This window comes from Nomascus leucogenys, chromosome 6, assembly GCF_006542625.1.
Source record: "Nomascus leucogenys isolate Asia chromosome 6, Asia_NLE_v1, whole genome shotgun sequence".
In the NCBI taxonomy this organism is placed as follows: domain Eukaryota; kingdom Metazoa; phylum Chordata; class Mammalia; order Primates; family Hylobatidae; genus Nomascus; species Nomascus leucogenys.
Window position 1 is genome coordinate 26533866 of NC_044386.1, and position 72089 is coordinate 26605954.

Sequence of the window (72089 nt, forward strand, 5' to 3'; positions counted from 1 at the left end):
TCAAGGGTTCACCTTTGATGTCTAGTAGATTTATGAAATTAACATGTCCCAAAGAGAATTTTGATTCCAATCCCGTAAATTTGCTTTTTTTCCCCAACTCTTTCTCATCTCAGTAAATTACATATTCTCTTGGGAGATGCACAGGCAAACACCTAGAAATCATACTTTTCACCCCTTGATCCCCATATTCAATCTATCAGCTAAACCTTGCTTAATTGTGTTCATGTTTTTGTTATGTTTTTACTGTTTCTAATGCTCCCTTCCACCATGGTATCTAATATGTTTGAGGGTAATAATCTTGCCTATTTGTTTATCTCACTATAATCAAAGGTAAATATGTGTGCCACTCAATTAACCTTTGTTTAATTAACAAATACAGTTCCAGAAACCTCAAAGAATTATATCTATATTTTATTGTATTTTATAGTGATGCTCAAAAGCCTCTATTTATATGATCAATCTTAAGTGAATAGCTGCAGAAATGAAGTGTCGCTTCATATTTCCTTTACCTTCTTTATACTAGGTTTTGTATCATCACAAAAAAGAGTGCAATATTTTCTCTAATGTTTAATGCTGCGATCATTCAATTATATAGGTTCTGAAAGCATTATTTAATTCTAACTCAGCTTTCTTAATTAATCAGGGTGTAATTTTCAACTTAAGACCTCCCACAGGACTGGAAGAGATAAGCAGAGAAGAATTCATTAATTATTGTAATATTATGCTTTAAAAATAGAAAAGATATTTTCATGTCTCTATGAAAAGTACATTAACAATACAATCTAATCTTTGCATCTGTCTCTAAGCAAGAAACATGATTCACACAGGGATACTTTTTTCTTTGAAACCACATTCCAATCATCCCAGGACACCATTCTTCATCTTAATGTTGGTGTGTTTGATACATTAACACATAGAACATGGAGCTTAAATTTCCCACTGATCTGCTATTATGTCACTTAGTCTTCTCGGGAGATACCTGTCTTGAAAATATAGGCAGGAAAGACAAATGACAACTCCACAGATAGATCCATGTTTGTTGTGTTTTCAACCCAAGACATATACTAGATATATTGACACTAAGAGAAGAGCATAAAGTATACCTCCTTCCAACTAGGAGCACAAAGAAAACACAAAATTAACAAATGAAAAATATCTTTGAACATTCATGTTATAATTACAAACTTATAAAGATCAAATTACCTTTTGAAATATTTTCTATAAAGCCATAGTGTTTAGAAAACAATAAATGAAATTAAGTTGCTTGAGCAGCAGGAAATTGAATTTTAGACAGAAACTGTCAGACTGATATCATCTATCTTTCCAACAAGGACATCAATCATTGTTTCTTCCCTCCCTTCAGTACTACTTTCCACACTTTCAGCTGTCTATGCTAAAATAGCCGAATTGAGTTGCTTCTGCCTTACTTGTGTTTTATTTTTCTATTTTTAGTAAGCCTCTGGAGGGATAGAAAAAAATAGTATTGTTTATAATAAAAAAAAAATCTTTGGATAGTTAAACGTAAAAGTACTATAACAGAGTGCAAATTTTACTGCTCCTTAAATAAGAGATATTAAAAACAGGCATAAAGTATGCATATTTATTATACCTATTTGGTTGTATATTTTCTTTTATAGAAATCAATGTACTTTCTGCCATGGATTAATTTTCTAAAGCTAGAAGTCCTTGTAAAAGAAGGCTGGACTCTATAGTTTGTTGTCTCATGTTATAGTGTTTGTAAGTCTTTTATAATTAAATATATATTAAATATATTTCTCTAAGGTGGTATGCATGCCTCTTTCAATAATCTAGACCTCTTGCTTACTTTTACAATCAAGGTACTTCTTGATACTAGAATTATCAAATATCATCAAACAGTTTTAAATATAATATAACACCTTGATTTTACCATACTATATACCCAAACTAATTTATATTCGGTTCTATTCCTTAATTATTAACTTGATTATATATGACTGAACTTTCCAAAGTGGATTGTGTTTAAATTTTATTTTCTTTACATATAAAATATGATGTTTTTAAAAATACTTCTTATAAAAACTAGCTTTTGTAAAACTTTTAACTAATTATTGGCTCTAGAGAGGTATTTTTATATTAATGCAAATGAAATGTAATGTGAATTTCAATAACATGCATGGAGTTATAAAATACCATGTAATATTTAAGTTGGAAAGAAAGAGATTTGAACACCAAAATATGGTTTACTGCATTTATAAATTTAATATTTTATATTTGATTTAATAATAATTTTGGATGCACCATATGTGTAAACTGATGTGAACCATAAGTATACACAATTTTACATGTAATTGTACAGTGTTCAGTGATTCCCTTGGTTCAACTATTTACCAACTATGGACCAACCATTTTTAAAATAGCATTTTCTCTAATAAATTTCCTAGAGAAGGTATTTGTATAATTTCTATTTGCTTAAAATATAAAAATGGTTTACTGAACTCAATGATGAGAAGTTGAGAAAAGAGCATGTTCTTTTAACATTTATTGAGGGTTAACTTTAGAATATTAACTGTATTCTTCAGTTACGGGTGTAGAAATTGTTTCTTGGTTAGTTTCTAAAAAATAAGGTAGATGGTAAAATTACAATTTTAAAACAATGTCTATAACTATATTTTGATTGGGTCATACCAAATATGTTTTTCTCTCTGAAATTAAATCATCATTTTCTACATAATTAGTAATAATTTCAAAAGTTTTCCTATTTTCAGTCAGCCATTCAATTAAACTCAATGTTTATAATCAAATTCTATTCTAGTCTTTCAAACTTACAAGACCCTGAGGATGATTTTCAAAAGTATAAGTTTACTTTAATGTTAAAAATGCAAAGTTTATAAACACAATAGAGTCTGACATTAGTAAAAGGCAGTATGTAGAAGTGTAATATAGTCTATAAGTTAAAAAAAATAAAAGCCTCACTTCTATTGCTACGTCAACCTTAGCAGTTTGTTCTTCCAGAACAAGCGTAGTTCTCAAAATAGGAATAAAATTTAATCTTCTAACTTTAGTCTACATGTTTTAAAGAAATTTAAGTTTAGGTTTACAGAGTAATCTTATATTTCAGACACTGCTCATTGCTTAAAAATCAAGGACATATTCCATTTTCTTTTCTTTTTCTTTTTTAGTGATACATATCAAGTTTCTGGAATAAAGTTGTGGCAATGTTCTTAAGAAATCTGGGTTCCTCTACCACCTCCAAAGGTAAGTAGAAATAGTCGAATCCAATCATAGGCCAATGTGATTTAAATGGAAGCCTACTCCACTCAGGTGGACTTTAAAAAGTTGGTCTCATAGAAGCAGAAAGAAGAATAGTAGTTACCAGAGCATGGGGAAGGTAGGGGAATGGAGAAATGGTGAAAGATTTTTCAGTGAGTACAAAGCTACAGTAGGGAAGAAATAATAAGTTTATCGGACTTATTATTGGATAATAGTATAATTAGAGTTAACAATAATGAATTGTATATTTCAAAATATATCGAAGAGAGGTTTTGAATATTCTCATCACAAAGAAAAGATAAGATTAAGGGAATTAATATGCTAAAAAGCCTTATTTGATCATAACACAATGTATACAAACACATGTAAATATTACATTTTACTCCATGAATACATACTATTATGTGTCAATCATAATTGTATGTATTCATGGAGTAAAATGTAATATTTGCATACATATATGATGCAAAAATATAAGTGCATATTATTAAATATTGAGGGAGATAACATTTAAAGGTATACAAATATGTAAAATCAGTTGTCTAAAATATGTAAAATCAGTTGTCTAAATGCTTGCCTGCCCTGATTATAATTGTAAAAGTAACACACTTTTATAATTTTTATAAGCATAGACATATTCATTAATTTCAAGTAGATTACAGGTGTCTTATCAAAATAAAAACTGCAAATTCAAATTGCAGATAATATTTTTGTAGGTTTAAGATAATTTTGAAACAACTTTCTAATTTGACTGTTAGTATTATCATATAGTTCTGGGGAGCTTAACTAGAATGAAAGGAATCTGGCTCTGGCACAGGAGAGTAAGACCATACAGAAATATTTTGAGAGCATAAAATTGAATTTCCGTATATAGGAAAAATACTCAAAGTCCTTTCGTTTGTAAATATTGTCAATCTAAACTAAAAACACGTGTGTGTGTGTGTGTGTGTGTGTGTGTGTGTGTGTGTGGTGAGAGAGAGAGAGAGAGAATCACTCTGTTGCCCAGGCTGTAATACAGTAACACAATCATAGAACACTGCAGCCTCAATCTTAGCTCAAGCAATTCTCTCACCTCAGCCCTACTGAGTATCTGGGTCCCCAGGTATGTGCCACCATGCCTAGCTAATTTTTTAACTTTATTTTATTTTATTATTTGTTAAGACAAGGGTCTCCCTATGTTGCCTAGGCTTTTTTTTTCTATTTATACCGAAGTCCATCTGCTAAAAAAAAAAAAAAAAAAAAGGAACCATTGATTATAAAATTCATCATGTAGTTTGTCTCTTAAGATAAAATCAATATTGTTAAGTATTCCAATTTGCTGATTAAGAAAGCTTAAATATCCAGTAGGATTGCTGTGTCAAATGGTATTTCTGGTTCTAGGTCTTTGAGGAATCTCCACACTGTCTTCCACAATGGTTGAAGTGATGGTACATATACACCATGGAATACAATGCAGCCATAAAAAGGAATGAGATCATACCCTTTGCAGGGAATTGGATGGAGCTAGAAGCCTCAGGAAACTAAAACAAGAACAGAAAACCAAACACCACATGTTCTCATGTATAAGTGGGAACTAAACGATGAGAACGCATTGACACAGGGAGGGAAACAACACACAGTGGGGCCTGTCAGGGGTGGAGGGAGGGAGAGAGCATCAGGATAAACAGCTAATGCACGTGGGGCTTAATACCTAGGTGATGGGTTGATAGGTACAGCAAACCACCATGGCACACGTTTACATGTGTAACAAATCTGCACGTCCTGCACATGTATCCTGAAACTTATAATAAAATAAAAATTATTAAAAATGCTGAAATAAAATATTGAAAAGGTCCATAAACTATTAGAAAAGTGATAACCAGGTACTAACTTGTACAAATATAATCACACTACTTTGAAAATTGAGAAAACTTGTCTAAGAAGTTGCCCAAGATTGGAACCCAGAGTTTTCTTAGCAAAAAGTTGTGAGTGTTTTCCAAGATACTTGTGTCTGAGGGTACAAATATTTATATTGTGGAGACTCATTGCAATGGCTCTAGTATTTATTAAATAAAATGTTACCTAAAATATTCATTATATTTTTAGTAAACAAATATGGATAAACAAGATAGATCTTTTGATGCTTGAATTAATTGACTACAGGGTGTTTTTGTACTATATTCCAATTAAATATTAAAAATTATCTACACAAATTACGTTCTAAATTTTTAATTTATGTCATGCAATTAGAAAAATTTATGGTTTTTTGAGTACATTTTTTATATTTGTAAATAAAATGTTTCCAGAAAACAGAAAACTGCTCTTTTTGAATTTAATAGTGTGTGGCAAGTAGAGGGGAAAACAAGCACCTAATTCATCCAGAAGTGGTACTAGTTATGAATGTGCATTCTAAATTGTAGAGATCTAGCATTTCTAGTTCCACACAGTGGAAATAATTTTCTGTCCCATGAAGAAGAGTTTACTTCCAACGGTGATTTTCAAAGCAGTTTCAAGATCTACATTTTTATATACATTAATAACTAGATAATTGTGGGATCCTTACTCATAAACAAAAACTGCACACCAAGCTAAAAAGAGAATAAAAGCCAGAAAAGCCCTGAGCAATGGCTATTTCTAAAAAAAAGTGAAATAAAGTTATTCCACAAATATTTATGTGTAAAATTACAAAAAACTGCTGCTGAATACTTCCATAGTATTGAATTTATAAAATAAATTTCATTTAGTAAAATAATACTTATTTGTCAGTAAGAGTTAATAGTTCTTATTCATGATCAAAGTTCAGACAGTGTGGTTTTCAGGCAAAGCTTATTCCTATGGTCATATATATGATTGCCCAAGAACAACTGTCTTTAGACAGTTGCTTTTTGTAGCTCCCCAATGTTGTCTTTATTCCCTCCTTTGTCACCAAATTTCTAAAGATCTGATTGAAAACTAGGAGAAAAGCTTCAAGGTTAGGTGGATAATGTGCAAGTGTGTGTTTCCTGAATAGTACTGCATGACAAACACTCCCAAACTCTCAGTGGCTTAAAACTATATTTATTTATACTAATGAGGCCAGGTAGCTCTATTTCAGCAGATCATTGAGGGGTTCAACTAGCCTTGAAGGACTCTAGGCTGATTCGCTACACATATCTTTATTCCGGTTCTCAGACTGAAAGAGCATGTCTCCATGGGGCATGCTCTTCTCATGCTAGCTCAACATACCTGATAAAAATTCACCATATGTTTTAAAGCTTCAGCTAGAACTGTATAACTATATTACATTAGTCAAGGCAACTCACATGGCCGAGCCCCAATTCTCTCTAGCTGGAAGCACTGCAAAGTTACATGGAAAGAAATATGAGTGTCTAATTATATTATAGGGAAGAAGTAAAAAGTCAGAGGCAATACTATATCAACCACTACTAGTTTGCCTGTCTTTGCTTCCAAGAGAAGGTAGGAACTAGCTTACTACAGTGTTCTTACAGATCTAGATTATGTCGCCAATTTTTCCAGCATTACGGTAATCCTTTGGGCTCCCACATCTAATTTTAGTACTATAAACTTTTTCTCCCTCGAGATACAGTCCAAAATCTGTGAGTCTTATAGAAGCAGTTACAAATTATTTAAATGATCAGCTTCACAAAGCCAATCTTTTCTCTCTTTTTTAAAAAAAATAGCTTTGAGGTTAATATTTCTCTGTAAGAATTTATTCAGAGTGAACTAAGATTTTGACATATTATGTATTATCACAACTCAGGAAAAGAGCCTCTAAAATATTGAATCCTGGATAGTAGTTATTCTAGTCTCTAAATCTTTCATAATCAGACTGTGTCTTAAAGATAGTTATGAAAATTATGCTGAGATATTTCGGTGCCAGCAGTTTTGCTTACACATTCTCTATCTATATATGCACATATATACATGCACACACATATTTATGAACTAAGAAATAATACATATTTGTTAAAAGTAATATCAAATAAAATTAATTCACCCTACATATGCAAATATATTCCTAAAAATATATTTCGGTATTTCTAATAATTTTAATTTGCCTTAACCTACATATTTTATATTGAGAACAAAGTGTTATATATACAACAGCCCACTTGGGCCAGTGTACATCGTTGATCTGAACATATTCCTGGTTAGCAGTGTATATGGAGTTTTCTCCATTCACCTTGTAACATTTTTCAAAAATGCTTTTATTCAATACATCTCAACATGAGTTGGAAACTTTCTGCAAGTATTGTTTCCTCTGGATAGAAGGCCTCGTATCAAAGAACAATTTCAGAATACATTTTCAATATCTTGAATTTCTCAAAGAGGGAATAGAATTTCAAACTAATATGTTCTTAAAAGACTTATAGCTAAAGTCTAATGCATTACTATATATTACAGTCAAAGGGTAAGTCTTTTAGAAATTCCTCCGTACTTTTTTTTATTCAGTGAAAATTATTTTATAAGTTTCAAAGGCAGTGAAATTTGGGGTAAATTACACATGGGAGAATGTTAAAAGATATATTATTACAAAAAAGTTTTCCTCCTCTATTTTAGATAATGTTTTGCTTCTCTGAATTAAAGCAGCATTCACCTTTGTATTGAAAAATTCCATCTTTTAAAACTAACATAAAAAGGTTAAACTTTTTCAACAGCAACAACTGGAGTGATGTGGTATAGCTGTACAATGACAATTGAAAGGACAGAAAAGTGGCCAAAAATAAATATTACATTCTGTGGGGGCAAACGAAGGACTTATTTTATAAAAACATATTTGTCAAAAATATAAAGAGACCCTGAATAAAGAGAGCAAAGGAAACAAAAACTGTAGAGTGTATTAGAGATTGGAACTATATTACAATACTTTATTTCAACAATAGCTCAAACAACTTATTTCAGACACAGTAGAGATAGTAGAAAAACAGAAACATTTACTAACATAACATTTTAAGAAAATATTTTTTTTTCTTAAAAAACTGTTCAGGTTGGTTGCAGTGGCTCACACCTGTAATCCCAGCATTTTGGGAGGCCGAGGCGGGTGGATCACCCGAGGTCAGGAGCTTGAAACTAGCCTGCCCAACATGGTGAAACCCTGTCTCTGGTAAAAATACAAAAAAATAGCCGTGTGTGGTGGCATATGCCTGTAATCCCAGCTACTTGGGAGGCTGAGGCAGGAGAATTGCTTGAACCCAGGAGGCAGAGGTTGCAGTTAGGTGAGATTGCACCATTGCATTCCAGCCTGGGCAATAAGAGTGAAACTGCGTCTCAAAACAAACAAACAAAATTGTTCAAAGTCAGTCTAAGGAGATTATTAACAAAGTTAAAGAGGTTAATATAATAATAGTAAACATAAAATAAACCTAAATATTAAGTTATCTGATTAAAATAAGATAATGTAATGCACTTTTGACATTTTTAGAAATTTCCAGAAAGGGATGTGTGGAGTGCCTTAATATGGCAAGGCTTATACTTAAGCCTTCTTATACTTGCTTCATACCCTTTCCAAAGACTAGTCAGTTGATGTCCACTCATTAATGACAATTTACAGATAAATAACAAATTTATACCTCCAGATTGCATGTACTTCTCAAAATCTACTCCTATATATTCAAGTGACTATTAAAGATCACTACTTCAATATCTGAAAGTCATATCAAACTCAATCCATTCATCATAAAACTGGACCATTTCTACTATTTCACACCTTTGTATTAAGATACCACTTTGTCCTGTTACATAAATCAGTAATGCATCATCCTTGATATCTCTCGCTTTAATCCAAGTATCTACATTATAACACATCCACTGTCAATCATTTATATTCAAAGAAAAGCCATTCCTTTCATGTGCACAACAAGCCTCATTCACTCTAGCTTGCACATGGCAAATATATTGGGTTTTGTTGTTGTTTTTTGTTGTTGTTGTTTTGTTCCTTTCACAGTTGTTATTAGCATGGCAGGTAATTTTATTTTTCTACTTTTAAACAATCAAGCAAACCTCAATGTCATTTCTAGGTACTGCTTATTACACAAATCCTCTTATAGTAAAATTCCTTGAAAGAGTTGTCTGTTTTTGAATGGCTCAATTTCTTTTCTCCCTTTCTCTCCTGAACCCATTTCAGTTAAGGGATTTTGTCTCTCTCTCCATTTCCCTGCACTGCTCTGTCAATGACCTTATGGCCCTCCACATTGCTAAGTCCGGTGGCCATTTCCCAGGCTTCATTTCAGTCATCATCAGCGTTTGAAAGAGATGATCACACATTCTTCCGCTCGAAACACTCTCCTCACTTGGTTTTCATGCCAGACACCTCTTTTGTTTTTCTCCTCTTTCACCACTAATTTTCAGTGTTCTTCATTGTATTCTCCTTTTGGCATGACTGTTAATGTTGCACTGGGTTCAACTCCTTTTTAAATATATTTTTAAAAGTCTGTATACAAACTTCATAGGTGATTCTATCCAGTTCCATGGCTTTTAATACCATCAATATGCTGATGACCTCCAAAGCTGTATCTCTAAACTAGCTCTCTCCTCTGAACTCCAGATTCAAGCATGCAATGGTTATTATGTTATCTTTATGTGAATAGCTTATAAACACAGCAACCTTGCTCAGAAAAGTCCTCTCAACTGGACTGAGCATGATCATTCTCTTAATTATATGCTTTCATACAATCATGTCCTTTGTCTTATAAGTATGTGATTTTTCTATTCTTACCTATTAGACTCTAATCTACTAAAGAGTATGGATCTATCTGATAATTCTTTTAATATATAATATAAATACATACAATAGCCATCACATAGGATGTGCTAAATAATTATTTGTAAAATAATGTAGTAAATGAATTTAATGATAACTTATTTTAAAAAATAATGATTCCCTTTGTATTTCAGAATAAAATACGCCAAAAAAATAAAAATTTAGAACAATTATTTACTATTTTGAGGATAAGTTACAATTAAATGCAGAGTTGAATAATGGGTTGCTTAATTTTGTGTTGATATGTTTTCTAGAATTGGGTCTGTGGTATGCATTAGAAACATGTTTACTAATATATAATTATTTTACATGCATCATATGTAGATAAGTAAAAAATAGATGGTAAAATTATGTTATGTTTAAATTTTAAAACCATGTATATTTCAAATTAAAGAAATTGAAATCCAGTGCTATAAAACAATTTGCCAAGATTATACAAAGAATTTATGACAGAGCAGAGACTATAACCCAGATGATTTCTTTCTAAAATGAATCATTTATTAAGAAGTGAAGCCTAATGGTTTTGGAAAATAATCCCATAGTAAAATGTTTATTAAAAAAAGTGACAATAAAAACAAACAATAGTAATTTGAAAAATACTTAGAAATTTAAATGTGATGTATCTCCACTAAAGATCTTGGCAGAGACCTTTGTCTGTCTACGCTAATGTACTTTCAACCCTTCCATCTTAGTAACAATAACCCTGTACTTCAGAATGTAGTAATGCTCCAAGTTAATAGAATATACATCTCTGTCTCTCTTGTCGTTACATGTGAAATTGTGACTAATTCTTACGAATCTGATATAAGCAAAAATTGTTCAATAAGTTTCCTGGTATGTTTGTACTGCTACAACAAAATACCTGAGACTGGGTAATTTACAAAGAACAGAAATTTAATTCTCACAGTATTGGGAGGGTCAACATTGAGGAGCCAGCATCTTGTGAGGGCCTTCTTGTTGTATGCTCCAGAGGGGAGGAACACCGTGTCCTTACATGATAGATTACAGTCTAATAAGTAAAAATAGAAAAAAATATATATACATATAGGACAAAGAACATGATTACATGAAAGCATATAATTAAGAGAACAATCATGTTCAGTCTAGTTGGGAGGACTTTTCTGAGCTAGGTTGATGTGTCTGTAAGATATTCACGTAAAGATAACATAGTAACTATTGCATGCTTGAATCTGGAGTTCAGAGGAGAGAGCTGGTTTAGAGATACAACTTTGGAGGTCATCAGCATATGGATGATATTAAAAACCATGAAACTGGATAGAATCACCTACGAAGTTTGTATACAGACTTTTAAAAATAAATAAAAAAAAAACAGTTGAACCCAGTGCAACATTAACAGTCATGCCAAAAGGAGAATACAATGAAGAACACTGAAAATTAGTGGTTAAAGAAGAGAAAAACAAAAGAGGTGTCTGGCATGAAAACCAAGTGAGGAGAGTGTTTCGCGAGAAAGAATGTGTGATCATCTCTTTCAAATGTTCCTGATGATGTCTGAAATGAAGCCTGGGAAATGGGCACCGGACTTAGCAACGTGGAGGGCCATAAGGTCATTGACAGAGCAGTTGCAGAGAAATGGAGAGAGAGACAAAATCCCTTCACTGAAATGGGCTCAGGAGAGAAAGGGAGAAAAGAAATTGAGCCCTTCGCAAATAGACAACTCTTTTAAGGAATTTTACCATGAGAGGATTTGTATAATAAGCAGTATCTAGAAATGACATTGAGGTTTGTTTGATTGTTTAAAAGTAGAAAAATAAAATTACCTGCCATGCTAATAACAATTGTGAAAGGAACAAAACAACAACAGCAAAAAACAACAAAACCCAATATATTTGCCATGTGCAAGCTAGAGTGAATGAGGCTTATTGTGCACATGAAAGGAATGGCTTTTATTTGAATATAGATGATTGACAGAGGATGTGTTATAATATAGGTACTTGGATTAAAGCTAGAGATATCAAGGATGATGCATTACTGATTTATGTAACAGGACAAAGTGGTATCTTTGTTCTTATTGTATCCTTGTTGTATCCTCCAAAGGGGAGGAGCACCAAGTCCTTACATGATAGAAAAGAAGAAAAGCTAGCCAACAGCTGTTTGAACCCTTTTCAATGGAAGTTTTAATCCCATTAATGGGGGAACAGCTATCATGATCAAATCACCTCTTAAAGGCATCACTCCTAATACCATCACATTGACTACACCTGAGTTTTAGAGGCGACACATTCAAACCATAGCAATGGGACTTCTAGAAATACTCTTTAAGGAAACATGCTGTTTACCCTCACTTTTCATGTTTCTTCCTTCTTGCTTCTTCAAATGTAGTGGTAATGATACATGTTCCAACAGTTATGTAAGGCCTTCAAACAACTCTGAAACTAAAAGCCATTTGCTGAGGTAGGCAGGGTAGAATAACAGTTGAAACAAATATTCTTAATGACTTCGTAGAGCCATCCTACCTGCCCTGGACTGCCAAACTTGGGAATTATTTTAGGTAAGAACTAAAGTTTCATATTATTCACTCTAATTGATGTAGACATTTCTAAAATCATATAAATGAATAAGTGACAGGTATCTGTTGTGATGACTAATATTGAATGTCAACTTGATTGCGTTGAAGGAGGCAAAGTATAGTTCCAGGGTGTGTCTGTAAGGGTGTTGCCAAAGGAGATTAACATCTGAGTCAGTGGACTGGGAGAGGCAGACTCACCCTTAATCTAGGTGTGCACTATCTAATCAGCTGCCAGTGTGGCTAAGATAAAGCAGGTAGAAGAACCTGGAAGGACTAGATTGGCTGAGTCTTCCAGCTTTCATCTTTCTCCTGTGCTGGATCCTTCCTGCCCTCAAATATTAGACTGCAACTTCTTCTTTGGACTCTTGATCTTACGCCAGTGGCTTACCATGGGCTCTCAGGCCTTCAGCCACAGACTGAAGGCTGCATTGTCAGCTTCCTTACTTTTGAGGTGCTGGGACTCTAACTGGCTTCATTGCTTCTCAGGTTGCAGGTGGCATATTGTAGGATTTCACCTTGTGATCGTGTGAGTCAATACTCCTTAGTAAATTCCCCTTCATATATACATCTAACCTATTAGTCCTGTCCCTCTAGAGAACCCTAACTAATATATCTCTTATAAGGTAAAGAATTGATAAAAATGAATATTTTAGAAGATTAAGAATATTTACCAGTTTTTCTTTTTGATTTTACATTTATTTTAGCTCATCACATGTGGAATTACATCATTTGTGTAGAAGAACTTAAGAAAATAAGGTATGCAATTTTCTGTTTCCCAGAGAATGGTCTTTATGTTTGTATTCTAAATTTCTGGTAAATCTTACTTTAGCACTTTTTGATAAGGATGGAGAAATTGCTATCCTTATGGAGAAAAAACAAATAAATGAACATCATAACATTTCAAATATTTATTTATTACACTTAAATTCAACGGTTAGCATACTCCTGATTTGCTTATTTTATCTTTATACGCAGATATCATTGTTTCCTTACTTTTATTTTGATTCTTTATTCCTCAACTTCCAGTCTGGGAAGACAGCATAATTGTCACCATGATGAGCTACCTGCAAACATTCATTTGTGTTATTTTAACAAAACTCTCAATGATCAAACAAGGGTACTCCCCTACTGTGTCTTCACATAAACAATCCAGATAACAGTGTGAGTGAAAACACCAAATTCTGTACCAGATGGAAAAAACATAAATTACCTGAATAGAAATAAGAACATTGAAAATTAATACACAAAAAGCAGAAAAAATTTACTTTCCAATTAGTATTTGAGTGACAAAACTTACTTTTTGATTATTGAATATATAACTTCCTGTAGATAACAAGAAACACAATATTCTATGCATTTGTTGCTATTATGAGAGTGAAAAATCAATCTAAATTTAGTACTACTGTCTCATTTGTGATCCTAAAAATGGTATAATAAGTTCAGATAGTCAAGAAAATAATAAACAGGTATATTTACTTTAATATATAAACATGTATCCATAAAGTGTAAGGCATCAATATTAATGTATTAAATGTAAAGTTTATTTTATTTTAAGTCCAGTCAAATTTTAGAGTAATGGACAGCTAAGTTTGGGTAATAGGTGTCGAATGTGTTTTGCGAAGAGTGTTTCGAGAAGAAAAAGCATGAATATGATGAAAAACAATTAGACAAATGAAGTCTCTATTCATCTTTCATTCAAAACATATTGTTTTAATTCCTACAATTTACCAAATGATATTTCAGGTCCTGGGGAATGAATCAGTGAACAAGACACCACCTTGTTCTTAAGCCACTTGTAGAACAGTTATTGCCTATGGTAATCAAAGCTAAGACCGAACGCAAGACCAAAGTGATGACAACACCATGTATTATACCTCATGGGATGCTACAGAAAATGAGATGTGAAGGAGATAAAAATTCAAACACAGACATAGAGGGATTAGTAAATACCAGGAGGTAGATCAGGGAATTCAAGTGATTCTTACAGGAATGGAGAACATAGTGATTGCACTGAATTTATTAGAATTTCAAAAGTTAACATGAGATGACACCTGTTCACAATTAAAGTTAGTTTACTAGTTAACCCAAATGGCTTTAAGGGTAATAATGTAACATCGTTACACTTTTGTATAGAACAAGTTATTGATCTTTTGTATTAGAAACAATTCCAAATATTTTTTCAGGAAGGTACAACTGTGACTCTAAGGTTTCTTTCAATAGGTTCTACAAATGACGTATTTACTAAGTTTTATAGACATTTTATGATACATTTTTCATAATTCCACGTGACTTTAAGTACTTGCAAAGGAAGTCAAAATTTTAAGTGCCCAGAAACATGAGAACAGAACTCAATAATGTGGACTTTAAAATTACTACTACAAATAACTAACCAATATTGATTTAATGCTTACAGTATGCCAAGTTCTAAGTGAAGTGCTCTCTAAATTATCAGCTCATTCTCTTCTCACTACACTCTTACATAGTCATTATCATAATTGCCCTCACTTACAGATAAAATAGGCTTAAAGAAATTAAGTGAAATATCTAAACTTATAATACTGGAACATGAGAGACCTGAATTCTAAGACAGGTGCCGGTATGTCACCACTATACTGGATTTTTTCCCCCATTCTAGAGGATTAAGATAGACATAAGGGGGAGAATATTCCAGGGAGATTCATTTTTGGGATAATGGAAAATATGCATCAGTGAACCAAAACATTATAAAATTAGTAATTTAATATTTATTTCATCTCTGTAAATAAATATTTCTGCATTTCACAACATGACAGAATCAACTTTTGCTGAAAATAGTAAGATTTGGATGAGTGAAAGTTTAATATTCATAGCATACATAAAATAGACTTTTTAGTCACCCACTGTGGTATCAAAATTTTAAACTTATTGTATATTTCAAAATAGCTAGAAAAGAAGATTTGAAATGTTTCCAACACAAAGAAATGATAAATGTTTGAGGTAGGGTATAGTCTAGTTAGCCTGATTTGATTATTATACATTGTATGCATGTATTAAAATATCACATGTACCCCATAAATGTGTACAATTATTTTGTATCAATAAATTTTTAAAAACAGGCTTTTCAAGGCCCTGGGAGAATACTACAAAGACATAGGATAGGATATTATTCCCAGAGACTACTGATACTGTAGCCAAAGAAAACGAGAGCCGACAATAATAGAATTAATGGAAGTGTTATTCCAGAAATCCTAACATTCTGTTAAAAATAAAACACCTGACCGTTTGTATATCTTTTTTTTGACAATTGTCTATTTATGTCCTTAGCCCACTTTTTGATGGAATTGTTTGTTTTTTACTTGCTGATTTGTTCGAATTTCTTGCAGATTCTGGTTATTAGTTCCTCGTCAGATATATAGATTGAAAAGATTTTCTCCCACTCTGTGGGTTGTCGGTTAACTCTGCTGATTATTTACTTTGCTGTGCGGAAGCTTTTGAGTTTAAGTAAGTCCCATCTATTTATCTTTGTTTTTGTTGCGTTTGCTTTTGAGTTATTGGTCATGAAGTCTTTGCTTAAGCCAATGTCTAGATGTTTATCTTCTAGAATTTTTATGGTTTCAGATCTTAGATTTAAGTCCTTGATCAATCTTGAGTTGATTTTTGCGTAAGGTAAGAGATCCAATTTCATTCTTCTACATGTGGGTTGACAATTATCCCAACACCATTTGTTGGATAGGTTGTCCTTTCCCCACTTTTTGTTTTTGTTTGTTTTGTCAAAGATCAGTAAGTATTTGGGTTTATTTCTGGGTTCTGTATTCTGTTCCTCAGTACCATGCTGTTTTGGTGACTATGGCCTTAAAGTACAGTTTGAATGTAAACTAGTACAACCACTATGGAAAACAGTGTGGAGATTCCTTAAAGAACTAAAAATAAAACTACCATTTGACCCAGGAATCCCACTACTGGGTATCTACCCAGAGGAAAAGTAGTCTTTATGCAAAAAAGATACTTGCACAAGCATGTTTATAGCAGCATGCAAAGGAGTAAAAATGATACAATGGACTTTTGGGGTCTCGGGGGAAAACATGAGAAGGGGATAAAGGAATAAAAGACTGCATATTGAGTATAGTGTACACTGCTTGGGTGATGGATACACTAAAACCTCAGAAATCACCACTAAATAACTTATTCATGTAACCAAACACCACCTCTTCCCCCAAAACCTATTGAAATTAAAAACATAAAATAAAACACCTGAAATAAAGTTTTAGATATGATCTGCAATTTAAATCATATAAAAGTAGGTGTTCTGAATGCATGCATTGACTTGTAACTGGGCTACCTCTTGTATTGTCAGCACTTGATAATATGTTCCAGAGTGAATAGCATCTTTGTTTTTTGTGTTTTTTTTGTTTCAATTGTTAATTAAAAAATGGTTCATGGTTTCCCTTCACAACTAGGTGATAGGATGATTGTTTCATTTGTTTAAATATAAAATATTTTAAAATTAGTTGGTAAATATTATCATTGAGAGTTAATCTGTTTCAACAAAAAATAGAATTTTACATTATATTTATCATGCCTTATTTTTCTGTTCAAAAGCAACAAATAAGTTACAAAAATAATATAAAAATAAGGAAAAATAATTATATTAATCATAAGACCACCATCTAATGAAAATCCTTTTAAGCTGTTGGTGTCTTCTACAATGTATTTGCATGCATATATATTTATATTTATATAAATGTATTTATCTTTGAGTGTAAAATGAATTTTATATTCACTTTGTGTTTTAGGCTAAAATGGGGATGGTTATTCTTGAATGGTTAGAAGAATTGGCATAAAGGAAAAGTTAAGCTGTATTTTAGCTACAGCTTTTCTAAGAACCTTTAGTATTTATCATGTATATTTCTGAGTAGTGGTTTAAAAGTTGTACGTTATATCAGCATAAGTGGAAAGTTCAGTGAATGCTCCTTTTAAAGATTTTGATTAATGTTTTCATCCATTTTGTTAGTCATACAACTTTTTCAGACTTTCTCAGAGAATAAAATGTGTGTGAATTTTTTGTGACACTATCAGAAGCCATTTAACACCAAGACTTCTTAAGATACTTGCACAGTAGCAAGTTCTCACAAGATATAAAATCTGAGATTGGTGTTAATTGCTCACATTCCAGTAATCTTCAAGTCATGACCCTAATGTCAATATTTTAAAAGCATATAAAAATTCTATGCAGTGTTGAGGCAGATAGGGCATTGTTTTTTTTCATAAGCTGCAAAACTGTTTTGATAAAGATGATAAATATCTGTATATACATTTATATCAATAAAGTATTTTAATGGTATTATTTTGCTGGCAAGAAACTAAAGTTTGAAAAATTACATGGCAAAACAATTATAAAACTATTGAGTTATATTAAATAATTATTTATATCACCAGTATTCAATTGACACTTAAACATCCCTGCAAAAGTCTAATTTTAGGGTCTGGGTGTTTTGGAGTTTCATTTTTTCCCAGCTTTATTGAGGTATAATTAATAAATGAAAATTATGTGTATTGAAGGTGTACAACTTGATTATTTGATATATAGATACATTGTAAAATGATTATCACAATCAAGCTAATTGATATATTCATAACTTGGCAGTAACCTGCATGTTTGTGTATTTGCGCATGTGATGAGAACACTTCAGATCTACTCTCTAAGTAAATTTGAAGTAAACAATATGGTATTATTAGCTATAGTCACCATGATGTACATTACATTCCCAGAATGTGTCCATCTTATAAATGAAAGTTTGTGTGCTTTGACCAACATCTCCCCATCCCCACTCCCCAGTACCCTTGGAAACCACCTTTCTAACGTCTGGTACTATGAGTTCAACTTTTTTAGATTTCACATATAAGTGAGATCACGTGATATTTGTCTTTTTGTACCTGGCTTATTTCACTTAACATAATGTCCTCTTGGTTCATCCCTGTTGTCACAAATGGCAGGAATTTTATATGGCCAAATAAAAATATATTTTATTGTATGTATATGTATATGTATAAACACAATATCCATACACATATATCACAAAATGAAGACTTAAATATAAGATCAGAAGCTTTAAATCTCTTATAATAAAACATAAGGGCAAAGTTCCTTGGCATTGGTTTTAGCAATGATTTTTTTTTCTTTAATATGATCTCAAAGAACCAGAAAGAAAGGCAAAAATAACCTTATAGGACAAAAATAACTTATAGGACAACATCAAACTGAAAAGCTTTTGCACAGGAAATAAAATAATCAACAAAATGAAAAAGATAATTTAGAGAATGGGAGAAAATATTTGCAAACCATGTATCTGATAAGGTGTTATATCCAAAATATATAAGAAACTCATACAACTCAATAGCAAAATCCAAATGACCAGACTAAAACATGGGCAAAGGACCTGAACAGACATTTTTCCAAGGAGCTTTCCTTAAGTACTGTGTGCTAATTTTTTCATATGCTTTCACTCATCTATGTTTTCTCTCTCTCTGTCTTTGTCCCTAAAGAGATCCCATAATAAAAATCTAGTTGATGGAGATGTGTGTTAGCTATAGAACACACATCTTTATTTTTTGATAAAGAGAAAGTACTGCTGTATTTGTACTTCCAAAGCCACACTTTGTTCAAAGCTTTCCGTCAAACACTTTTATTTACCTGATCTTTTAAAGTATCCCATCTTTGTCTTTGTAATTGTGCTGCTTAAGTCCCAGCCTCTTTTTCTATTCAAGATATGAGGCTGTTTCTTTCACTTTTTACAATTACTTACAGTTACCATTTCACTGATTTTAAACTTTTTTTTCTATATTCACCAAATGAAGTGTTTCCTGCTAAATATTTTTCAAATTTGAGAAATGGTGACTGCACTTGGAAAATAAATTTTACTGAATGTGTTTTTCAACTTGGTAGAAAGCGCTGCCTTGACTGTGAGTAGTTATCAAAAATACCCTTTAAAATTAAATGACTTTTTGTCCTTAGTCACATTTGAATACCTGGAAAAACAACTATTGTTCTTTGAAATATTTGTATTTTTTAACTTAAAAAGCTTACTTGAAACATTTATTTGCTTTCTGTCTCATTGATCTGTTTAATGTTGAGAGTGGGGTGTTAAAATCTCCTATTATTATTGTGTGGGAGTCTAAGTCTCTTTGTAGGTTACTCGAGGCTTGCTTTATGAATCTGGGTGCTCTTGTATTGGGTGCATATATATTTAGGATAGTTAGCTCTTCTTGTTGAATTGATCCCTTTACCATTATATAATGGCCTTCTTTGTCTCTTTTGATCTTTGTTGGTTTAAAGTCTGTTTTATCAGAGACTAGGATTGCAACCCCTGCCTTGTTTTGTTTTCCATTTGCTTGGTAGATCTTCCTCTACCCTTTTATTTTGAGCCTATGTGTGTTTCTGCCCGTGAGATGGGTTTCCTGAATACAGCACACTCATGGGTCTTGACTCTTTATTCAATTTGCCAGTCTGTGTCTTTTAATTGGAGCATTTAGTCCATTTACATTTAAAGTTAATATTGTTATGTGTGAATTTGATCCTGTCATTATGATGTTAGCTGGTTATTTTGCTCGTAAGTTGATGCAGTTTCTTCCTAGCCTCGATGATCTTTACAATTTGGCATGACTTTGCAGTGGCTGGTACCAGTTGTTCCTTTCCATGTTTAGTGCTTCCTTCAGGAGCTCTTTTAGGGCAGGCCTGGTGGTGACAAAATCACTCAGCATTTGCTTGTCTGTAAAGGATTTTATTTCTCCTTCACTTATGAAGCTTAGTTTGGCTGGATATGAAATTCTGGGTTGAAAATTCTTTCCTTTGAGAATGTTGAATATTGGCCCCCAATCTCTTCTGGCTTGTAGAGTTTCTGCTGAGAGATCTGCTGTTAGTCTGATGGGCTTCCCTTTGTGGGTAACCCGACCTTTCTCTCTGGCTGCTCTTAACATTTTTTCCTTCATTTCAACTTTGGTGAATCTGACAATTATGTGTCTTGGAGTTTCTCTTCTCGAGGAGTATCTTTGTGGCATTCTCTGTATTTCCTGAATCTGAATGTTGGCCTGCCTTGGTAGATTGGGGAAGTTCTCCTGGATAATATCTTGCAGAGTGTTTTCCAACTTGGTTCCATTCTCCCCGTCACTTTCAGGTAAACCAATCAGACGTAGATTTGGTCTTTTCACATAGTCCCATATTTCTTAGAGGCTTTCTTCATTTCTTTTTATTCTTTTGTCTCTAAACTTCCCTTCTCACTTCATTTCATTCATTTCATCTTCCATCACTGATACACTTTCTTCCAGTTGATTGCATCGGCTCCTGAGGCTTCTGCATTCTTCACGTAGTTCTCGAGCCTTGGCTTTCAGCTCCATCAGCTCCTTTAAGCACTTCTCTGTATTGGTTATTCTAGTTATATATTCGTCTAATTTTTTTTCAAAGTTTTTAACTTCTTTGCCTTTGGTTTGAATTTCCTCCTGTAGCTTGGAGTAGTTTAATCGTCTGAAGCCTTCTTCTCTCAACTTGTCAAAGTCATTCTCCGTCCAGCTTTGTTCCATTGCTGGTGAGGAACTGCTTTCCTTTGAAGGAGAGGCACTCTGCTTTTTAGAATTTCCAGTTTTTCTGCTCTTTTTTTTCCCCATCTTTGTGATTTTATCTACTTTTGGTCTTTGATAATGGTGATGTACATATGGGTTTTTGGTGTGGATGTCCTTTCTGTTTGTTAGTTTTCCTTCCAACAGACAGGACCCTCAGCTGCAGGTCTGTTGGAGTTTGCTAGAGGTCCACTCCAGACCCTGTTTGCCTGGGTCTCAGCAGCGGAGGCAGAAAGTTAACAAGGATACCCAGGAATTGAACTCAGCTCTGCACCAAGCGGACCTAATAGACATCTACAGAACTCTCCACCCCAAATCAACAGAATATACATTTTTTCAGCACCACACCACACCTATTCCAAAATTGACCACATAGTTGGAAGTAAAGTTCTCCTCAGCAAATGTAAAAGAACAGAAATTATTACAAACTGTCTCTCAGACCACAGTGCAATCAAACTAGAACTCAGGATTAAGAAACTCACTCAAAACCACTCAACTACGTGGAAACTAAACAACCTGCTCCTGAATGACTACTGGGTACATAATGAAATGAAGGCAGAAATAAAGATGTTCTTTGAAACCAACGAGAACAAAGACACAACATACCAGAATCTCTGGGACACATTCAAAGCAGTGTGTAGAGGGAAATTTATGGCACTAAATGCCCACAAGAGAAAGCAGGAAAGATCCAAAATTGACTCCCTAATATCACAATTAAAAGAACTAGAAAAGCAAGAGCAAACACATTCAAAAGCTAGCAGAAGGCAAGAAATAATTAAAATCAGAGCAGAACTGAAGGAAATAGAGACACAAAAAACCCTTCAAAAAATTAATCAATCCAGGAGCTGGTTTTTTGAAAGATCAACAAAATTGATAGACCACTAGCAAGACTAATAAAGAAGAAAAGAGAGAAGAATCAAATAGACGCAATAAAAAATGATAAAGGGGATATCACCACCGATCCCACAGAAATACAAACTACCATCAGAGAATACTACAAACACCTCTATGCAAATAAACTAGAAAATCTAGAAGAAATGGATAAATTCCTCAACACATACACCCTCCCAAGACTAAACTGGGAAGAAGTTGAATCTCTGAATAGACCAATAACAGGCTCTGAAATTGTGGCAATAATCAATAGCTTACCAACCAAAAAGAGTCCAGGACAAGAGGGAATCACAGCCGAATTCTACCAGAGGTACAAGGAGGAACTGGTACCATTCCTTCTGAAACTATTCCAATCAATAGAAAAAGAGGGAATCCTCCCTAACTCATTTTATGAGGTCAGCATCATCCCGATACCAAAGCCGGGCAGAGACACAACCAAAAAAGAGAATTTTAGACCAATAACCTTGATGAACATTGATGCAAAAATCCTCAATAAAATACTGGCAAACCTAATCCAGCAGCACATCAAAAAGCGTATCCACCATGATCAAGTGGGCTTCATCCCTGGGATGCAAGGCTGGTTCAACATACACAAATCAATACATGTAATCCAGCATATAAACAGAACCAAAGACAAAAACCACATGATTATCTCAATAGATGCAGAAAAGGCCTTTGACAAAATTCAACAACCCTTCATGCTAAAAACTCTCAATAAATTACATATTGATGGGATGTATCTCAAAATAATAAGAGCTATCTATGACAAACCCACAGCCAATATCATACTGAATGGGCAAAAACTGGAAGCATTCCCTTTGAAAACTGGCACAAGACAAGGATGCCCTCTCTCACCACTCCTATTCAACATAGTGCTGGAAGTTCTGTCCAGGGCAATTAGGCAGGCGAAGGAAATAAAGGGTATTCAATTAGGAAAAGAGGAAGTCAAATTGTCCCTGTTTGCAGATGATATGATTGTATATCTAGAAAACCCCATTGTCTCAGCCCAAAATCTCCCTAAGCTGATAAGCAATTTCAGCAAAATCTCAGGATACAAAATCAATGTACAAAAATTGCAAGCATTCTTATACACCAATAACAGACAAACAGAGAGCCAAATCATGAGTGAACTCCCATTCACAATTGCTTCAAAGAGAATAAAATACCTAGGAATCCAACTTACAAGGGACGTGAAGGACCTCTTCAAGGAGAACTACAAACCACTGATCAATGAAATAAAAGAGGATACAAACAAATGGAAGAACATTCCATGCTCATGAGTTGGAAGAATTAATATCGTGAAAATGGCCATACTGCCCAAGGTAATTTAAAGATTCAATGCCATCCCCATCAAGCTACCAGTGACTTTCTTCACAGAATTGGAAAAAACTACTTTAAAGTTCATATGAACCAAAAAAGAGCCCGCATCGCCAATTCAATCCTAAGCCAAAAGAACAAAGCTGGAGGCATCACACTACCTGACTTCAAACTATACTACAAGGCTACAGTAACCAAAACAGCATGGTACTGGTACCAAAACAGAGATATAGATCAATGGAACAGAACAGAGCCCTCAGAAATAATGCCGCATATCTCCAACTATCTGATCTTTGACAAACCTGACAAAAACAAGCAATGGGGAAAGGATTCCCTATTTAATAAATGGTGCTGGGAAAACTGGCTAGCCATATGTAGAAAGCTGAAACTGGATCCCTTCCTTACACCTTATACAAAAATTAATTCAAGATGGATTAAAGACTTAAATGTTAGACCTAAAACCATAAAAACCCTAGAAGAAAACCTAGGCAATACCATTCAGGACATAGGCATGGGCAAGGACTTCATGTCTAAAATACCAAAAGCAATGGCAACAAAAGCCAAAATTGACAAATGGGATCTAATTAAACTGAAGAGCTTCTGCACAGCAAATGAAACTACCATCAGAGTGAACAGGCAACCTATAAATTGGGAGAAAATTTTCACAACCTACTCATCTGACAAAGGGCTAATACCCAGAATCTACAATTAACTCAAACAAATTTACAAGAAAAAAACAAACAACCCCATCAAAAAGTGGGCAAAGGACATGAACAGACACTTCTCAAAAGAAGACTTTTATGCAGCCAAAAAACACATGCAAAAATGCTCATCATCACTGGCGATCAGAGAAATGCAAATCAAAACCACAATGAGATACCATCTCACACCAGTTAGAATGGCCATCATTAAAAAGTCAGGAAACAACAGGTGCTGGAGAGGATGTGGAGAAACAGGAACACTTTTACACTGTTGGTGGGACTATAAACTAGTTCAACCATTGTGGAAGACAGTGGAATCACAGTGTGGTGATTCCTCAGTGATCTAGAACTAGAAATACCATTTGACCCAGCCATCCCATTACTGGGTATATACCCAAAGGACTATAAATCATGCTGCTATAAAGACACATGCACACGTATGTTTATTGCAGCACTATTCACAATAGCAAAGACTTGGAACCAAACCAAATGTCCAACAACGATAGGCTGGATTAAGAAAATGTGGCACATATACACCATGGAATACTATGCAGCCATAAAAAATGATGAGTTCATGTCCTTTGTAGGGACATGGATGAAACTGGAAATCATCATTCTCAGTAAACTATCACAAGGACAAAAAACCAAACACCACATGTTCTCACTCATAGGTGGGAATTGAACAATGAGAACACATGGACACAGGAAGGGGAACATCACACTCCAGGGACTGTTGTGGGGTGGGGGGAGGGATAGCATTAGGAGATATACCTAATGCTAAATGAAGAGTTAACGGGTGCAGCACACCAACACGGCACATGTATACACATGTAACAAACCTGCACATTGTGCACATGTACCCTAAAACTTAAAGTATAATAATAATAAAATAAAAGAAAAGAAAATCCATTTAAGAAGTGAGAATAGAAATACATAAACTGGGGTGCTAATATTATGATGCTTTGGCTGTTTTTTTCCTTTTTCTCTAATTTCTAACTTTCTTTAATTATATTTTTATTATGAGTATCTGATTAAAATACAAAAGTGCATATTCATAATAATTTTCATTAAAGCTGATTTTTAGTTCAAAAAAAAGAAACATTTATTTGCACAGAAATAAAGGAGTACATTTGTAAGTAACTACAGCTGTTATTTGATGAACTTAAAGGAAGCTAAAATTTGCTTCCTTATAGTACATCTGAAAGTTAGAGAGCCATGCATAGGGAGAGGGTTAGTAAGACATAATGTCATTTTTCATTTAGTTTATTCAAATTCATGTTTTGGTTTCTCTAAATAAAAACTTGAGTTATTGCTTGATATAGTTTGGATGCATATCCCTGTGCAAATCTCATGTTGAAATGTAATCCCCATTGTTGGCGGTGGAGCCTGGTGGAAGCCGATTGGATCATGGGAAAGAATTTCTTATGAATGATACACTACCCTAACCTTAGTGCTGCCCTCCAGGTAGTGAGTGAATTCTTAGGAAATCTGGTTGCTTAAAAGTGTGTAGCACCTCCTGCTGTCCTGCAATGACTCAAACAATGACTCAATTTCCTTTACATTCATCAAATAAGAGTGGTAGTTACTAATAAATATGCTCTTTTACTCTTTTTTTCTCTCTGTTGCTTCTGATTCTACCACAGGACATGCTTGCTCCACTTCGTCTTCCACTATGATCATCAGCTTCCTGAGGCCTCCCTGGAAGCTGAGCAGATGTTGGCACCATGCTTCCTATAAAGCCTGCAGAACTGCGAGCCAAGTAAACTTTTTTTATAAATTACCCAGTCTCGGGTATTCCTTTATAGAAATAAATAAATGCAAAGTGCAATCCTATAAATGCAAAAATGGCCTAATACATTGCTCTTAAAAACAAGAGCTATAGCTTTACTAGATTCTTAATTCAAGTTTCTTTCATCTCGATGTCCCTGCTTCATTTTCCCATGAAGATGGAGTTGAAACTTTAGTATTATTTTGGTTTCTTTCAAACTACCTTAAGAAGACTAAAAATTCCTGATAATTTAAAGGATACCACATTGACAACAGATAAGCTAATTGCAATGGAGTGTGAAGGAAGGAGACACCCTAGTGTTAAAAAATGAGAAAAGGGAAATAGTTGATTGTTGGGAAACAGAGGATTTTTTTTTTCTTTCTATTCTTGGCTCTAGCGAAGAGCCCTATTCCTGGTACATTCATTTACTACAATTTTTACATTTGAGAGCTTACTAAAAATAGCTCAGCCCTATTTTTCTCATATGAATAATAAAGAAGATATTTCCAAAATATGTCCACCTAATACAATTTTCAAAAGAATAAAACCAGTCCCATTCATGAAAGTGATTACATAATTAACAAATTCAGCCTATAATTATTATAGATCTTTTCTATAGTACTGTGAATAGTTTCTACCCTCACTATCCAGAGATGTCTATACAATTATCTGAAATACCACAGAGACATTAAAGTTGGTTAATTAAGAAGTCACATGCATTTCTTTAATACTGTTTTATTAGCTCTTATTTACCACACAGCACTTCTTAAAATAAAGGAGTTTTCTTCCCTACCTTCGGAGAATTCATTAAGAAAGACTTTATTCATTTTTTGACTTTGTATATTTAGTGATTATTACATTATCTCGCATAAAATAGGCCTGGATGCTTTTTTGTCATGAACAAAAAAACCATGGTTTTTCTCTAAATAAGGGGTAAGCAGATGTCTCATATGTCAAAATGGAAAGTGAATAAAACCACAGACGTTAGAAATCAGATTGTATCTCAGGTTGAATATTTCAGTGGCCAAACTTACGTGAGTATGAAAAAAAACACGGACTCATAAAAGGAATCTACTACAACCAAAATCCCAATTTTTTTCAATAGAAAAACGAGGTTCCAAAAAAATGTGTTTCCAAATAAATTATCCAGTAACAACTGTGGAATATTTATTTGACAAAACATATTTTATGTTTGATAAAAGTAAAATGAAGCTACTAATACAAGGCACTTAAACATTTATCAATAACAAAAGAATCAACATACATAGCACCAAAATGTAGTAAAATGAAAAATATTTTATGCAGAAGCATAATATGCATATATATGAAAATGTGTAGTATAGGTAACTATACTCATTAATATCAAGTTTAGGTTCATCTAAGGTCCCTCAAGTATTATCTAGGTAAAAGGCATTCAAGTCATAAGATATATTTAGGTGATGATCAACAAATCCATTATGGTGGTCAATAGTAAGGTGAGGACAGATGCTGGAGGTGAAAATGGGTATTTAAAAAACAAACAGAAAAATGGGTATATTTATAAGCAATTGACTATTGGAAGATAGTAGAAAGTTGTAAGAATTATTTAGAATATTATGTGAGTGGCTGGGGAGCTATCTATGCTACTCAAAAAGGGAAATAGGCAAGGACAACACAGAGCAGAAAACCTGCAGAAACTTCAATTAATCAGTTTTAGACCTATTTAAATAAGTGTGTGGAAATGGCAGTGAATATCCTTCTGCAATGCAATTAGGCAATTATAAATTTGTATCTGTTCAGGAATGATATAAATCCTGGATTTTATTGTCATTGGCATAATGGTGAGTGTTTCTAGAACACACAGACTGAACAAAAGAATAGAAAATAACCTAGCAAGAGGTTTGGAAATCACATATAGGAATGTGACAAATAAAGTCCATATAGAGAGAACAATCAACATCATAGCAGTAAAAAAATCAAAGAATCTGCAATACTTCACAGCATCACAGAAACATAGGCAAACGGAATTTTAAGGTTGACCAGAGAGCAAAATGTACCACTCTTAAATTAGATGTAGAGGCTACACAAAATGTTTGGTTTGGCAATAAGAAAAAAAAAAGTAGTGAATTATGAAATGAAATGGGAAGTGAAGAAGAAGAAACAGAAGTTTTGAAGTTTGTTTTTCTTTTATTTTTTTAAGTTTGCTAGGGAGGTTGAGGCCATTACTGACTAAAAATCGGAGAGGAGAAGACTTTTACCAAAAGAATGACTAAACATGATAGCGAGTGAAATAAACAAGTGGAAAATGAAAAATTGAAGATACAAGAGAAAGTGATAGGCAGGAACATATGTGATCAAATGCTAAAGTGGTAATTACTAAATATAATAATTTGGTACTGGAAAGAAGAGAAGAGTACAAATTAACTAGACTGGAAACATCCCTAGAGCTGTGCTTTGCTGAAAATTGCATTAGCTTTGTAACCTTTGGCAAATTATTTAATGTCTTGGGATCTATTTCCTTATCTGTGAAATGTGGGTAATAAACATATATGACTCATCTACAGGGCACTATGTAAAAATATTTAAAAAATAGTGCTTCTTCAGTTGAAAAATATTATGGAGATGATCAATGTTATTATTTCCCTGAAACAGGACTTTGGAAACAGAAAATAAGGCTAGCAGCAAAAGTATTCCATCATTTTTACTATGTAATGATTTACTGTGCCTAGGTTACTTAGTAGGTTAAATTTGCATAGAAAACTTACTGCTTTTTCATTATTACTTGCCCTATTTACTGATAGCATACTCTATAATATCCCATTAAAATAATTCTCAGTTGAGATATTTAATTTAAATTACACCTATGTATGCACTCTTGCCAACTCTAAAGCAAATTTCCCATGAATATATCCAAAGTTATGAATTAAAGGACTCTCTAAATCGGCCTTATACATTCATATGATACTACCAGTATGTATGTAGCAATAAAAGTTGCAATAGCCCTTAGGACCCCCCCGCCATGACAAGTAGCCTTGGTAAGCAATAAAGATTCAAGGATAACATTATGAATCAGATTTCTAAGTATATGCACACAACGAGAAAGCAAAAGCATAGAACATATTTTTATTTGTACATGTAAAAATAGTTCCTGATAATAAAATGTCACCATATGATATTGCAGGGAATACTTCAAATCACTGCTCCTGGAGGGATTCATAACACTCTAACTAGAGGTTTTCATTCTCTGTGGATTTCAAAATGCAAATTGATTTGTTCATTTTCCTGGTTTAGAGAAACCTAATATGTTCCTGCTGCCCCATGAGATTCTTCAGATTTCCTTGACTGAAGGCAAAGTACTTATTAATACTTATGCGTAAATGCCTCCAGGGTCACACTAAAAGCGCAAAAGCTCACTGAGATCCATTGAATAATTTTTAGAATCACCTGGAATTTTAAATTTTCAAGATTAAACACTATAAAATATATTTTATTTTTGAAACCAACCAAAATTACCATTATGTTTTAATTCCTATTTTTCAATTGCTCATAAAAACAAGAATCTTAAATTGCATCATAAATCCTTACTTAAAAGTACTTGCACTAAAATTATACCCACTATCGAAGGTAATATTTGGAATACCATATTTAAAATACAGAAAGAAGTATTTTATAGATGTAGGAAGACAATGAAAACCCTTTTTATCACAATCAAACTGAAAAGCTTTCAGTCAGAATACTACTATCTAACAAACGTATATTGTACATAGACTATATGTCATGAACCAGACAGGGCTGCTGCAATAAGTAACATAAAAAAAAAAAAGAAAACACTTTTTCCCCTTTTGGAAGGGAATACTACAAGGAAGTTTGATAAGTTCTGCAATGTTCATAAGTAACTGTTGCTGTAGGAATAAATGCAGTGTCTGAAGACAGCTGAACAGGGGAGGATTTAGGTATGGGCAGATATGCGAAAGACTTCTGTGGAGGAAATACTTTTGCCTTACTAGATATTTTGTCAGGGCTTTGCCAGGGGACATATGCAAAGAAACGTAGGTGAGAGAGAACGTAGCATGATGAGGAAAGCACAGGTAGTGAAAAAAGGCTTGCCTAAAGATGGAGATAGCAGGAATGACAGGTGAATAAAAAACATGAATTCCTTCTGTAACATACTACGAAGTTAGAGATTTTTTTCACTGTATAGTGGAAGCCATTTTAATATTTAAGTGTAATTTCAAAGCAGTCTCCTAGAGAGATTATTCTGACACCAGTGTGGCTAAAAGCAGAGACAGGGAAGCCAAATCACGGGGAGGAAAACATCTCTCGAGAAACACAGAGATGAGAGGACTCAGGCATAAATGCCTACAGTGGAAAAGTGGTTTTCCTTTGTGATTCATCTCATGTGACAGAAAAAGAACAGAGAAATGTATGTGCACACTCCAGTTTCAGACTTGGGTAACTGGGTGGCTACTGTGAAAAACCACAAATGTAGGAATACAGGCAGCAGATGACCTTATGGGATAAGATGGACTATAATATAGAGATTGGCTTAATATATATTCAAATAAGGCATTGTCAGATAGTTAAAGATTTCAATGTCCATCCAATCCTTGAATAGCCCCAGATTTCAAGCATCGTAAGTATCTTCAAGGTTAAGCAGGCTCGTAGGAATTTAGGATGTTCAGTTAGGAGTTTAGGGTAGAATCGATTACCACTGTTGTTAGAATGATGCTGGTTAAATTGTATAATCTTAATGCTATAAAGACAGGAACTCACAATTGTTGCAGGGTCTTATGAACTGCACTCTTACACAATTGAAGACAAATCTAGTTGCATCTTTACCTGAAAAATAAGAAGAGAAACCCACTGAGACAGAGCCAACTAGTTGTCTCCTTCTGGCCACGTCTTCTATAATAACATACATTTTAGTAGAGTGTGTGACCAGCTAGGCAAAACAGAAGTTCCCAGGTTCCCACACAGATGTGCACAACCTTACAAACAGAATATGAGCAGAAGTGATATATTTACTTTCCAGGTCACACCGAATAGAATGTGCACTTCCAAGTGGGAGGCAAAGAGGCAATTTGAAACACAAGATCCAAGCCACAATTTGATGATAAAAAGCAAACGCCTAGACAGTCTCGGTCCTCAACAACATGGAGGTGCCAATCACAAACTGCTGATATGCAGACTGTGAATATGAATGAAATACACTTCAACTTGGTTAAGACATTTTCGGTGTCTCTTGCTATCCCAACACATGCATAGGAAATGTTCTGAGGTCAGTTTAAATATGTGCAGAAGATACTGTCTAATTATTATCCACTTAGAAATTGAAGACAACTATGGCAAGCATGTTGAATTAGCTTTTCACAAACAAGCACTTAATTTCTATCCCTTTAACAAGAATAAATGAAGCTCAGATGTTTAGCAAAACAGTTTGGGCATGGGCACAAGCCAAATAAAGTTCCCGTTATCTGAACTAAAATTAAGACAGTTTGCTGAAAGACAATGTAATTGCAGTCATATCCTATATTTAATCCTTATTATTTACTTGTGCTGTTGGTTTCAATGATAAGCTAAACCTAGGCTGTCCAAGAACGAAAAATAATAATAAATATTAAATCAAAAATTGATAACTCATCAGACACTTTATATTTCAAAATAGGAGGTAATCTTTATGTGTAAAAATAAAAAATAGACATGATTATGCCATACCCAGTGAATATTTTTATTTTTATTATTTTTAAAAATTTTGTGGGTGCCTAGTAGGTGTATATATTTATGTGTATTTATCAAAGTATACATGAGACACTTTGATACAGGCATGTAATGTGAAATAAACACACCATGGAGAATGGGGTATCCATCACCTCCAGCATTTATCCTTTAAGTTAAAATGAATCCAATTACATTATTTGAGTTATTTTAAAATATGCAATTATTATTGGCTATAATCGCCCTATTGTGCTATCAAATAGTAAGTTTATTCATTCTCTCTATTTTTGGACCCATTAATGATCCCCACCTCTCCACAATCCCTCACTGTCCTTTCCAGCCTCTAGTAACCACCCTTCTGCTCTCTATGTCCATGAGTTCAATTGTTTCGATTCTTAGATTGCACAAATAAGTGAGAACATGCAATGTTTGTCCATCTGTGCCTGCCTTATTTCACTTCACATAATGATCTCCAGCTCCACCCATGTTGTTGCCAATGACAGGATTTCATTCTTTTTTATGGATAAATAGTAGTCCATTGTGTATATGTACGAAATCTCTGACAAAAGATTAATAACCAGAATATATAAGGAGCTCAACAACTCTATAGGAAAAAAATCTAATATTCCAATAAAAAATGGGCAAAATATTTGAATAGATATTTCTCAAGATAAGATATACGAATGGCAAACAGAGATATAAAAAGATGCTCAACATCATTAATCATCAGAAATGCAAATTAAAACTACAATGAGTATCATCTTACCCCAGTTAAAATGGCTTACAAAAGACAGGCAATAACAAATGCTGACAAGGATGTGGAGGAAAGGGAACCCTCGTACACTGTTGGTGGGAATGTAAATTAGTCCAACTACTGTGGAGAACAGTTTGGAGCTTCCTCAGAAAATGAAAAATTGAGCTACCATATGATCCAGCAATCTCACTGCTGGGTATACACCCAAAAGAAAGGAAATCCAGTCTATCAAAAAGATATCTGCACTCCTATGTTTGCTGAAGCACTGTTCATACTAGCTAAGATTTGGAAGCAACCTAAGTGTCTATCAACAAAGGAATGGATAAAAACATTCAGTGAAAAAAATTTTCTAATTTTATTATTACAAGATTTATAATAGCTAAGATACTCAAGCCTTATAGAAGTTAAAAGCTAAAACTTACAAAAAGTACCCATTTTCACCTTAAAAATATTTGAGGTAAGCCTATTGTATTATTTTAAATATGAGAAAACTGAGTTTGAAAAAGTTTAATTTAATATATAATCCTGTCATCACTGTGCTATTCTTCTTCACATTTACCATATCTAATGTATGTTGATCATTTACTACATACCAGTAACTATGTGTTCTTTTCATATTTCACCTTATCTAATATTCATTGTTTCACAGGTGGAAAGGAACGTTTCAGTGGGGCCTGTGGTTACCAGTTTCATTTGCTATGAAATCCTTACTTAAACCAAGGACTGTTTGAAATAAAACTTGGTGCATTTAACCACTATTCTACATAATGAATATAGTTGTTCGTGAATAAAATTTTAACAAATGGAAAAGATGCACTTAAAAATAATATTTGATTGGCCAGGCACAGTGGCTCGTGCCTGTAATCCCAGCACTTTGGAAGGCCAAGGCAGGTGGATCACCTGAGGTCAGGAGTTTGAGACCAGCCTGGACAATATGGTGAAACCCGTCTCTACTAAAAATACAAAAATTAGCTGGGTGTGATGGCAGGCACCTGTAATCACAGCTACTTGGGAGGCTAAGGTAGGAGAATTACTTGACCCCAGGAGGTGAAGGTTGCTGTGAGCCAAGATCATGCCACTGCACTCCAGCCTGGGTGACAGAGCGAAACTCGGTCTCAAAATGACAATAATAATAATATTCGATCAAGCATGTTTTACAGTATCATATCTGCAGTTATTAGCTATTAAGTATTAATTAGTAAAATGATCAGGGGAAGTCTAATTCATTATGGAAAATCAAGGATGGATAATTAGAGAGTGCTTTGGGATATCCAATAATAAGACAGTTGTTTGAGTGCCTGTACAAAACTCAGGTATTCATAGAGGTTGAGAGAGCCAACCTTATTCCCTTAACTTCTAAATAATCTCCCTCTGCAGCCCTAAATGCTAAATAAAAGTTCCAATTTAATCTGTTAATACGAAGGCATGGTAATTCCTGTAATTGAAATATTATCTGGAGAATATGATACTTTACAAGAATTTTAGACATTAAAACTTTTCTCAAAATAATTTGAATAAGTTTTTTTTGCCTGGAAGAATTCTGAACAAACTAACATAATAATGAGATTCGTATGTTGTCAGATGATAAAAAGGAAGGTTCTAGACATGTCTAGTGTCATTTTTCAGAATCATCTGATGCTCCAGTTTCTCTGATGCATATGGCATCCAGAAGTAGTGTATGATTCAGGTACAAGGTAGTTGAAATGGTTTCCTTTTATTTGCCATTATTCAACTAAGGATATTAAGAGTTTCAGTGCTCTTTCTATAGGTGACACACATGCAACACACACACGCACATTATGATATATGTGTGTGTTTGCCTGTAAACATATATTTTTATTGTTTTTTCAATGAAAAATTGCATATATTTAAGCTGCCATATTGTACAATCTCTGCTTTGTGAACCAAAATTGAAATCTGTGTTCACAATCAATGTCATCTTCAAGCTTCTCTTTCCTGGCAAGAGGTAATTTTCCTCAGCACTGCTTCATTTGTGCTCTCCCCATCAGTGGTTTCTGCTGCCTCTGACTTCATCTGTGTGCCAGCAATATAACAACATTCAATGACAGAAATGTATAGCCCATTTGTCTGTAGTATATTTTTCTGTTCAAAATCCAACAGGTCAGAGCATCTAAGTGTCAATTCCAAGATAAATATTTTCATAAAGTAGCCAGAGTTCCAACTTTTTATTTCTACTGGTATTAGGAAGGCTGTGTCATATTGCTTAGTTCCAAAAATAGCTACAAGATTGAAATAACTTTACAAATCATAGAGCCCATGTTTTGAAACTCAAGATTATACTCTCACTCATTCCCACAGCCATTCTTGTGGCTTGTGGTTTACAGATTCATTTATTTTTTTATCTTTATTATTTTCCTGTAAATAATGACATAGAGCCAGGTAAGATTATTATTATAAGAGTTTAGTCAACTTCCAATAGATCAGAAGACAAAGCTATATTTCATGTAAATTTAATGTAGTGCTTTTAATATTAACTGTAGGAACAAGTGTAATGTTAGAAGTCAAAGAGTGGAAAACTAACAAGACTCATTTTCTTGGCTCATTAATTTTGCGATGCAGTTGTACTTGGATTGTTCATAAAGATGCCTAAGAGCACCAGATACTTTTTCAAAACCACAGGGTAGGGGTTGTTCATCTTTTATACTTTCTACCTAGAAAAAACTTTGTATGAATATATTATATGTATTGCTGATAGTTTTTGTACCTTTAATAGATCTATGGAACTGAGAGAAAACAGAAGGTTTGCTTCACATACTGATGAGGTACTTTGCATCCAAAGAAACTTCATATCAAAAACCAATAGGTAGGTAAGAATTTTAAGATTAGCGAGGTTTCCAAATTCTATAGGATTATTATATGATAAAAAATTATAAAAATGAAGTACACTCCATTCAGGAATAAGCTAATGTGATGTAAATAATGTCAAAATATGTACGTATAAATGAATAAAAGTGTTACTCACATACAAATGGGTCCATATTCAAAATATACTCTAATCAAAAAAATTCTTTAAACATAAATATTTAAGAGTCTGGATTTCTTTCATAGCTGGAATGTGCCTTTAACCAACATTTATTAAACTTCTACATGGGGCCAATATTGTGGCACATTGATAATAAAAATAGTTAATAAAGTGTAATATCTGTCCTTCTGAATTTTGATACCAAACTGCATGAAGAACAGAGGATGCAGAGATCAAAGTATGCATGCTAAGGTCATGGAGGAGAAAAACGCTATGGAAACAAAAAGAAAAGAGGAGAACTTTACAAAAAGATCCTTTACTTCACTTATAACAGTCAAGATTTTGGGCTTGCTACTCATTCACTCTAGGCTGTCAAAATCTTCATAGGAATGTCATATAATACAAAGTTTGAATTTTCTGGTCTGCTGTTTTTGGCGGGATCACAATCTTTAGTTCTCAGCATTTTTATTTACTAATTCAAATTATCATAACTGATGTACATAGTTAAGTATTGAAAAGGCTCATGGGAATACTTAAAATGTGACACACCATAGGCAGCCACTAAGTCCATTAAACAATTATTGAATATTTAATCTATGTCTGGATGAAGGGATATTGAACTCATTAAAAACAGACTGAAGCTATGTGAAATGAATCTCACTTACAGATTCAAAAAGACGGAGTGTTGATTGGTAGCCAGATTCTTGATGTCACTCATCCTTAGAAACCTATGCATAGCCTGTTGAGCCACAGATCACAAACACTTGACTGAGTGAGTCGGATTATGAGAAGCTCAAATCAAGGGTTAACCATTAAAAAAAACCCAGATGACACAGATTTAAATGAAACAATTAAAACCTGAGTTTACTGAGCTACAGTCTCAGTAAGTATATTAAATACATCCTGGTAATTGGACCAAGAAATAACTCACTAATGGGGACCAAGTGAATACCACAGATAAAGAGGGCTCATGAAGAGGGCTAATTGTCTGGAATCACATAAATTGTCTTCAATAGATAGCAACTAGTAACTAGAAACCTGATAGTGGAAGGCGATTTGAGATTTATTTGCAAGTTAATGCAGACCTTCCTCATTTCTTTTTGTTTTGTTTTTGTTTTTGTTTTTTTGAGATGGAGTTTCGCTCTTGTTGACCAGGCTGAAGTGCAATGGCACGATCTAGGCTCACCGCAACCTCTGCCTCGCAGGTTCAAGGAATTCTCCTGCCTTGGCCCCCTGAGTAGCTGGGATTACAGGCATGCATCACCACGCCTGGCTAATTTTGTATTTTTAGTAGAGATGGGGTTTCTCCATGTTGGTCAGGCTGGTCTCAAACTCCTGACCTCAGGTGATCCACCTGCCTCAGCCTCCTAAAGTGCTGTGATTACAGGCGTGAGTCACAGGGCCTGGCAGATCTTCCTCTTAATGGGGAAAAGGATCCCAAGAAAATCTCAAGCAATGGGTACAGTTTGAATACATGTTAATGTAAATATAAGTTATTATTGCAAGTGGGCATGACTGGAATGGTCAAGAACTTACACAACTGTCTTTATTGTCAGTCTCTAGTTTCAGCCAGGGAAGAACTAAAGACAGAAACTGGGAGGAGAGACAAGTTACACTGCACAAGCTGGGTTCACTTGCACACCCCTTCAAACTATTTCAATACTGCAGCAGGAAGCTCAAGTCCCAGCTGCTTGAAGGTTTTCTAGAAAACCAAAACCTTTTCATTTTTAAGGTATCTTGTATGTCCCCTGAAAACATCAAGCAAAATTCCCCCATAATTTACATATAACAATTGAAGTGTTTCATATTAGTTGTGAGAAAATTGCTCATACCAAGACTGAGTGTTCCAATATTGCAATTAAAACACTGGATTAGAAATGTTAAATAATCTCTGTGTAACTACTGAGTTCTACCATGGCATGGGATTTATGATAGCCAAGAATCATTATAGAATTGATAATGGTTTGACCAAATACAGTAGTCTTTTAAAAAATTTTTGTATTTTTGGTGGTTAATTTTTTAAATGTGGTTTTCTAAGTGTCCACTCAAATTACTACCCGTCCTTTAATTTTTATATATATATATGTGTGTGTGTGTATGTATATACACATGTCGATATATGAAGCTATACATAGCTCATATACATATATCTGCATATATACACACACACACACACATATATATATATGAAGCTATGTATATCTTCATAGTCCTCTTTCTTGCCTTTAGCTTATATTTTCTTAATGCTGGGCTGGGCACAGTGGCTTACGCCTGTAATCCCAGCACTTTGGGAGGCCGAGGTGGGAGGATCACCTGAGGTCAGGAGTTCAAGACCAGCCTGGCCAACATGGTGAAACCCTATCTCTACAAAAATAGAAAAATTAGCCGGTCATGATGGTGGGTGCCTGTAATCTCAGCTACCCAGGAAGCTGAGGAGTGAGAATCGCATGAATCTGGGAGGCAGAGGTTGCAGTGAGGTGAGATCACACCATTGCACTCCAGCCTGGGCAACAGAGCGAGATTCTGTCTCAAAAAATAAATTAATTAATTAAATAGATAAATAAATATTTTCTTAATGCCTCACTTGCCAGTCAAAATGTCAGCTACGCACTCTTCTACTCTTTATTTAATACTGACTTGTCATCTGCATCTGAATTACAAACCTTTCAGAATGTGTAGTAAGCTGGCATGACTTTGTGTATATAGTGCTTTACACTATTTTTAACACAAGTAGGCAATTGATAGCCAAAATTTTGATTGATATAAATGTGGAGTTCAATTTTTCAGAAACCTTCTGCAGCTTTATAGGATCTATGACCTATTCGATCTTCCCATAAATAAATAGGACTGTTCACATAATAGGACACTCACTTAGAATGTTATTACATCAGCTTTTAAAGTCCATGCAAATATTCTTTTTTGCGTAGCTATTTGTTACATACAATCATTCTCGAATTTTATAGCACCACCATCTTTTATGATTAAGGTATTATCCAATGCACTTTTAAAACGTAATACTTTACTATATTAACAAAATCATTGTAAATAATGTAAATATTTTGCACAATGATTTAATTCTAGAATACCTCATTTACCTATTTCATAGTTCAGAGGTTAAAGCACATGCTTTACTTCAACTAGATGCCTTGTGATATTAACCACATAACCTGACCAGATATTTAACTATACACTAACACAAACAGACAAAATTAATTTCAAATTCATGTGGGTTTTCTATTTAGTCATAAACTTTACTTGAATAAGCTAGTGAAACATATTGTAAAAGAAATGAAGGAATTTTTGACAGGAAATAGTTTATTACTTTAATTTACTCAAAAAAGTGCAATATATAAATGATAAGAGTAATATAAAAAGAAAAAAAATGTGGAATGATATTTTATGAGCCCTTGGCTGATACTTATCAGAATAATAGAAGAATAAAATGAAAAGAAATATATAAATACAAAGTTTTGCAGATTGATTATTTTAACCTAATTATTAATATTTAGCTCAAATGGACTCCCAAAAGTTTTTTTGGAGTTGTCTTCTGGATATTAACCCAGTAGCACTCACTTGAATATAACAATGCCTGAAATAGAAGAAATATCTTTATGAAATTTATTATAAAATATTAAATAATTATTCATCAAAGGTTACAAAAGAAGGCTGAAAACCATAATCGTAAGGAACCTCCACCTTCCATTAAAAGCTAACATTCCACAAAAATCATGTTGTCCAATGCCCATGCAACCACAATGTTGACACATCATAAAGATAACATGGGATGATTCTGATTATTTCTGAGGCTCTTGCCCAAGTCTGCATTTTCAGGCCTCTGCTAGTCAACAAAGGTGGTTTCTTCTTAGAGAATGAATGAACAACTGAATCAATTATCTTATGTTCTGGCAGTGTGTGTCTTCTACTTAAGGCTGGAAGTGTGTGTTTTACCCTTAAGGCTGATTTTGCTTATGTTGATGTTGGGGTGATCAGACCCAACACTAGGTCTTGGGGGCGATGAAGTCCGGTGGAGTCAAAGGATTGAGAAAAAGACAGTTTGAGAAGTAAAGTGGGACCAGGGTGCCATCGTGATTGTGGAGGCTGCAAAGGCCCTGAGCTCTGAGAGCTCATGCTATTTATTGGTAATCCAACAAAGAAACAGGTGGTGAGAATGTGGAGGTCGAAAGGGAGCATTGCATTGAGCACATGATTTACAGCTGTGATGGTTTAGCATTTGCTCTGCTACTTGAGATAATGGAGAGCAGGTTCTTTTAACTCTAGATACAATGGACCCTGGGAGAGCAAGGAGCAAGGAGCCAGCAAGTCTAGACACATTCCAGAGCCACGAGCCCTGGATTCTATCCAAGCCACGAGGGATTTTATGCCCTGGGCTTAGATTACGGTGTGTCAGGGCAGCCTTCCACCCTTTAGCACAGAGCTTAAGGTTCCAAAGGCCACAAGGGGTGTGAGACCCTGGCCCTGGGACATGTTCCAAGACTCCTTTACATTATGTCAGACATGCAAACCCTGACTCAGCTTCTCCCAACACTCAGCTTTTACCAACATGTTCATAAATGAGATTTTGCATTTTCCTGAAACACAGTCTCTATCTGTAGTAAACATACAGACTTCAAGAACTCAGCCATATCTGATTTTTGTTTCCTACTGCGTTCCTAGTAATATTATATTTTCTTTCTCTCATCAATTGAAGGAAGGAGTGTCATATGATTACTTTGGGCCAGTGAATTTTGACTAGAAATAATGTGCTTCAAATTCAGGCCAGAGCACTGAATTGCTGGTGCCTAATCCTTCACTGCCCTCTTCCCACTGCCTCAATGATTTAGAAATTCACATAATCCATAGAGTGGCCCCAGTCCCCAAGATAATCACAGTTTCAGTAAACCAGTGCTCCTGGTGACTTTGAACACAAGATGTCTCACTCATGAACACATGCACAATGAGTATGTAACACACACACACACACACACACACACACACACACACACACCTTTTCTGGCTTAGCCACAGGTATTTTAAAATGAGTTTATTATTCTAATATTCCAACACAGTCTACTCTAGCTTAATACCTTCCCTTAAAACTATATGGTAGCCAAATAACTCCGTTTTTCCTTATTCCCTATACCAGAAAACCTACATAATATTTCTGACATGTTAGACTGATGTCCCTTCGTGCATTTTTATTCTTCTTTCTCATATCCATCACCGTTGACTTTGGAGATGATCATAAGAATTGGGTTGTTTGCTTAGAAACTGATAACTATTGATGAATTTTCTGGGTGCAGCCTAGGTGCTTAACTTGTATCATTGCCATTTTTATTTGGCCTAATAATCTGCTCTTTATTCTTTACCAGACTTCTTTAGAATATCACTCAAATATCCCAACTACAACATTTTTGATAAGACTTGTTACCTACAAACATCCTTTCAGTTGCCATACTCCTTGTTGCTTAAATTTTTTTTAACAATGATTACAGTCATGTGTTTTCTCCACATTTTGATTCTACTCTGGGTTTATGTAAATAGTAAGCAATTTAAACATTTATTATGATACCAAACAACATTTGTTTTTATGAGCAGTTCATCCATCAAGTAAATTGTGTGATTGGATTTAATTTTTTTTTTACTTATTTTTCCTGTTCTTTTTCTTTTATTTTAACATAAGTTAATTGAGTGAACTGAGCAATAATTGAAAAGTCAAAATTTTGGAAACAAGACGTGGTTAAAATTCAGCATTTTGAAGGTAATGCAAGCTTATCTACAAAAAATAAGTGCAGTCAGTTTTGTTATAATACTTGTTTTGTAAATGTGACTGTGTTGCAAAACAATATACCAGGAAACAATGCAAGCACAATGCGAATTGCAAGTTTGCTTATGTGCAACTTTGTCTATAAGAAACAGCGGATGAGCCCAGAAAACTACATCCATCTGGACAGAGCCACATAAGAATACATGAAACACACATATGCACATATCCCAAACAACTACCAGTGACTTAAGTTCCCTGCATGTTATGAGCTCACCCACTCACATCTGGTATCATCTATTCAGTCCAAATCAGATGACTCTCCTTCTATGACTTCCAATAACTCACGAATTGTAATCTTTCTTATGCAGATTTCTGTGAGTCAACTTCAGACCTTTTTCAAGGTCAAGCCACATTTATTATATATATATATATATATATATACACACAATTTATTAGGTTAAAAAAAGTGTTATTATGTTTTACATTTTTATTTTATGTGTTACCAAGGAAGTTTTGAGGGTGGTGCTCCCAACCTCCCTTTCTTCTTGTAAGTCTGTGGTTTTATTATGCAATTATACATAGCATGGTAATTTTTAAAGAACTCCTATAGCATGCTGATATGGTTTAGATATTTGTCTCCTCCAAATCTTATGTTGAAATTTGATCTCCAGTGTTGGAGGTAGGGCCTGGTTGAGGTAGATCCTTTGGTTCTTGAGAGCAGATCTCTTATGAATGCCATTCTCATAGGAATGAGTGAGTTTGCATTGTGTTAATTGCTACAAGGACTGATTGTTAAAAAGAGCCTGGCAACTTCCGTTCCTCTCTCATTCTTGCTTCCTTCCTCTCCCTATGTGATGCCTGCTACCCTTCACTTTTATTCATGGGTGGAAGTTTCCTGAAACCCTGCAGAACCATGAACAAAATGGCCTATTCTGGCACTTATTCTAAAAACCAACAGAGTCTCACTCTGTTGCTCAAGTTGGAGTGCAGTGGCGTGATCTCGGCTCACTGCAACCTCTGCCTCTGGGGTTCAAGCGATTCTCCTGCCTCAGCCTCCAACATAGCTGGGACTACAGGCACGTGCCACCACGCCCAACTAATTGTTTTTGTATTTTTAGTAGAGACCGGGTTTCACTGTGTTAGCCAGGATTGTCTCAATCTCCTGACCTCGTGATCCACCCACCTCGGCCTCCCAAAGTTCTGTGATTACAGGCATGGCCACAACACTTGGCCAATAAACCTCTTTTCTTTATAAATTACCCAGCTTCAGGTGTTTCTTTATGGTAATGCAAATGAACTATGACACATACTATAGCAAAAAAGTTGGTACTGGGACTAGCAATGAAATGAGCGGAAGCTGAAAAGAGATGGATTCTAGTAGCCTATTCTGGCACTTATTCTAAGGGGAATGTGCAATAATGTAACTGTATACACAGGGGAGAGTCACTAAAATAAATCACTGCAGTACACATCAAACGATGTGAGAGCACTGTGCGGTACTGCAAGCAGACAATCCCAGTGTGCAACTACTTGAAAGAGAAGTTGGCTCGATTCAGAATTGCAAGCAAAAGACATTGAAGAAGCTGTCAAACACACTAGCAAAGTCCTCAGATCTTTCTGATAATCACAAATTGAAGAATGGCATTCACATACATGACCCAAATGTTTCCAGTAACAAGGTAGTTCTTTCAGTACACTGCAGATAATAAGAGCAAATATTAACTAATTAAATATATGCTAGAAATTAGGAGAAAACCTGCTGGTGTACATTTTGAAAAAAAAATGTGTTAAAACTATGAAAGCTGGACATTTGTATATACTAATTCTTCATGATATGGAAACATATATGAATATAGATTTAGTCATAGTTAGCATAGTGCTAGATGCTGATTAGTATAAATTTTTAAAGCCATATTATATTACATATGTCAAATAAAAACAGAATTATAGCTTAGCAGCATATTTACTAACATATTAACATATTTTTTTGTGCTGCTGAGTTATAGTTGCAGATATATCTCCATGTTTTTTTTTTGTCAGCATGTGTGTGTGTGTGTGCATGTGTATGTGTGTGTCTGTGTGTGGTATTTATTTTGGCTTACACATTCCATGCTAAATCCCGTTCTGAGCACCATATTATCTGTAAGCAGTAATTTTTTGAAATTTTCTTAGCATTCACCAAGAAAAATTGCTTCAGTACTGATTCTCTTTTTCTGTGTATGTTTTGCTACGGAAGGAAGTTTAAGAATTTTTATAATACATAAGTCAGCTCTTAGATATTGATATGGAATTACATGTGTATTAAGTGTAGTTACATTTGCAATTGAATTTAATCCAATAATTCAATTTAGGTATCATGAATTATTATATATATCACACACATTTGAATACAAAAACTGAGAGGAAAAGCATCTATAGAGAATGTACTAAAATTAACACATGCAATGTTATAGGAGCTCGGCGCAGTTGCTCACGCCTATAATCCCAGCACTTTGGGAGGCTGATGTAGGCAGACTGCTTGAGCTCAGGAGTCTGAGACTAGCCTGGGCAACATGGTGAGACTCCGTCTCTAATAAAAATACAAAAAAACTTAGCCAGGCATGGTGGTGTGTGCTTATGGTCCCAGCTACTTGGAAGGCTGAGGTGGCAGGATGGCTTGAGCCCAGCGGTCAGAGGTTGCAGTGAGCCAAGATAGCACCACTGCATTCCAGCCTGAGTGACAGAGTGAGACCCTGCCTCAAAAACAACAATGAAAAAAAAAAAAGGAAAGAAAAGAAAAAAAAGACAAAACAATATTACTGTATATTTTATTTAAATAAAAATGCAGTTTATATGAAATAATAAAGTCCTATTCACGTTTCGAACATAATACTTCTTTATGCTTTACTAACACTATTCTTTTAGAAATTAATTGTCAATATCCGTCCATTTATTCATTATTTAACAGCACATATTTATTAAATGCATATACACACAGGATATCTACATGTAATATGTATATAGTATATATGTATTTATATATACAGTATATACATATATATACACAGAATATATATATAGATAGATAGATAGATATAGATATAGATATATATCTGTATGTTCTGCCAAGGGCGGTAAGATTTATTGAGTAAAGTAACATAGAGATAAAGATTAGGAAAAGCATCACTATATTTTTCTATATTAACCTTGTAAGGATTACATTTGAGTAATCTAATCTAAAAAAGATATCAGAAGATGCCATGAAATACATGAGATTCAAGTTTTCATGCACACAAAACAGTAAAGGCAAAGGACCTTAGGCTTAACAATGCCTGGAGCCTTTGCAGAATGCCAGAAGAATGGAACAGGAAAATAATCGACAAAAGCAGAGCATTAATTTGTTAAAAGAGTTAATGTCCTGCCAGACTGTGTCCTGCCAGACTGTATAGGGCCCTGAAGACTTTGAATTTTTGTTGGCTTTTATCATCATAACTATGAGAGTGTGATGGAAATTCGTTGGAAAAAATTAAACATAAGATGAGAGGATCTGACTTAAGAATTAAAGTGATCACTCTGGCTGTAGTGTTGAGAATACTCTTTGGGACAAGATTATCAATTACATTTCTGTTTCAATAATCCAGGAGATCAAGGTGGCTTGGATTAGGGTTACGTTGGTGTATGTAGTAAGATGTTGTCAGAATTTGGATATTTTTGAAAGTAAATCTGAGGTGAGACAGAAAAAGAGGAATCAGAAATAACTTCACAAGTTCATGACCTGAGCCACTGTAATAATCAAATTACCATATACTGAGGATTAAAACAGAAATTTGAAGATTGAAGGAAAAAATGTCAGGAGTTCAATTTGGCGTGCTCTGAGTGATGTAGCTATTTATAGTCATATCATAATTTTTGAAACATATCAATCTTTTATTTAACTAAGCACTGCTCTTCATTTTGGAGGAAATAATACAATTTAAAATCTGAATTTCCTACTCAAGAAGTAGTATAAAAACATGACATTGATTTAACATACAACCTTCAGCAAAAATAAAGTTAACACAATTCCTTGGGAAATAAAATTCATATAGAGTTTATCCTGTTAGTCAATGTGATTTTCCATAGTTCGCAAGTATTATAACCAAGAACAACAACAATTAAAAAAAATGAAAAGTTGAGTAAACCAGCTCAGTTTATGGTTATTCTGATGTTTTAAAAATCACAAATAAAATGTAACTTTTCAAGCAAATCCATTTGATGACCATGAGCACACTAGATTGTATCCTCATTTGTAAAAGAGAATAGTTTGACAAGCACATAATATCGAGTCTCCAACACAGTGGATTCTATTTTGTTTAAAAAAAAAGAAAGAAAACAAGTAGTCCTTAAATTATCTTAGCTCTTTATAGCATATGTCACATGAAATTAAAGTCTTGCTTCCAAATATATTTTTCTATGTTGTCGTAGTATCATCTAGTATTGTTCATGGTCAAATAACAATGTCTTTTTAATTTTTAATTATACTTTTAAGTTATAGGGTACATGTGCACAACATGCAGGTTTGTTACATATGTATACATGTGCCATGTTGGTGTGCTGCACCCATTAACTCGTCATTTAACATTAGGTATATCTCTTAATGCTATCCTCCCCTGTCCCCCCACCCCACAAGAGGCTCCGTTGTGTGATGTTCCCCTTCCTGTGTCCATGTGTACTCATTGTTCAATTCCCACCTATGAGTGAGAACATGCGGTGTTTGGTTTTTTTGTCCTTGTGATAGTTTGCTGAGAATGATGGTTTCCAGCTTCATCCATGTCCTCACAAAGGACATGAACTCATCATTTTTTATGGCTGCATAGTATTCCATGGCATATATGTGCCATATTTTCTTAATCCAGTCTATCACTGTTGGATATTTGGGTTGGTTCCAAGTCTTTGCTATTGTGAATAGTGCTGCAATAGACATATGTGTGCATGTGTCTTTATAGCAGCATGATTTACAATCCTTTGGGTATATACCCAGTAATGGGATGGCTGGGTCAAATGGTATTTCCAGTTCTAGATCCCTGAGGAATCACCACACTGACTTCCACAATGGTTGAACAGGACAGAACAGAACAAAATAACAATGTTTTAATGAAAGTTGGGGGCTTAGTCTACTCAGGCTGCTATAACAGAATACCACAGAGTGGGTACTTATAAACAACATAAATATATTGCTCACCCTTCTGCAGACTGGGAAGTTCAAGATCAAGGCACCAACATATTTGGTTCTGTGGAGGGCCTGCTCCCTCATAGGTAGCCATTTTTTCACTGTAACCTCACATGGCTAAAAAGGTAAGGGATTTTTCTGTTGTCTCTTTTATAAGGGCACTATCCCATGCAGAAAGAATGCCTTCATGACCTAATCACTTCCCAAAGGCCCCTTCTCCTAATACCATCACATTTTTTGGATTTCAGCATATGAATTTTAGGGGACCATAGGCATTCAATCCATTGCAGTTGGCTGTATGCATCTGGGCATTGCAGAGAATTCCAGGATGAAAAAAATATATTGTAATTCATTAGCATTTAAAGGGCATTTGGAAAGTAAATAAAAAAGAAAGTGAGCTGTAAGGGTGGACTCCAAGCCATGAGCTGCAGAAAACTTCAGTTTTATTAAGAGAATCTGGAAGATGATCAGAAAAATATAGACTAAGATGAAGCAGCAAGTGAAGTAAAAATTAAATTAGGAGAACAGTGTGAATACAGTTCAATGAAGAAACTATGAAAAAGAATAAGTACTCCTCTAATAAATATTGCTGATTAATTAGCCAATAGAGAATTGATATTGATCAATGACAAAAAATTAGCAGATTTGTAGGAAATCACCTAATTGGAGTATTCATGTGCAAAGAAAAAAAGGAGAAAATGAGTAAAGACACACTATCACCACTTTTGACAATTTTCTTTCTGGAGAGAGGAGCAGAAAAAGAGAATGAGAAAGGTTTAGCAAGTTTTTTTAATATGAGAAATAATAGCATGTTTGTTTATTCAAGGGGAGGTCAACACTGTGAAATAAAAGAAATCAAAGAAAGTCACTGGAACAAAATCCATGAATAAGTGAGAGAAGATGGGATTCAGTAGACACATACATACATCAGGCCGCCATAGGTAGGTCACAGAGTTTATCTGCAGTTGCAAAAAGAAAGACTATGTTCTCAGATACAAATAGGTGTTCAGATGTAGAGACAGGAAATTGTGGAAAGATTCTTGATTGTTTTGATATTTGCTATGGGAAAAAGAAAAAGCAGCAAAATCAATAGCTGTGGAGAGAAAGAAAGAGGTTTTTGAATTAGTCTTTTGAAAAATTGCTAGAGTGAATGGATAAAGAAAATAGATGAGGACTGGTGAATAAGAAAAGAAATAAAAAGTTTCTGAGGTTAGTGGTCATAAAGTTGAAGTGAGATCCATCATTGTGGTTGCTCATTTATATTTAGCTGCATGCAGATGAGGAAGATAATGAAAGTTTTGTTCACTAGGGTTTGGATTTTGCAAGGTGAGTGTAAGTCTCAAGAGAGGCAAAAAATAGAAGGAGAAAAATACTAGAGTGATTATAATGCTGACCCTGGGAAATTAAAATGAATGGGTTTAGTATTTAGGACATAGGATAAGGTGTGAGTGACAGTAATGCAGTAAACCCAAGTGTGTTCACATTCCAGTATGGACAGAGAATCTCAGACCTGCTACTAGAGGCAATGAGTGTGAAAGGAAGCTTGCAGCAGTAGAAGAGTAAGTTCTGGAAGTTGAGATAATGGATCATTAAAATAGTGTTAATGACAATTAAATAGGACCACTAGTTTAAGTGGTTTGAATGAGAAAGCAAAATGTGAAAGTGTCAGTAAATACTTTTGTTAAACTTAGCAGACAGTAGTCTAATAAATTTTTACAAACATATATACACATATAAATTTATGTAATCTTCACTATAATACTATGTAGTAGGTGCCCCTAGTATATATATGTATAATAAAGGAATTATATGTGTTTAAATATATATATATATATATATATATGGGTTGAGACAAGTAAACATTAACTAACTTGCCCAAGGGCACACAGCTATGTCGTGGTGGAGGTGGGTTTCAGTCAGAGAAAATTAGTTCTTCATTACGAGCTCTTCACATTTGGCTACAGATTGGTAAAGAGGGGGTTAAAGACATAGCTATTTAGATTATTTGAAATATTATCTATATGGCTTTAGAAATCACCAAGAATTAACTCATAAGTGTGGGAGATTATTGTAGTAAAACATAAGTCAAAATTAAAAAGTAATCAATAATTTGGGGATCAGCTGACAACTACCACAAAGAAGGTACTTCTAGGGAAAAAGGAAGAAACCCAGAAGCAGTAAGGAGAACAGTGATCTCATCTCCAAAACCAATGGTAAGGGATATTTTGCATGAAAATAATTAAAAGGATTTTTTATAGGAGGAAATATCTTTGAGGAAAAGCCATGTTCCAATTATAGCAAAAATGGGAATGGAATCTTCCCCCCAAAATTTGAAGGTATGAGTCATTGTGAAGCTGACTATCAATTCAGAGGTCATAGCAAAAAGTTTAAGTGTGGAAGAGGTATAAGTTAAGAGAGAAAAAGGAATAAAAAGTTGAATGATGACCATAATTATGGAATGGTCATAAGTGTATTTTATAGAATCTTCAATTAATTGCATATTAACAAATGTTGTTTTTAAACGTACAAAAATTGCAACTTTGATTTTTCTGCTGTCATGTAATGGAATTACAAAGTACATAATAATAAAACTGTATACATAGACATTACTTGATTTCCAATGTGGGTTCCTTACAAGAATTGTGTGTGTGTATGTGTATGCGTGTAGTTGATCCTTGAACAACAAGGGTTTGAACTGTATGGGTCCACTTATACATGAATTTTTATACATGGATTTCTTTCATTAAAAGTTACCCTGCATATGCCTGTCTTTTCTGCCTCCCCTTTTGTCTCCCCCTCTCCACGTTTGTCATGCTTGAGACAAGACCAACCCCTCCTCTTTCTCCTTCTCCTAAGCCTCCTCAACATGAAGACAATGAGGATGAAGACTTATGATGATCCATTTTCCTTTTAACAAATAGTAAATATATTTTTCTTCCCTGTTATTTTCTTAATAACATTTTCTTTTCTCTAGCTATTTTATTGCAATAATACCTTATATAATACAGATAACATATGAAATATGGGTTGATTGTATAGGTTATCAGTAAGGCTTATTGTCAACAATAGGCTATTAGTAGTTAAATTAGTAGTTAAAATTTGGGGGAGCCAATAATTATATATAGATTTTCAACTGTGTGGGGGTTGGGACCTCTAATCCTCACATTGTTTAAGAGTTAATTGTGGACTTAGCCAGAAATTCTTTGTCTTACCTTGATAAAATATATCCATGTAACAAATCTGCATATTTACCACTTATATGTAAAATAAAATAAAATAAAATAACAGTTGAATTTTTTAAAAAGTCAATTTTATATTGACCCTGGGAAATTAAAATGAATGGGTTTAAAATTCTGACTTAAGAATATTTAATAAAATAATAAATAATAATAATAAAAGTAAATATTTGTGATAGATCAGCAAATATTAAACATGTTAATTTCAGTATCCATATATAGCCCAAAAATAGAATAAAGAATATAAATATAGATACCATGCTTATAATATGCAATGAATTGGTGGTAAGTTTCTCTGTAAACTTTTCTATTGATTCTAAAATTTTACAACTAACCTGTATTATTTGATAACCAACAGAAACATTTTAAAAATGTGTTGATAATCATACACTATACAACAAAATGTAAAACAGCCTGAGGGGGAATATTGTGTGTCAATGCAAAGTGAAATATGAAAATTTCTAATCTATTCATCTGCTTTTGAGATAGCAGTGTGAAAAATAAAAAAACACATATTCACACTCAGCCAGCCACAGCTCTAAGTGAAGTGAAATGGTGAATAATGCATGTATGGAATCCACCCTAGAAGTATACACTAAAATATGATGTGTCTTAGTATGTAATATTTTAGAATAATGTACTATTTTAGCATAAAATATTCTCTGCATATTTGAAATAGGTGATAAATTAAAATTAGGTATGTTTTTGTGGCCATTAACAGTGATTTTTACTGTGATACAAGGAGCCTGATGCTAGCATCTGTGAATCTTAGGGCATTTACATTTCACTTTGCTGAGAAAGTGAGTGCCCTATTCAGGTTTCCAAAGCTGCACAGGGCAGATGCCACCTCCTGTACTGATAGTCGCTGAAGAAACTTAACCCAGTACACCCTTTCATGGTACATGAAGTGTCCTGTTCTAAAGTCAAGCACTTTAACAACAGAAGAAGGCTGAGAAACAACGATTTGTCATCTAAGCAGACATTTGATTGATATCTATAGACTACTAAGGATTAAGGCAAAAGGACAATTTTTCTCCCTTGTACAGACTTAAAGTAGAAGCAATGTGAAAAAAAAAAAAAAAAAAGCTGGGCACGGTGGCTCACGCCTGTAATCTCAGCATTTTGGGAGGCTGAGGCAGGCAGATCACTTGAGGTCAGGAGTTTGAGACCAGCCTGGCCAACATGGTAAAACCTTGTCTCTACTAAACATACAAAAATTAGTGGGCCATAGTGGTACCTGCTACTTGGGAGGCTGAGGCAGGAGAATCTCTTGAACCCGGGAAGTGGAGGTTGCAATGAGCCAAGACCATGCCATTGCACTTCAGCCTGGGCAACAAGAGTGCAACTTCGTCTCAAAAACAAACAAACAAAAAACCAATAAACAATTCTTGCTTCTATTGGAATAAAACATTCCGCCATGCATTTTACACAAATAATGCCTATGAATAGTTGTGACCCCAAAGATTCTAACAGTTAGCATAGACAGAAATCATTGTATTGTGCTTCACTTTATTGTGCTTTGCAGGAAAGGCATATTTTATAAATTGAAAGTTTGTGGCAACTCAGCATGAACAAATCCATTGGCACCATTTTTTCAACATCATGTGCTCACTTTATGTGTCTGTTTCTACTTTGGTATTTATTGCAATATTTCAAACTTTTTATTATTATTTTAACTGTTATGTGATAGGTACAATATTTCAAACTTTTTATTATTATTTCAAATTTGGAAGTATCGCAATATTTCAAAGTTTTATTATTATTTTATCTGTTATGTGATAGGTGATCTTGGGTGTTACCATTGCAATCATTTTGGGAATCCCCAAATCACACCTATATCAGACAGTAAACTTAGTCAATAAATGTTACGGATATACTGACTGCTCTGCAGACCAGCCATTCCCCCATCCATCCCCCTCTCCTTGGGCCTCCCTATTCTCTGAGATACAACAATATTACAATTAGACCAATTAATAACCCTTCCATGGCTTCTAAGTGTTCAAATGAAAGGAAGAGTTATAGGTCTCTCACTTTAAATCAAAGGTCAAAAAATAGAAATGATTAAGCTTAGTGAGAAAGCCATATCGAAAGCTGAGATAGTTGAAACTCAAGACTTCTTGCACCAAATGGCCAAGCTGTGGGTGTAAAGAAAAAGTTCTTAAAGAAAATTAAAAGTGCTACTCCAGTGAACACATGAGTAATACGAAGGCAAAATGACCTTATTGCTGATATGAAGAAAGTTACAGTGGTCTGGTTAGATAAAACCAGCCACATTTTCTTAAGCCATAAGCCTAATCCAGAGCAAGCCCCTAACTCTCTTCAATTGTTTTAAGGCTGAAAGGGGAGTGGAAGATGCAGAAAAAAAGTTTGAAGTGAGCAAAGATTCGTTCATGCGGTTTAAGGAAAGAAGCTGTCACCATAACATAAAGGTACAAGGAGAAGCAGCAATTACTAATGTAGAAGCGGCAGGAAATTACCCAGAAGGTACAGCTAAGATCATTGATAAAGGTGTCTATACTAAACAATCGACTTTCAGTGTAAATTAAACAAACTTTTAATAGAAGATGCCATCTAGAACTTTCATAGCTAGAGAGGAGATGTCATGACTTCAAAGCTTTAAAGGGCAGGCTGACTCTTTTATTAGGAGCTAATGTAGCTGGACTTTGAGCAGAAGCCAATGTTCATTTACCAAAACATAAATCCTAGGCCTGTCAAGAATTATGCTAAATGTACTCTGCCTGTGTTCCAGAAATGGAACAACAGAGCCTGGATGACAGGACATCTGTTTACACAATGGTTTACTGAATATTTTAAGCTCACTGTTAAGTCCTACTTCTCTCACACACACAAAATTACTTCAAAATATGACTCTCATTGACAATGCACCTAGTCACTCAATAGACCAACAATGTACCCAAATCACCCAACAGATGACTGTGATGGAGATATAAACGGAGATTAATGTTGTTTTCTTGCTTGCTAACACAACATCTATTCTGCAGCACATGAATCAAGGTTTTACTTCTAGTTTCAAGTATTATTATTTAAGAAATAACATTTCATAACCCTATAATTGCCATAGATTGTGATTCCTCTGATGGATCTAGAAAAAGTAAATTGAAAATCTTCTGGAAAGGATTCACCATTCTAGATGCCATTAAGAACATTTGTGATCATGAGACGAGGTCAAAACATCAACATTTACAGAAGTTTGGAATAATTTGATTTAAAACCTCAGGGATAACTTTGAGGGGTTCAAGACTTCAGTGGAGGAATTAACTGCAGATGTTATGGAATTAGCAAGAGAACTAGAATTTTAAGTGGAGGCTAATGATGTGACTGAATTGCTTCAATCTCAGGATAAAACTTGAATAGATGAGGATTCAATTCTTAAGGATGAGCTAAGTAAGTGATTTCTTGAGATGGAATCTACTCCTGGCAAAGATGCTGTGAACATTGTTGAAATGACCACAAAGTCTTTAGAATATGACATAAACTTAATTGATAAAGCAGCAGCATGTTTGGAGAGGACTGACTCCAATTTTGAAAGAACTGAAGTCAATTTTACTGTGGGTAAAATGCTATCAAACAGCATTGCATATTATGAAAAAGATTGTCTTGAAAAAAAGAGTGGCAATGTGACAAACTTCACTGTTATTTTAAGGAACTGCCACATCTATTCCAACCTTCAGCAACTACCACCCTAATCAGTTAGCAGCCATCAACATTGAAGTAGGACTCTCCACCAGCAAAAAGATTACAATTCTTTTAATGCTCAGAAGATTATTAGTATTTTTTAAGAAATAAAGTATTTTTAACAAGGTATGTACTTTTGTTAGACATAATGCTATTTCACACTGAATAGACTATGGTATTATGTAACATAACTTTTATATGCACTAGAAAACTAAAAAAATCATGTGACTTGCTTCATTATTTGTTTTATTGCAGTGGTCTGGAATCCAACCAGAAATATCTCAGATGTATGTCTGTATCTAAATCCTTAATTGTATCTAAGTGCATGATGCTTTCTGTATAGATAACAAAAGTTTGTTTCAGCAATCTGAGAATTTTATAATCAAGGTCTAAATTACACTGGTATTTAATGTGGTGATAACAGTGGTTGGGAGGGATATTGAAATAAGAGTTCAAATAGGAGATAAAAACCTCACTCATGTTATACAGTTTTTTAGAAGCAACCTTTGCCCTGCTTCCAATTTAAAGGGCCCAAATTACTTTTTTTCCCCCAATTGTAGATGTGTTTTTATTTCTAGGTCTAAAATAAATTACTCTTGGCACAGAGTAATTAAGTGAACCAATTAGATGTTGATCCAAACTAAGACCTCACTTCCTTTGAAACATTCTTGAACTAAACATTGACTATGAACTCTCCATTATTAGTATCCTTTCTGTCTCTATTCTGGTTGTTTTCTGGAAAAGAACAATGCATGCTATATAGAAAAAGAATTTACTGAATATTTTAATTGTATGTTACTCCCAGAAGCTGTACATTTTAATTCATAAAGAAATACACCTGGCTAAGTAAGATGTCAACTCTTGTACTCAGGTTAGCTTTATTTAAATCATTTAAGTACCTACAATACTATAAATTGATTTGAATTTCTCTCTGCTGTAGCTCTGAATTATTTTGCTGTTCTCTCTCTGGCTTATTGTATAAGGTACATTTTTTGCCTAATATTTTTGCATTAGTTCATGACTTTCTTAAACCCTTATCTGAACTAATAATGTAGTTGGATTTCTCCAAGAATTGGAAAAGTTCAATGTTATGAGATGAAAAAGCCAAATCAAATAAAATCACAATAAATAAGTCTGAAACCATTTCACCAGAATAACTATGTATTGTTGTATATGACTAAAGAAATTACAGGTTGTATTAGTCCATTTTCATGCTGCTGATAAAGACATACCTGAAACTGGATAATTTACAGAAGAAAGAGGCTTAATGGACTTACAGTTTCACATGGCTGGGGAGGCCTCACAATCATGGCAGAAGGCAAGGAGGAGCAAATCACATCTTACATGGATGGCAACAGGCAAAAAGACAGAACTTGTGCAGGGGAACTCCTGTTTATAAAACCATTAGAGCTCATGAGACTTACTCACGATCAGGAGAACAACACAAGAAAGACCAGCCCCTATGATTCAATTACCTCCTACTGGCTCCCTCCCATGAAAGGACATATGCGAATTGTGGGAATTACAATTCAAGATGAGATTTGGGTGGGGACACAGCTCAACTACAGAATTCTGCCCCTGGCCACTCCCAAATCTCATGTCCTCATATTTCAAAACCAATCATGCCTTCCCAATAGTTCCCCAAAGTCTTAGCTCATTCCAGTATTAACTCAAAAGTCCACAGTCCAAAGTCTCATCTGAGAGAAGGCAAGTCCCTTCCGCCTATGAGCCTGTAAAATCAAAAGCAAGTTAGTTACTTTCTAGATACAATGGGGGTACAGGCATTGGGTAAATACAGCCATTCCAAGTGGGAGAAATTGGCCAAAACAAAGGGGCTATAGACCCCATACAAGTCCAAAATCCAGCAAGGCAGTCAAATCTTAAAGATCCGAAACAATCTCCTTTGACTCCATGTCTTACATCCAGGCCACGCTGATACAAAGGTGGGTTCCCATGGTTTTGGGCAGCTCTGCTTTTGTGGCCTGCAGGATATAGCCCCCCTCCTGGCTGCTTTCACCAGCTGGCATTGAGTGTCTGTGGCTTTTCCAAGCAGAGTGCCAGCTGTTGGTGGATCTACCATTCTGGGGTCTGGAGGACAGTGGCCCTCTTCTCACAGCTCCACTACATTGTGCCCCATTAGGGACTCTGTGTGGGGGCTCCAACCCCACATTTCCCTACTGCACTGCCCTAAAAGAGGTTCTTTGTGAGGGTCCCACCCCTGCAGAAAACTTCTGCCAGGGCATCCAGGCATTTCCATATGTCCTCTGAAATCTAGGCAGAAGTTTCCAAACCTCAATTCTTGACTTCTGTGCACCCACAAGCTCAACACCATGTGGAAGTTGCTAAGGTTTTGGGCTTCTACCCTGTGAAGCAACAACCTGAGCTGTACTTCAGCCCATTTTAGTCATGGCTGTAGTAGTTGGGACACATGGCACCAAGTCCCTAGACTGCACACAGCAGAGGGACCCTGGGGCCCAGCCTTTGAAACCATATTTTTCTCCTAAACCTCCAGGTCTGTGATAGGAGGGGCTGCTGCAAAGGTATCTAACATGCCTTGGAGATATTTTCCCCATTGTCTTGGTGATTAACATTGGGGTCCTAGTTACTTATGCAAATTTCTGAAGCTGGTTTGAATTTCTTCTCAGAAAATGAGATTTTCTTTCCTATCACATTGTCAGGCTGCAAATTTTCCAAACATTTGTGCTCTGTTTCCCTTTTAAAACTGAATGCTGTTAACAGCACCCAAGTAACCTCTTGAATGCTTTGCTGCTTAGAAATTTCTTCCCCTAGATACGCTAAATCATCTCTCTCAAGTTCAAAGTTCCACAAATATCTAAGGCAGTGGCAAAATGCCACTAGTCTGTTCGCTAAAACATAACGAGAGTCACCACCTTTGCTCCAGTTCCCAACAAGTTTCTTATTTCCATCTGAGAGCACCTCAGCTTGGACCTTATTGTTCATATCACTATCAGCATTTTTGTCGAAGCCATTCAACAAGTCTCTAAGAGATTCCAAACTTCTCCACATTTTCCTGTCTTCTTCTGAGCCCTCCAAACTGTTCCAACCTCTGCCTGTTACTCAGTTCCAATGTTGTTTCCACATTTTCAGGTATCTTTTCAGCAGCACCCCACTCTACTGGTACCAATTTACCGTATTAGTCTGTTTTCATGATGCTGATAAAGACATACCTGAGACTGGGCAATTTACAAAAGAAAGAGGTTTAATAGACTTACAGTTCCACATGGCTGGGGAAGCCTCACAGTCATGGCAGAAGGTAAGGAGGAGCAAGTCATGTCTTACATGGATAGCAACAGGCAAAAAGAGAGAACTTGTGCAGGGGAACTCCTGTTTATAAAACCATCAGATCTCATGTGACTTATTCACGATCATGAGAACAGCACAAGAAAGACCTGCCGCTATGGTTCAATTACCTCCCACTTACTCCCTCCCACAACATGACGTGGGAGTTGTGGGAGTTACAATTCAAGATGAGATTTTGGTGGGGACACAGCTAAACCATATCATAGAGGCTCGATATGTTTTGCAATATCATTATATTTAAATGCATGTGTTCATTGTAGATTCTGGATATTAGCCCTTTGTCAGATGAGTAGGTTGCAAAAATTTTCTCCCATTCTGTAGGTTGCCTGTTCACTCTGATGGTAGTTTCTTTTGCTGTGCAGAAGCTCTTTAGTTTAATTAGATCCCATTTGTCAATGTTGGCTTTTGTTGCCATTGCTTTTGGTGTTTTAGACATGAAGTCCTTGCCCACGCCTATGTCCTGAATGGTATTGCCTAGGTTTTCTTGTACGATTTTAATGGTTTTAGGTCTAACATTTAAGTCTTTAATCCATTTTGAATTAATTTTTGTATAAGGTGTAAGGAAGGGATCCAGTTTCAGCTTTCTACATATGGCTAGCCAGTTTTCCCAGAACCATTTATTAAATAGGGAATCCTTTCCCCATTTCTTGTTTTTGTCAGGTTTGTCAAAGATCAGATGGTTGTAGATATGTGGCATCATTTCTGAGGGCTCTGTTCTGTTCCATTGATCTATATCTCTGTTGTGGTACCAGTACCATGCTGTTTTGGTTACTGTAGCCTTGTAGTATAGTTTGAAGTCAGGTAGCGTGATGCCTCCAGCTTTGTTCTTTTGGGTTAGGATTGACTTGGCGATGCGGGCTCTTTTTTGGTTCCATATGAACCTTAAAGTAGTTTTTTCCAATTCTGTGAAGAAAGTCATTGGTAGCTTGATGGGGATGGCATTGAATCTATAAATTACTTTGGGCAGTATGGCCATTTTCACGATATTGATTCTTCCAACCCATGAGCATGGAATGTTCTTCCATTTGTTTGTATCCTCTTTTATTTCATTGATCAGTGGTTTGTAGTTCTCCTTGAAGAGGTCCTTCACATCCCTTGTAAGTTGGATTCCTAGGTATTTTATTCTCTTTGAAGCAATTGTGAATGGGAGTTCACTCATGATTTGGCTCTCTGTTTGTCTGTTATTGGTGTACAAGAATGCTTGTGATTTTTGTACATTGATTTTGTATCCTGAGACTTTGCTGAAGTTGCTAATCAGCTTAAGGAGATTTTGGGCTGAGACAATGGGATTTTCTAGATAGACAATCATGTCATCTGCAAACAGGGACAGTTTGACTTCCTCTTTTCCTAATTGAATACCCTTTATTTCCTTCAATGAACTCAAACAAATTTACAAGAAAAAAACAAACAACCCCATCAAAAGGTGGGCAAACGACATGAACAGACACTTCTCAAAAGAAGACATTTATGCAGCCAAAAAACACATGAACAAATGCTCATCATCACTGGCCATCAGAGAAATGCAAATCAAAACCACAGTGAGATACCATCTCACACCAGTTAGAATGGCCATCATTAAAAAAACAGGAAACAACAGGTGCTGGAGAGGATGTGGAGAAATAGGAACACTTTTACACTGTTGGTGGGACTGTAAACTAGTTCAACCATTGTGGAAGTCAGTGTGGCGATTCCTCAGGGATCTAGAACTAGAAATACCATTTGACCCAGCCATCCCATTACTGGGTATATACCCAAAGGACTATAAATCATGCTGCTATAAAGACACATGCACACGTATGTTTATTGCGGCACTATTCACAATAGCAAAGAGTTGGAACCAACCCAAATGTCCAACAACGATAGAATGGATTAAGAAAATGTGGCACATATACACCATGGAATACTATGCAGCCATAAAAAATGATGAGTTCGTGTCCTTTGTAGGGACATGGATGAAACTGGAAAACGTCATTCTCAGTAAACTATCCCAAGGACAAAAAACCAAACACCGCATGTTCTCACTCATAGGTGGGAATTGAACAATGAGAACTCATGGACACAGGAAGGGGAACATCACATTCCGGGGACTGTTGTGGGGTGGGGGGAGGGGGGAGGGACAGCATTAGGAGATATACCTAATGCTAAATGACGAGTTAATGGGTGCAGGAAATCAACATGGCACATGGATACATATGTAACAAACCTGCACATTGTGCACATGTACCCTAATACCTAAAGTATAATAAAAAAAAAGAAAAAAAATAAAAATAAAAAAAATTTAAAAAAAGAAAAATAAAAAAATAAAATCCTATCAAGTTAAAAAAAAATAAAAAATAAATGCATGTGGATGTATTTGTCTCTCAAAGAGAATATTTCTTTCTCCTTTATTCAAAGATAACTATGTTTTCACTTGAAATCAAAGATGATAAAAGTTAATTCATACAGCAAGCCACGTATCTCTCACACTATTTATTTAAAATGGATTCAGCCCAACAATCTTTGGGTTAAAAGTACTATATGCCAACCTAAGATAATACTGTTCCCTGATCTCATCTGTGTGTGTCATGTGTGTGCATGGCTTTCAGATGTAGGATTCTATAACCACAATGTTCTGAAAACATAATGTGAGGACACATTACCCCACTGGTCAATGCCCCGCCCCTTCAATGCAAATCTTTCAGCCTCTTTTCATCTGGAGACAATTCAATAGCCTTGGAACATTCTCTGGAATATTTTCCACAATGAGCAAGATCTCTTGTCTCTTGTATACTACATCAGTGTGTGAAATGTCATCTTTCAAATCAGTAGGTACATATACTTACACACACTGAAATGACTATACATGGATCCTTCTCATTTTAAGTATCTTTTTTTCTTCAACTATGCTAATTTTCCTTTGCCATGAAATATGTAAAAACAGAATCTTATACTCACTTCTAAAATGTATAAGCTATATGAAACAAACAAACAAAAACAGAAATTAAAGCTTGGGAAAATAGAAATCAGTGAAAAGATTGAAACACCAAGATTCAAGAAAGACCTGCATCAAATGTCAAAATCTTAAGCAGTAGAAACCCAAATAACATTTTTTCAGAGCACTAAGCAGCAATATTCAGATCCAGTATGTCTTTGTTTTGGACCTCACTAAATTCTAAACATTGGAAGAAAGAAATTGCTCAATCAAGTGTTTAATTCTGGATGAATCAGTGAAAGCTAAGAATGCTTGGGTCACACAGCACATGTGTGACCACAGGTCTGCCGCAAGAGATTCTGGGGCTGATGTTAATTTATCTCCCCAATAGGTGTCTTTCTCTAATAACAGATAAATTTGAATAGGTTGCAAACCGCAACCTTGTAAGGGATTTGGTAATATACTGAGTATATATTCTTCTTTGGGAACTTCTCTGATAATATCAGAACCTCAGAGGTCTCTTATTGTACCCACTCTCACCCCACTCTGATGTAAAACCTAAGGCCAAGTCTCAATGTAGTTTCCAGTGCTGCTCATTTATAAATATATTTGTTTTGACATTTCTCCTAATTTCTAATAAATAACATATTCTCTACTTCGAAGAGACTTGTGTCTCCAACCCAGAAAAAGAGTTCCTGCAACAGACATAGTATACAAATAATGAGGCAACCAACACTGAAGGAGATTTCTAGGCGAGCTAGAAGCTAGCTTGTGAAATGTGTCTAACTTCATTGGGTCAACCTTAACTTGGAAGAGTTTAAATATTTTCAATAACTATAGCAGGGAATTTTTAGGTGGAGCTAGGAGAACATGAAATTGAGAAGAAGGAAACCTAAAACGTGGGAATAGGAAAGTGGTGGTCTCTTTCCACAGTGACTTCCAGTAGGATCAAGCTGAATGGTGAGCCTGTCTATAAACATTGATGAGTCTGGCACAGACTTCTTAATTTTTAATAAGAAACTTCTAAACTCAGTTTTTTTCTCTAGAAAAAACTACAATATTAACTTGGGGAAAGGTACTTTTTAAGCACATAGGACTCATCTATACTTAACCTGCCAGAAGTTTTTCGCTGGCTGACTCATGCCTTGGATCTTTCATTGACTTCAAATATTTTTTCTTCTTACTACTCTCTAGCATGCTATCTTTCTTCGTGTTACATTCTGCAGTGATCTTCATTAACTGCCCAATGTCAAACTGTGATTTTTATAAGGATGACCATACACTTAGATGTTTACATTACCACATAATATGAATGTGAGTTACATACTGACATTTTCTACATGTCTTTTATACATTAATATCTATAATTTAGTTTCTGCAATGTATTCCCTATTTTTGAATAAGAATTGGGTTTCCTGTTGCTCTTTGAGAAACTAAATCAATATTATTTTATCCTAATAGATAGACTAATTATTACTGGAAGAAAGATGCTGATAACAATGCTATGCTGTATCAGTGTAAGGTAAATTATAATATTACCATACAACCTGGGATATTTACTTAATAAATTTAACGATTCTGGATAATTTAATAAGAATGATTTTCCTCAGCAGAATTTGCTTTAAACATTACAAACTTTATCGGCCAGCCTTCTACACCTAACCACTTGCTGGACCAGTCGATGAGCCCTGTTGCCTCTGTAAATCAAATTGATTGATGCCTAGGGCATATCATTTGCCCATGGCAGGTCAGTTCCCTCCCTGGATGACCATTAACTTCAGCTTCCATCACTTGAATTTTACTTAGAAAAACTGAGTTGTATTTCTTTCAAAGCGTGTTATGCCATATATGTTTACAATTACAGCAATGTCACTAAAATGTTATGAAAATAAATTGAGATACATTCAAAATAGAAGATATTCATTATTTTACATTGTTTTGTAAGGCAATAAACATAATATATGGGATAATAATTGTGGACCAGATAACTATGAAAGATTGGGGATGTAAAAATATAAATGCTTTTCCACTGAGATTGCCATATAGTATTTTCATATCCTCTCTACGGAGTGAATGGATTAAACCCAAAAGCAATAAATGATGTATCATGAGTATGTCTTATGTAATAATATCAATTGTCATTAGGCCAACCAGTGTCTGCAAAAATGTATTCTCTTCATAAAAATGTATGTATTATTGTAGAATACATTATATCAACACCTATCTGTAGGTGTATGGATGTACTTATGCACAATCATAAACACACGTACCCCATACATATATATGCAATGCTGCATATATGTTTACTATGAACTTTTGAACTCACTATTTCAAGGAACCAAACAAGCAAAAATAAGGTTTATTCTAATTGATTCAAATATTTACTTCTGGTTTACTAAGTCTTTGTAGATACAATAAAAAAACACTCACCAATTACTTTTTTAGGATGGTAAACTTGAAGTTTTTAGACTGATGCCACAGTTTACTGGCTGTTTTTAAAGACAGAGAGGTGAATTGGGTTATCTTTGTTTTATATCTCTTATCACTAACATTATATTTAAAAATGAAGTATAAAATTGTAGCTTAAGAAACAATAGCTCCTAATGCTCTTAAGTCACTATCACATTAAATCTTGCACATTTTGAGGAAAATAGGATTTTTTTTTTACTCTGCATAAGTGTTTTATCACAAAGAACATAAAAGCATATATATAAACAGGGTTAACTATTTTTTTCTTGATAATCCAGGAAAGACTATGTTTTAGTATCAGCCAAGTTTTAACAAAACATTTTATCTTTTTCATAATATAGATGACCCCTTTGTAATACAACTTTCTACTTTGATGATGTCAAAGCAAAAATTGCATCAATATTACATAGGCAGGGAACATTTTATTCAAGAGGACAGATAAGAATTCAATTTGAACTCAACTACAATGGAATAAAAGGCCGGATGATTTTAAAAGTTCGTGAAGGAGTTGGGGGAGTGGGGGAGATCATAAGCTATTTTTGCTAGTAGGTGTTCCCAAAGGAAAAATAAACTTTCCCACATCTTTATCACAGGAGTGATATGCCCACTGAAGTTAGGCTCCTACACTCCTACAAAGATTGGGAGATAGGAGTGCTATCATTCTTGATATTTACATTTCAAGAAGATGGCTCCCAGATCCTGGAGAAAGAAATTCCTGGGTTTAAATACTAGCGAGAGGATTTTAAATAGATTTACATACATCTCAAAGGAACAGATAATGAATTTATAATTACAAGTTTCCTAAAAAATGTTCTCAGAGAAGAGAACTCAGAAATTAGAAATAAGATAAAGCCTGTATAAAGTTTAGTCAAGCTGAGAGGAACATTAAGGCTGCCTTGATTAATAAAAACATTCTATTTCTTCAGTAGACAATATAGTAGTGACTAACCACTTGTGGATTTTGAGGTCGTGAAACGTGGGTATTATGGCTGAAGTCATTGAATATTTCCTTGTATTTAAATGTAGTTGAGGTAAATTTAAATTAATTAGCAGTAAGTAGTGGCTACAGTATTGGGCAATACATATACATGGATACATAATCAATGATTATTATCTTGAACAAAAGTAAAATCTTAAGTTAAAAATGAAACATAATTGATATATAAAGCACCTGCCTTTACAATTAGGATAGCTTATGTACTAATTTGTGTTGCTACTCTTTATTAGTGATTTGTTTGTTGTCATGTGATTTCATTTATGATGAGTAATCAAAAGAGTCACTAACTAAACACACCCTGACTTATTAATTTGCAAATATTTGTTTTCAATTATTCATTTTCCACACAGCCAAAGGGTACCAATGCATGCAGAAATTCCATGAGAGAGAAAAGTAAATAAACTTCCATATTTTGCATTTCTGCTTCCGTTACAACATCATTCCACATTCAGTGCTCGAGCTTCATGGCACTATATTTCAAAACCAACCTTTCTGTTAAAAAGGTGTCTATCTATTGTTTATCACACCTTTTTTCTGAATTAATGATATGGGTAAATGTCCAGGCCCATAATTATTTACCCATTGCTTAATCCAGATTTTTTGCAGGAGATAGAAATTTCCAGAAGCAATTACTCTGCATCCTCATTCTTTCTTTTCTCTTCCTTTTGTTTAGGAGAGATATATACCCTTATCTCAAGGTCAACCTGTGTCCCACTGTTAGCATCTCCTTTCATAGCTGTGTTGCCAGGATCTGGATTTGCCATCAATTCCTCTCCAATCTGTAATGTCAACTGCTCTTTCCGCTGACTCCTACTTCCAACCCAAGTCTAAAGTCAAACTGACGTTTTTCCCAGCCAGGAATGACAGAAACCAACAGTGGCAGCAAAAACAACAACTAAAAAAACAACAGACAGTCTCGTGGTTAAGGAAGTTGCTCCGATTTTCATATGTTGAAATACATACAAATGCATGTAAGAATTATAAATATGTATAAGACTTAAGGACAGTCTACATTCCCAGAATCTTTTATCAAACATCTTCTAGAAAAAGCAAACAAGCAAAAAAAAAAAAAATAACCAAGTCTTACTTACAGATATAGAGGTAAAAATCCTAAGAAACAAAAAAGAGAGAGAGGGGAGAGAGAGAGAGAAGAGAAAGAAGAAAAGAAAAAGAGAAGGAAGGAAGAAGGAAGGAAGGGAGGGAGGGAGGGAGGGAACTATAATACCAAAAGCTTAATACAATATTCTCAAGTAGAGTGTATAGCAAAAAGGAAAACATGCTTTATCATTTGTTAATGTAATTCATCATTTTATTAAGGAAGGAAAATATGTGAGAAATTAGAACTTTATCCTAAAAGACAGTACAACTTGGATAACAAAAGCTCAAAGTATAGAATCAGATAATAGAAGTTTAGAACTTGACTTTACCACATCCTTGCTGTGTCATTTAGTCCACATTTTCTAACTTCTCTGTATATATTTCCTTATCTATGAAACTGGAATAGAAATATTGCCTCAGAGAGTTGTTTAGAGGACAAAATATTCTTTAAAATTTAAAGCATTTTATTAAGTATTTGACTGATGATAAATCCTCAATACACATTAAAGAGTATTAATGTTGTATTATTTAATGTATGCATGTATGTATTTTCTTTCTACTTCAATGTCAAACTCTGGGGTCCTTCCTTACTCACTTCCCTACTACTATCATCGACAACCTCATTCACTCCCAAAAGATTGCTTTTCAGATTTGACTGGCAAATCTTTGTTACAGCCCAGATCTCTATAAAGTTTCCGTCTCATCTGTGTTCCCAACTACCTATTAGCTATAACAACTAGGTTGTCTTTCCAAAGATCAATATACCAAATCTAAGATAACTACCACTGTCTGCCCTTCCTTCATTTTAACATCATTTCAGCTTGTTACTTACGCATTCTCTACCTTGGCTAAAGCAATCATGGTCCTGTCTCTCAAATTAAAAACCTCAGAAATACCTTTTTTTCTCCCTTACCAAAATAATACTGCTGTTGTTCATATAAAATAGGCAAAAGGGATAAACAATAACCCAGGACAGTCTTTGGCACTTTCCTGGGAACCGAGAGCAAGCATTGGTTCCTTATTAATGACTGAAGGAGTATAACAAGAAGTCGCCAATGAAATGTGCATTTGTTCATCCGTCACCTTCTTTTCATTTCATTTTCCATCCTATGGTTTGAATCAGGCTCTATAAACTGTTTCCCAGGGCACACGATTTGCCTCTGATTTTACAGCTTCCCAGTTAATCTTTCATTGCTTAAAATATGCAATGGGATTTATTTAAAATAGTTTATGCTTTAAAACTTTTTAGTATGTTTCCAAGGCCTTCAAAATCATCTACCATATTTTTCTCTTTTCTGCTTCTTGATTTTGATGCACTCATTTTATTTTCTGATTACTCCCAAACTTATACATTTTCCAAACAACCCAGGACATTTCTCACACCCTTGGCTCTACATACACTGGTCTCCATTTCCTGAATAGCTTTCTCCCTTTTCCCATATGTATAAATACTGATTTTACCTTCCTTGAGGCCCAGATAAAGCATTATCCCCTCTATAAAAATATCTCTTTCCTCCCCAAACTAAATATAGTTTTTGCACTAAAATTAATTTCTCCCTCTTTTTTAAAAAAGCATATGTCTTATAAAATTGTCAATGTTTTCATTATTTTATTTTTTCCTAGTAGAGAGATTGCTCTTATCAATTGTGTATTATTTTTAAAAAATCTGTACATCGACATACTTAATATGACTTGCCTTCACTGATCCTTACGTACATAACTAATATTTTGAAATTTGTGCATCATTCAGGAAAACATACTATTTAATGTTATTATTTATTTTTGAAAACAATATGCAGTCTCTAGCAAAAAATTTTATTTACTATTTCTTAACTTTAATGTGAAGTAAGATCAAGACTAAAAAACAAAACATTAACATACCTATATACCTACACATTTAATAACTTAAATATAATTCAATATATTATAACTAATTTTTAAGAGATTAAAAAATTATATTTTATCACTCAAGTATTAAATTTTCATATTCATTCTACTCTTTCTAGTAAGCTCTAGCATTTTAGGGGTTGGGCTGCCATCTGGTGGAAATTTTAAGTCTTAACTAAAAAATCTATATTTTGGTGTAGCTTGCTCATTTATGTTGTTAAAAGCATGTTAATAAACATTCTGCTTGCACAGGATAAAATGTACTAAATTAAATTAATGAGCTGATATCTAATAGAAAATAAAAGCAAATAAATGTTTAAATTAGACAAGTATGCGTTTCTGCTTGCCTTAACCATCCATTTGTACCACAATAAATTTAATATTGTGAATATAAAGAAGGCCATAAAAACTCAACAAATAGACAAATAGACAATTGGTTACTGTGTGAACACAATTAGGATTTTTTAACCCTAAGTTATAAACCAAGATTTGCTTTTACTGTCATACAATTACAAAACCTCTACGTAAGATTCAAAAGGAACCACAGGTAGTCATGAAAAAATACACTGGGAAGAGATTACGTTCTATTTCATTTCTGCTTACCCAATTGCACATTCATTTCTCAGTTATTTCTTCTTGAAATACCTTGTTTGGTGCAGTAATACCTTGCTGTTTACTGTACTTACTGAAATACAACTAGAGTAGATAAACTGAGAAACAAATGTAAAAATGAGTACTCAAATATGAAATAGAATATTGTCAAATATTATTTTACTAAGACTCATATATAAACATTTCAAAACTGATTATACATAAAATTTTTAAATAAAAGATAACTATTGAAGATAACTGTTGGTTGGTAGAGTTGATATGTTAATATTCTAGAGTGCAGATCACATCCTTAGTTTAATTATTGACACCAACTCACAGGAGGTGCATTTTTATCTAATGAGGGTGTTATTCTTTTTGGATATTTTTTATTTCCAAAACATTAAAATTTAATCTCACCATAATGGGATGTTTGCCTAGACATGCTAGGCTTGACAGAGATGATTTATGTTTCTGAAAATAAAACTAAATTGCACAGAGCCCTTGAGGAACCTAAAAGCAGAATGTGTTAGAGAAGTGAGGGATACATTGTGAAGCAGGAAGGCTTAAGAGCAGTTCCAGTTCCATACTTAATTAACAGTATGGTTTAAATAATAATAAAGTAATCCTAATCATAAGCCACATTGTAAAGCAGTTTTCATATCACATATTTTTGAATCCTCACAACAGTGAGATGATAAGCGTCCCTTTACTATTAGTTTTGTAGAAATCACAAAACAGGCTCAGAGATACAAAATAACTTTGCCAAGTGCAAACAGCTAGTACATGCCACAGATGGAACATTCAGGCAGACTACTGGGATTCAGCTTGCTCATTGAAAAACAATATTCTGTGAATCTTATTTAGGATTTTAGTTTCTTATGCAGGTGAATCATAATAGGTTTAATTTACTACAGAACCAATTAGTATTTTAAAATTAATCTGCATTTGTTTTGTTAGGATTTAACATACATAAAGAATATGCATAAAAATATATGTGCCTGGAAAAAATAAGGTACAACAAAGAGCCATGGCTATAACTATAATCAGTATTCAAGAAGCCTCCACCAATGCATCTATAAATATGAAACCTTTCTGCAGCTGACTTGGGTGTAAACTTCACACTAAAATTTATAATAATTATCTCCTGGTTTTTTTGTTTGTTTGTTTGTTTGTTTTTCTTTGAGACAGAGTCTTGCTCTGTCGCCCAGACTGGAGTGCAATGATGTGATTTCGGCTCACTGCAACCTCTGCCTCCCAGGTTCAAGCAATTCTCCTCCCTCAGCCTCCTGAGTAGCTGGAATTAAAGGCATCCACCACTACGCCCGGCTAATTTTTTGTATTTTTTGTAGAGACGGGGTTTCACTATGCTGGCCAGTCTGGTCACGAACTCCTGATCTGCCCATCTCGGCCTCCCAATATTGCCTTTTTAAAAAAAGGTATACATCTTTGTATTCATCCTTAAAGTTAATTTTGTTTTGTCTGTTATGCTTATTAATGGTAATATATTTTTTTATTTGATATCTTGTTTCAGTCAAGAGGTTTGTGAAAATTATCTTAGATAATTTTATATATTAGAGATGCCGTTTATTTTTATTGCTCTATGGTAATTCATTGTATCAATATGAAATAATTATTTATTTTGTAATTGATAGACATAGGATTTTCTTCTAGTTCAAATCTATTATGATAAAATCCACTGGGATTTCTGTGTGGTAAGTTATGTACATCTTCCAAATTAGTATATAATTATATCCTAATTACCAAAATGATTGTATCAACTTATTCTCTTATCCACACTGCACAGTGAAATTTTTTGTTTCATTTTTTGCCACTATGATGATTTTTTTTTATTTGTTTTGCTTTGATGCTTACAAGATTGAACACACCTTTTCATAGAATTATAGAATACGTAATCCACTTTTGTGCTCATTTAAAAATATTATGCTAGGTATTTCTCTTACTCATTTATAGTAATTCTAAACATATTTGGAATGCAGATTGTTTCCAGGCAAAGTAAAGAGTAAAGCGTGTTTTGGGGAAAATAAAAACAAATATAGGCCGGGCGCAGTGGCTCACACCTGTAATTCCAGTACTTCGGGAGGCAGAGGCAGGTGGATCTCCTGAGGTCAGGAGTTCGAGACCAGTCTGGTTAACATGGTGAAACCCTAAATGGGATCTAATTAAACTAAAGAGCTTCTGCACAGCAAAAGAAACTACCATCAGAGTGAACAGGCAATCTACAGAACGGGAGAAAATTTTTGCAACCTACTCATCTGACAAAGGGCTAATATCCAGAATCTACAATGAACTCAAACAAATTTACAAGAAAAAAACAAACAACCTCATCAAAAAGTGGGCAAAGGACATGAACAGACACTTCTCAAAAGAAGACATTTATGCAGCCAAAAAACACATGAACAAATGCTCATCATCACTGGCCATCAGAGAAATGCAAATCAAAACCACAGTGAGATACCATCTCACACCAGTTAGAATGGCCATCATTAAAAAGTCAGGAAACAACAGGTGCTGGAGAGGATGTGGAGAAATAGGAACACTTTTACACTGTTGGTGGGACTGTAAACTAGTTCAACCATTGTGGAAGTCAGTGTGGCGATTCCTCAGGGATCTAGAACTAGAAATACCATTTGACCCAGCCATCCCATTACTGAGTATATACCCAAAGGACTATAAATCATGCTGCTATAAGGACACATGCACACATATGTTTAGTGCGGCACTATTCACAATAGCGAAGACTTGGAACCAACCCAAATGTCCAACAACGATAGAGTGGATTAAGAAAATGTGGCACATATACACCATGGAATACTATGCAGCCATAAAAAATGATGAGTTCGTGTCCTTTGTAGGGACATGGATGAAACTGGAAAACATCATTCTCAGTAAACTATCGCAAGGACAAAAAACCAAACACCACATGTTCTCACTCATAGGTGGGAATTGAACAATGAGAACTCATGGACACAGGAAGGGGAACATCACAATCCAGGGACTGTTGTGGGGTGGGGGGAGGGGGGAGGGACAGCATTAGGAGATATACCTAATGCTAAATGACGAGTTAATGGGTGCAGCAAAACAACATGGCACATGGATACATATGTAACAAACCTGCACATTGTGCACATGTACCCTAAAACCTAAAGTATAATAATAATTTAAAAAAAAAAACATGATGAAACCCTGTCTCTACTAAAAATATAAAAAATTAGCCTGGGGTGGTGGTGCACGCCTGTAATCCCGGCTACTCGGGAGGCTAAGGCAGGAGAATCTCTTCAGCCCAGGAGGTGGAGGTTGCAGTGAGCCAAGATTGTGCCATTGCACTGCAGTCTGGGTGATAACAGTGAAATTCCATTTCAAAAATCAATAAATGAATGAATGAATAAATAAATAAATAAATATGCAAGAAGCTAAGGGGCAAGGGAATGGGTAGCGAAAAGATGGCAATTCACTGTAAGATGATCACCACTGCAATGACAAAGTATTTAGTAAAACCCTCACCATAAAATATACATGTGTGTATGTGTGTGTGCATGCAAGTATAATGCCAGGTTCATAAGGAACAACAGGTAGCAATGTGGGAACAGACTGGGAACAGGTTATGTTCTATTTCATTTCTGATTGCCCAATTCCACATTCATATCTGAGTTATTTCTTCTTGAAGTATCTTGTTTGATATAATAATACCTTGCTGTTTACTATACTTAATGAAATATCGCTAGAGTAGATGAACTCAGAGACAAATGTTCAAATGAATAATCAGAAATGAAATAGAATATTGTCAAAAAGCTCGGAGACCTAAAAAATTTTCAACCACAATATAATATGAAATATTATTAAGATGTACTTTGATAACAAGGGAGGATCAAAGTCAACCTTTCTATAAGGATCAAATCAAGGGCATTAACAATCTTTCTATTGTTAATACTTTTGAATGGATTATGGGAGAGTTCAATAGACTTTTTCAATTGGAATAAAAATGATTCAGGAAACGATACTAAAGATGCACCTTGACCTCGAAGTCTGATAGTCTTATGGTTTCTGCAAGTTAATTTGAGAAAGAAAAAGAAGTTTTGGAGCACAAAATAGCAAAGGAATATTGCAAGACATTTGTTTTTTTAAAAAATGAAATGAATGTTTATTGGCACATAAACCTAAGTAGAGTAGAATAAGAAGCCTGCCATGTATATAGAGAGGGAAGCTACCATTATAACCAGAACTCTGGATATAAAATATCTCTTTATCTCCATATCTACACATTGTTTGAGTTAATGGTCTACAAATAGGAAGTAAATGACAAACGTCTCTGCTCTTAAGGAGGGCACATTGTTCACTTCAGATATGACAAAGAAAGTAGTGGAAAAAGAAGACCCTTCCCTTCCTTCCTCTCCTCTTCTCCCCTCTCGTCCCTTCCCCTCTCCTCCCCTCCTCTTCCTTTATATAGAAATAAGGACCGTAGAGAACAGTAGATTTAGGAATTTCTCCCAAAGAGAAGATCTGGACCTCCAACAAAGAATATGCCCGAAACACCACCATAAAATAGGTCACCTTTCATTCCGACTAGAGTTACAGAATTGCTATTAACCATAAAATCTTTTGTTCTCTCATTATTCCTCTTTTTGAAAGAGAGTATTTCAGTTTCATTGTCCTGATTCCTCCAATTCCACTTGGTGTATGTTGGGATAATTTCTTTCCCCATTCACTTCCAGGTCTTTGGATCTAGGGCCGGGCCACTCTCACTGGATAAAACATTTAGAGTATATTTTGCCTGGATGAGGAATCCTAACCAGAATATCTAGTGAACAGACAGACCAACTGTGATAAGGATCCAAGTTGTTCAACCAATCTTTCCAGCTTTATTCTTTGTAGAAAGAAACATGGTAGGCATTTTTGAAGTTTTCTTTATTAAATAAGTGTTTTAACGTTTTCTATGGCCATATGACTTGCTTTGGCCAATGTGGTATAATCAGGAGTGATATGGCTCACTTTGGAACAGAATCTTTAAAAGCCAGTTAATAATTTACCGCTTGCACTTCCCACAGCTCTGGTGATCACAGATTCACACGTCAACAAGCCTCCATTATCTCACATCCCTGAGTAACTCTATGGGCAGATTGATCTAATGATCTACGTAGGACATGTACATGAGATACAAACTTTCCATTTGTCAAGCAAGCAAACTTTTGAATTTGCTTTATACTGCGGAATTACTGACCCCACTGTGACTGTCAGAATAACAACATGTGTTTTCATTAGTTTCTGTAATAACTGTGCTACCCTACCTGATATCTTCTGAATAAAAGGATATCTAAACACTTGGACTCTGTTACCGTCTTTCCCTCAAAATGTCATGTTATTGATTCTGTATTTTAAATTCCTCTATTTTAAATATACTGTTTTTAATAGTCAAGGCTTATTAACCATTATCCATATGTCCCACTTTGATTTTTTTTTATTCTTTAATCTACCTCAGAATTTTTATCGGAAATTTCTTTCCTCCTGCCCAAATATTGAATACTGAGTTTTGATTTGTAGGTGGCTTAGGTGTGGCTTAGACTAGACCTTCTTTACATAAAGTGAAATTGAGCCTGGATTAAGTTTTGTGATATATTCAGGTTGCTTCTATTGAGCATCAAAAATAATTATTTGATTCTGTCATTAAAGAAAAGAAAAAATGTGTCAATACATTTTGTCT